The 50825-nt window shown below is 44.3% G+C and overlaps 4 protein-coding genes across 13 annotated transcripts; 2 read left to right on the top strand and 2 right to left on the bottom strand.

The window, feature by feature from the left end:
- Positions 1 to 6738: 6738 nt before the first annotated feature.
- On the bottom strand, positions 6739 to 12542 carry JMJD6 (jumonji domain containing 6, arginine demethylase and lysine hydroxylase). 4 transcript variants are annotated; one of them, XM_061144730.1, is made up of 7 exons: positions 12235 to 12542; positions 11313 to 11701; positions 10228 to 10514; positions 9299 to 9396; positions 8684 to 8772; positions 7826 to 7964; positions 6739 to 7133 (listed from the first exon to the last, which is right to left on the bottom strand). In XM_061144730.1, exons 1-7 carry the CDS (start codon positions 12361 to 12363, stop codon positions 7002 to 7004), a joined length of 1263 nt encoding a protein of 420 aa, XP_061000713.1. In that variant the 5' UTR covers positions 12364 to 12542; the 3' UTR covers positions 6739 to 7001. The 4 variants fall into 4 exon arrangements, 3 of the variants coding, with proteins under 3 accessions (XP_061000713.1, XP_061000714.1, XP_061000715.1); XR_009693092.1 differs by having other exon boundaries at positions 6997 to 7133; positions 8684 to 8777; positions 9261 to 9396; positions 12235 to 12541; XM_061144731.1 differs by lacking the exon at positions 8684 to 8772 and having other exon boundaries at positions 9261 to 9396; positions 12235 to 12537.
- Positions 12543 to 12742: 200 nt separating this feature from the next.
- METTL23 (methyltransferase 23, arginine) lies at positions 12743 to 18404 on the top strand. 2 transcript variants are annotated; one of them, XM_061144727.1, is made up of 5 exons: positions 12743 to 13138; positions 15832 to 15936; positions 17274 to 17511; positions 17594 to 17678; positions 18007 to 18404. In XM_061144727.1, the coding sequence occupies exons 2-5, from the start codon at positions 15853 to 15855 to the stop codon at positions 18179 to 18181; spliced, it is 582 nt and encodes a 193-aa protein (XP_061000710.1). In that variant the 5' UTR covers positions 12743 to 13138; positions 15832 to 15852; the 3' UTR covers positions 18182 to 18404. The 2 variants fall into 2 exon arrangements, with proteins under 2 accessions (XP_061000710.1, XP_061000712.1); XM_061144729.1 differs by lacking the exon at positions 12743 to 13138 and having other exon boundaries at positions 15848 to 15919.
- A 221-nt stretch (positions 18405 to 18625) lies between these two features.
- SRSF2 (serine and arginine rich splicing factor 2) lies at positions 18626 to 22175 on the bottom strand. Of its 4 annotated transcripts, XR_009693091.1 has the most exons (5): positions 21241 to 22175; positions 20706 to 21016; positions 20330 to 20433; positions 19589 to 19697; positions 18626 to 19078 (listed from the first exon to the last, which is right to left on the bottom strand). XR_009693091.1 is itself a non-coding variant. In XM_061144726.1 (3 exons), exons 1-2 carry the CDS (start codon positions 21600 to 21602, stop codon positions 20713 to 20715), a joined length of 666 nt encoding a protein of 221 aa, XP_061000709.1. In that variant the 5' UTR covers positions 21603 to 21935; the 3' UTR covers positions 18626 to 19697; positions 20706 to 20712. The 4 variants fall into 4 exon arrangements, 1 of the variants encoding a protein (XP_061000709.1); XR_009693089.1 differs by having other exon boundaries at positions 18626 to 19697; XR_009693090.1 differs by lacking the exon at positions 20330 to 20433 and having other exon boundaries at positions 21241 to 21936.
- Positions 22176 to 22324: 149 nt separating this feature from the next.
- On the top strand, positions 22325 to 49271 carry MFSD11 (major facilitator superfamily domain containing 11). Of its 3 annotated transcripts, XM_061144724.1 has the most exons (14): positions 22325 to 22460; positions 22740 to 22913; positions 23408 to 23463; positions 26282 to 26389; positions 26956 to 27035; positions 27148 to 27244; positions 30432 to 30490; positions 31021 to 31165; positions 34892 to 34932; positions 40567 to 40632; positions 42111 to 42236; positions 44815 to 44989; positions 45703 to 45838; positions 46398 to 49271. In XM_061144724.1, the coding sequence occupies exons 2-14, from the start codon at positions 22818 to 22820 to the stop codon at positions 46560 to 46562; spliced, it is 1350 nt and encodes a 449-aa protein (XP_061000707.1). In that variant the 5' UTR covers positions 22325 to 22460; positions 22740 to 22817; the 3' UTR covers positions 46563 to 49271. The 3 variants fall into 3 exon arrangements, with proteins under 3 accessions (XP_061000707.1, XP_061000706.1, XP_061000708.1); XM_061144723.1 differs by lacking the exon at positions 22325 to 22460 and having other exon boundaries at positions 22467 to 22913; XM_061144725.1 differs by lacking the exons at positions 22325 to 22460; positions 42111 to 42236 and having other exon boundaries at positions 22467 to 22913.
- The last annotated feature ends 1554 nt before the right edge of the window (positions 49272 to 50825 follow it).

Here is a 50825-nt window from a genome sequence, read left to right as displayed (position 1 = left end):
TCCGGGGTCCTTTTGGCATCATTTTAGCCCCGCACAAGTCATCTTTGAGCATTTTAGAATTGCCAGGGCTTCCCTGGTGGCTCAGACGGTAAAAAAAAAATCTGCCTGCAATGAGGAAGACCTGGGTTCGATCCCTGGGTCGGGAAGATGCCCTGGAGAAGGGTATTGCAACCCACTCCCGTATTCTTGCCTGGAGAATCCCATGGACAGAGGAGCCTGGCAGGTTACAGTCCATGGAGTCACAAAGAGTCGGACACGATTGAGTGACTAAGCACAGCCAGGGAATGCTGAGGGCAAGGTAAAGGCTGTAGGACAATGAACCAATTCTGCTTACTTTCAGCCGCTTTCTAGACCCATCGCCAGCGGCTTTTACTCTTTGGGGTTGCCTTGGTACGTTCATTCTCACAGAGGACGTTTCCAGGTGCTGGCCTGTGAATGCCCCATTCCTGTCCGGACCCAGCAGGGTCGTGGAGGCTGCCCCCAAAGACCGGCTTCAAGGTCAAACTCGATTTTCTCTACCATCTTTCTTCTTCGAATAATTCTGTAATGTAGGAGAGGGTGAAATGAAGGAAAAGATGTCTATTGTTTTTGCTTCTCCAGACCCTTCCAGGGCTGTTACTGAACAGTGTAGGTTGAAGATAAATGTAACAGAAAACCTTTTTCCCTACCACTCCCAAACCCTGCTCTAGTTATTTAAAAAAAAAAACAAAAAACAGTGGACAGCTTGTAAGGTGCTGTGCCAAACACAGGACTAATATTGAAAAACCAGGCCCTGGTTTTCGCTTAGGATGCATTCAATACTTTTTTGGGAAAAGCAGAGTCTGAGTTGATATCTGATGTAAGATGCTGGAAGGAGTGAGTTCTTTTTTAATTAAAAAATATGTTTTACTTTTATTCATTTGGCTGTGCTGGGTCTTGGAGCAGCATGCCAGATCTTTGCTGCAGGTTCTTTAGTTGTGGCATGGAGAATCCTAGTTGCAGCAGGTGAAGTCTGCTTCCCCAACCAGGGATGGAACCAGGCCCTCTGCACTGGGAGCATGGAATCTCAGCCACTGGACCACCAGGTCCCACCCACCCATCCCCCACCCCGCCCAGTGCTTCTTTTTAAAAGGAAGATGCAAGAACACTCTCAAGCTTCCTCCTGAGCTCTGGCTAGGACAAGCAAGATTCCAACAGCAGGGTGAGCTTAATCCTGCAACATCACATAATGTTAGGGGGACACACAAAGAGAATTTTAGTGTTGGTTGATGAAAAATGCCCACTACTCTGAAGTGTGGAATGAGGTTTTTCTCCTGGCTACTGGCTTTTGACCACTGGGGGGGACGTTCACCCAAAGTGTTTGGACCTTTTTTTTTGTCACCTGTCTCCCCTGTTTTAAAGTGTACAGTTGACTCTTGAACAACATGCGTTTGAAGTGCATAGTTCCACTTACATGTGTATATTTTTCCATTAAACAGGAATTGCAATACTATGCAATCTGAGGCTGGCTGCAGAACTGTGAAACTTGGATACGGAGGGCTGACTCTCAGCTTTTCTTGCATTTTTCACTTTGCATAGGGAGGGTCATACCCCTAAACCCTGAGTTGTTCAAGGGTCAAGTGTATTTTTAAGAGGTCCCTTTGTACGGACAAACTCAGTACACTCTGTTGACTTTCAGATGAGTAAGAATGAAAACAAGGACAAGACAATGCAAAAAACCCAACCCCAAATCAAATTGCTTTATTTAAAATGGTGAACAAGTTTCATCATAGTCCAAGTTAAAAATGCCAATCCAGTGGCAGCTGTCCCCCAGCACGCTCAGGCATTTGGTGACAGTCCCCACAGGAAAAACTAAAGCAGAACCAGCAGGCGCTCAGCGTGCTTGACTTAATGACTGAGGAGGCACCAGGCATTCGGGGGATGGTCCCAGCTCCTCCATAGTGTCTGGTCCCCGTGGAGAGGGCAGGCGAGGTCAGTTCTCCTGCTCCCAGAACAGAGGATGGGTGCGAGGTGTTCCAAGTTTTTGAACTTGAACTACAGATGAGACAAAGTTAAAAGCCATCCTGGGAGGGCTCCTGCAGTTGTGATGTATCATCATGACAGAAGCTAGGGAGGCGGGAGTGAGGAGAAACCAGATTCCACGTGGAACTATCAGCAGAACCCACTACACATGACAAAAACACTTATTCATGGAAATGCTACATACAATTCAAAAATCAACAGCTGCGTGCCTAAATGCCTACTTCCTAGACAGTACTTTTTACATTTACTGCAAAATCCCTGTTCCACTCCAACTCTTATCTAGCATCTTAATAGAGGCAGAGCCTCTAATAAATTTGTAAAGCACTTGTACCAGCAATTTTTGTGTTGCTTCTTAAATACCATTAGCTGATTTACAAAGAAACTGTGTCCTCAGTTAAAAATACAGCTAAAGTTATAATTATGTTCCTTTATGAAGATCTCATTAACTTGTACTTAGTAAGGGCTAGACTTGCTTTTCTGATCACGGAGATGGACATGCACAGTTCTCCCTGCCCTGACCCATCCGTAGCGCTTGTAACAACAGCACCCTCAGTCCATGAAGATCTAGGAGGTCAGGGATCTGGGCTTGTCCCTGTGGCGTCTCCAACACCTAGAACAGAGCCTGGAGCTCCGTTTGTTGAACGTTTTAATGGTGAACAAACGGGCATCTATAAGCTGAGCAAAATGTGAACAATGTTCCTGTTTTTGGCGGCTCTCCCCTCACAGGCGTCACATTCAACATCACGGCACTACGGACCTCAGAGGCACCTACCGGTGTGCGACACTGGCCGCCTCGGGCTGATGGTGAAGACTTCGTGACCTCCCTTGTCTCCACAGACCCAGATGTCCTGGGTCCCCGACTCTGGTCTCACCCACCCCGATCTCCTCTTCAGTAATTACTAGTCTAGATCCTTTCTTCTAGGATCCAGCTTGTTGGGTTTGTGTTTTAATCATTTCTTTATTTGGCTGCACCGAGTCTCAGTTACAGCATGCAGGATCTTCAGTCTTGTTGGGGTAAACGTGATCGTTAGTGGCAGCATGTGGGAATCTAGTACCCTGACCAGCGATTGAACCCAGGCTCCCTGCATTGGGAGTGCAGCTCATAGCCACTGGACCACCAGGGAAGTCCCCCCCACCCCCCACCCCCCACTATTGGTTTTAACGTCAGTTGTCATCTCAGAGAATAATCTCTAAAAAGAGTTTAATGTTGTATCTTTCTCCTTACTGTCCTTGACACCACTCAAAGGAGCAGCTCATGCCAGGTGGGTAGAAGGGTTGACTTTAGATCAGATGGGCCCTTGGATCCCACTTCTTACCTCACAGTGACCAGACCACCTGGCACATTCTACTGCTTTGCTCCTCACCTAGGCCCTACTTTCCTTCCACAGTGGTGTGTTTGCCTGGCACAGTGACAGTAAACGGCAGCTGCTGAATCTCACCTGGCTAAGACAACGAAGGAGGGTCCCATGGTCCTTCACGGGGTGGCCTGTGCCACCCAGGCACTTTCAGGAGAGGGGACTGCGGGCCTGTCACACAGGCTGGATCTCTCATTTCTGGATGTTGTTTATCAAACAGGAATTACCTTTGGCATTGGGGGAAGTAAAACTGGGTGGCCAGTCTCTCCAACCAAACTTCCACTTGACCATGCCCACCACGCCCCCTGGCGGCAGGCGGCCTGTTCGGTGGTTTGATCCTTTACGCTGAAGCTGAGGGAGAAGCGGTTGGTAAGGATTTGAGGAAAAGGAGTGTGAGAGCCCGGCAGCGACACTGGGGAAAAGAAGGAAGCACTTTGAAGATGTCAATAAAAGTTTTTTAAAAAGGAGGAGGAACGCCATTCAGATATGAACGTGATCTCTGGATGATCCCTTCAGGGTCTGGAGTCGCTCACCCTAGAGATACTTCCTGGGCTTCCCTGGTGGCTCAGTGGTAAAGAATCTGCCTGCAATGCAGAAAACTCAGGTTCAATCCCTGGGTTGGGAAGATCCCCTGGAGAAAGGAGTGGTACTCCATTCCAGTATTCTTGCCTGGGAAATCCCATGGACAGACAAGCCTGAGGGCTCTAGTCCATGGGGTCACAGAGTCAGATACCACTCAGTGAGTGAGCACTCACAGGTACAGCCACTCCCTGGAGCCAGAGGGTGTGTGTGTGTGTGTGTGTGTGTGTGTGTGTTGGGGGGAGGGGGGCGGGTACAGGTAGACTGATACTAGGAAGTGAGCAGAAGTTCCATCCAATCCACACATGAGTTTTGGTTGGCCTTTTAAAATGCAGAAAATTGGGCTAAGACAAAATAGGGGACCAGCCTTCTAGAGTAAAGCCACATGACCAACCCAGGGAGTTAGGAAGGGACAACTGGTCGGTAGACAAGTAAACAGGATTCCCCTGATTATACCCACTTTAAGGGAGGATTCTGAGTGGCAATGGGCATGACTCCAGTTGACAGCCACACTCCTCTGCGCCTGGTGGCGCTGGTGAGGCTCCTCTGCCTTCACCTGCTGGTGCCCTTCTCTCCCGCAGTCCAACCTGGAAATTGTCACTGGGTATGTCCTCAACAGCCCCCTCTTATAACACTTTAGTTGAATTTAGAGACAGATGAATGCAAGCAGGTGAATCGAGAGGGCAAGAGATGGAACCTACTGGTCAACCTCTAAGTATTTAAACCAGAGTTATTTAGAAACCTAAACAGATCCCAAAGACCAGACGAACCACCTCTGCATTTATTCCTGGCTGCTAACAGGATCGCCCACCTAATGTCTGCAGGTCCAGGATATGAAGCTGTTAATCATGAAGCCTCTTAGAGAGTGAGAGCTTCTGACTCAGGGATCACGTACATGGTGGGAAAGATGGGGACAAATTTATAAGAACCTGGTCCTGTTTATAACTTCAGTTCTGTGATGACAACACACTGAACACCTTTCCCACTTTGATCATAAACCCAACAAGCCCGATGTGTCATCCTTCCCCCACAACACACACCATGTGAAAATATCCTTGGAATCTCACAGCCTCTCTGACCACGGAGAAAAGGTGACGAACGCTAAGGCTGCACTAGGCAGTGGGTGAGTGAGTGGCGCTGGCCCCCGGCCAGGTTTCTGCTGCCGAATGCATTTCTGGACGGATGACGGCACACAGGAAGGCGGTGTCCTCGTGGTCCTTCTTTTACATAACTGGTTCACACGGAACTCAGAGTCCACTCACCACTCTTGGCGTCTCTGCTTGCGTGCAGCCAGACACATGTGGCTGGTGGGAGTCCCTCACCACCACCAGCAAGGCGACAAGGCATTCAAAGGATCACAGCCCTCCAGGCTTGCAGTTGGCGGAGACAGAAGCTTCTCACCTGACGTCACGGCGGCCTTCAGGGCTTCGTTGAGCGTGCTGAATTTTTTTTTAACTTCTTCACAATCTAGTCTCAGTTAGCAGAGAAAAAACAGCATTTGACTGGAGACATGAGCTTGGGCCAGAGGGATTATCCAAATTCAGAGAAGACAAAGGAGAAGGTAGGAGCAGAAGACAGGAAGACTGAGGTAGGTGGCTGCCAACAGCTCCCACGGGAGCCACCTCAGGGAGAGCTTCAGTTTAGGGGTGAGCACGGCCTCCACAAGTGTCCCTAATCCTGTCAAGGAAAGTACAACCACCTGTGATCAGCAGGTAGACAGCAGGGGCTGCTGCAAAGGGGAATGAAAGGTTAAAAGCAGAACCCCCAGGGCCCTGGGCTGAAATGGATAGCAGGGCCTTCTCTAAAGACTTTCCTCATAAAGTACGAATACAAAGTCATACCCCAGGGGCAGATATAAGTCTATAACAGTAGAAACAAGGCAAGAAAAGAAATCTACAGCTGGAAAGGACAACTAGGGCTGAGAAATGAGTGATCCAGTCTGATCAGTTCATCTGATTAGGACACCCGAATAGCCCCCCACAGGATTCCAACCAGACCCCAGAGAATGAGGAAAAGATGACAGAAAGGAATGGGGTCCTCCATTTCTGTCACATTTAGGCAAGTGCTAGGCTGCTTGGAGACACAAAGAATGTAACAGGGGCTTCAGCTGCAGCAGGCAGGGCCTTCGGACAGAATCCCAAGAGCTTCGGGATTTCACTGTCTTCCCAGAAACCATCCATCTTAGTGCCACCCCGGTGACACTTCAGCCAGCAGCACGTGGAACAGGGCTCAGGGGCTCAAAGACCGGGGACGCAGCAGGGTCTCCACACTTCACTGCAGCGCTGGGGAAGCCACTTGCAAAAAGCTTAGCTTATTGATTTTATCTCAAGTTTTAACTTATTTAGATCCAATTCAGGTTTTTTTTTTTTTTTATTAATAATTTATTTAGTTTGTTTAGGCTTGTGGGATCTAAGTTCCCCAAGTTCAGGGACTGAACCCAGACCACTGGCAGTGAAAGCTCAGAGTCCTAACCACTGGACCACCAGGGAATTCCCTCACTCAGGTTTAACACAAAAACAAAACCCCACTGGAGACATGATTAAGATTTTATTTAAATAATCTGCAAGTGCTCCACGGAGCAGTGGCAAACTGGGAGAAAAAGCAGGAGGCCACACCTCAGACTCTTCAGAAGTTTGGGGATGACTTCTCAGCGTTTCCCCCTTTACTGTGATAACAACCATCATTTCCCCACCGAGGGCAGCCACCACCCGCCAGCAGAGTCAGTATTTTCTCCCAAGGTCAGGGCAAGAAGAGCAATGAGAGGAGGTTCTGGTGTTTTCCAGGAAAAAAAAATTCAAAGATATAAGATGAATTTAACTTTTATTAAATAACGTCAAGGTTTCCCTTGGCACCATTCACACAGATCCTCACCCTTATGCATAAAACAAGCCACGTTCATTTGCATCGGTAGCGGAGAAGAAAGCTACTGTCGCAAACACTGAGTGAACGGCTCCCGTGCCCCAGAGGTCCTCATTCTCTGGCTTTCGCCGGCCCTCCCCGGGCAGCCCCGGGGCCCTGCTGCAGGCTGCAGGCGCGTCCTCGCACACAGACGGCAGGCACGCGCGGTCACCTGGAGGAGCTGCGCTCTTTGCTCACGCAGTCGTCCTGCGAGGTGGTGTCCCCATTCCCCACCATGCCACACGTCCGCCTCTTCTTCCTGCGGTGCATCGTGCCTTCGCCTTCAGAGCCAGACTCGCACTGGACGCGGAAGGGAGAAATAGGGCGTCAGTCGGAGGCAGCTAGGGATTGAACCTGGGCCCTCAGCAGTGAAAGCAGAGTCCTGCCCACAGAAACCAGGCAACTCCCTCTAGGTTTATTACTTACCATCCGCGGAAATTCCTAACGTGGGCTTTCAGTCTGGAGAATGCTTGAGTTTAAACCCAACACCCCTGTCCCCAGCTGTGTGATCCTGCATCATTTACCTAACGAATCTTCAGCTACTTCTCACCCCTAGAGAGCACTCTGTGTGCATGCCGTGTGCATGTGAAGTCGCTTCAGTCACCTCTGACACTCTGCGACCCTGTGAACCATAGCCCGCCAGGCTCCTCTGTCCACGGCATTCTCCAGGCAAGCATACTACAGGGGGTTGAGGGGATCTTTCCAACACAGGTATTGAACCCGTGTCTCCTGTCTCCTGCATTGGCAGGTGGGTTCCTTACCACTAGCACCACCTGGGAAGCCCAGTGATTATTTAAACGATTAACAAACACCTTCAGAGTTATAAAATGGTCAAACTTTACCCCACAGAAGGATTGAGGACAGTTGTAGTTCCTGGAAGAAGGTGAAACATGACCCCCTCTCTCTCCCTCCTGGGGAGGCGGCAGGAAAGTCCCCTCTGGTTTTTCCAGGGTGCCCTGCCCTGGAGGACCAGGGAGCGAGCGCAGCCTCACCTCTGAGTCTGAGTCGGACGAGCTGGAGCTGGAGGAGCTGGAGGAGTCGCTGGAGCTGTCGGAGGCGATCCCTGTGGATTCCTGCAGGTCGACGGAGTCAGCCAGGACTGCCAACTCTGGGTGCTCCTGCTTCAAGATCCTGAGGGACAAGACACGTATTCTCAGTGCGGCGACACCCACCCACAGAGCCCCAGACTCAGGGCTGAGCCCTGCCTCTCCTAGACGTGCCGGGACGGTGGAGAGGACACACACGGATCCACAGGCCGGGGACAAGAGCCCCCCCTGCTGCTCAGGCTTTCCTGAAAGGAAAACTAGCCACACGCAACTTGCTGCTACCTCCTGAGCTGCCCAGCCACGTGTGCTGCCCACACGAGGCCACGCTTCCCTGAGTTAGTCTTGGGAGAAACCATCTCTCTCCCTCGTACTTTTCCTTGCACCTTCCTAGCTGATGTTTTTTAACCTCTCCTTTCCACAGCACAGTGCTCAGTGATGGGAGCTGGGCTCGGTTAACGTTCTTTTTGTTAAGAGCAGAAACAATGAGGTTTGTGAGAGGTAAGAAGCATTGGGTGACGGAGAGGGTCCCCGCTCACTGGAAGGTAAAGCTGGACGGGATTGTCGGGGGGGCAGCTGCCAGCCCGCCCCTTAGGGACCTCATCTGGCAGCCCCTGCAACCAGGGACAAAAGACGTACTGTTCGGGAAGGCCTTTCGGAAGGACCAGACGGCAGTACGCAGCGGCCTGAGGGATGGGGTCAGTGGGCCTCGGACGCCCAAGAGTCCGGGGAGAATAAAGCCACCACCCTTGCTGGCCCTCTCAGCAGGGAGGCTGAGCACTGAGCAAGCCGGGATCCCTCTCTTACCCCGAGAGCTGGTCCCTCCAGGTCAGGGTTGGGACACAGTGGCACGGGGTGGCTGGGGGTGGCTTGCACTGCCGCTGCCCGTGCTGTATCTGTTCTGTGGATAAACAGAGGAGCTAAGTCTCCAGGGCAGTCACCTCACTCACGAGAACTGAAGGTAATAAGTTCAAATGGGGGGTAAAGCTTTTGGAGTAAGGAAAAGAAAACAACCAAAATCAAACCCAAACAAAATGGCTACCTTTGCTAGAGCTAGCTTTGAGGAAAACCAAAACCAAAACCAAACAAACGAAAACAGAAAATGAGGAACAATACCAATTATGACCATGTTTGTTTGTTGGGACTACCTGGCCTTGATCAAACATGCAGTCTGAGCCTGTCACCTTGAGGCAGGCAAGCCTCCTGAGAACTGGCCCTGACCTTGGACCCACTCTCTTCTACCCGTGAGGTTTTGCAGCCCCAGTTGTTCTCAGGCCTGACTTAAACTCAGCACATGTTATAGCAGCAATGGACTCTTGCCATTGGATCACTGGGGTAGAAGTTTGAGCAAAGCAAAAAATAAGGAAAAAAAAATGTCTCTCACCTATACCATTTCCTCGACAACTTTGGTCTCCCTCTTACCGTCTTGTGCCAGACAACAGGGAAGTTGGTACTGCTGGCAAAGTTCTGGGTGATGGCAATGGTGGTGTCAAGATTGAGGACAACGTGCCACCAGCCTCCTGAAATCCAACAAATAAACAGTTAGACAGGAACGGGCTCTACACACAATCACCCCACAACACAAACTTCATATAACATGTGACACAAACTTCAGAAACTGGGGATTCCTGTCCACAAGACCCGGTGTGGTAAACGCTCCTCCTGAGGCAGGAACCACCAACCACCTGCTTGTGTAAAGTTTCACTGGAGCCTGGCCATGCCTGCTTTCCTGCCACCTGGGCAGAGCTGAGTACTTATGACAGAAACCATCCGGCCTGCAGTGCCTAAAATATTTATTCTCTGGCTCTTTTACATAATAAATGTGTCCAGCCCTGACCATCCAAAGCTGTGACCAAAACTGTAAAGGCAGCAAGTTCTTCGGTTTCTAGGAGGAGGGTGCATACCTTAAATACCCTCAATTCCAACACTTAACCTATCAAAACAAAGTGTAATTTTCAGGTGTAGGATTTCCTGCCTCTTGGCTTTTAAGTAACTGTTTCCTGACTCAATCCACCCAGTGCTACACTGTGTCAAAAACCCCATTTATGGAAATAAGCACAAGTCACTGAACACACACAAAGACACTGGGTAACTAGTAGGAATAAAAATGATCAGGGACTCCAGCAGATAAGAAGTTTTTCAATAGTCATTATACACACAGGCTACAAGAAAGGTGGACAGCAGCCCCCTGAGCAGGTGATCACACAGCAACGCCTCACAGTCAGAGGTAGGCCCCAGTCAGTTCACCCAGAGTCAGCATGCAGAGGGGTTTCTTTGACTCTCTGTATACAACTGTGCTCCAAAATGACAGATTACTGAAATCAAAGAAAGTACTTTCGGATCATTTATACCTGGTACAAAGACAGTCTCTCCTGGTTTCTGTAAGATTTCCAGGGGTTTGAATTCAGGTGGCCAGGTTGGAAGCTGCGTCCGGGGATAGATGATGTTAAACCAGGTAATAGCTTCATCTTGCTGGTTCCCTCCTTCTTCTCGGGTCACCTTGATGAGTTCCCTAGGTGTGCTGGTAGGGAACAGGCACCAGCGCTTGTGGCCCTGAACTAAGGCATTCCAGGCACTGGTTCCCAGAGGGTCGATGTGGATTCCTGTTCCAGAGCGTGGTGGCCCCATCACAAACCACCTAAAGGATGGAAGCATCCAAGATGTGCAGTGTAATTTAACTACATATATGCCACAAAAGCAGCTTTCAGTTTTATACAAATGTTACTGTTATTTTGAAAACGGCAAATTCTGATATACAGAAATGCTGAGTAAATTGTACATGGACTGATCCCTAACAGAAAAATCATTGACGTGGCTTATTGCTGGACTTTAGCTATTAAAATGTCCCTTACAGAGACTTTCCCGGTGGTCCAATAGCTAACACTACGAGCTCCCAATGGAGGGGGCCCAGGTTTGATCCCTAGTCAGGGAACTAGGGGCTTCCTTGATGGCTCAGCAGTAGAGAATCCACCTGCAACGCAGGAGATGCAGGTTTGATTGAGCCGATCCCCTGGAGTAGGAAATGGCAGTCTACTCCAGCAATTTTCCCTGGGAAATCCCATGGACAGGGGAGCCTGCAGAGCTACAGTCCCTGGGGTGACAGAAGAGTTGGCTACCACTGAGCGACTAAACAACAACAAAAGGGAATGAAATCCTGCATGCCGCAACCAAGACCTGGCACAGTCAAGATAAGTAAATATTTAGGTAAAATAAAATGTCCCTTACAGATCACTGGTTCAACTTTGATTGCACGCTTGGGTCGCATGGGGGAGCTTTCAGAAATCTGATGCCCAGGCAGCATCAGGCAGGAGGCTCTGGGCAGGTATGGGAAGCCCTCTAAGTTCCACGAGCAACCAAGGCAGAACCACTCACTGTTTCAGAAAAAAGATTAGTTGTTGGAGACAAGATTATAACCACATCACTGCCCAGTATTTACCTGTAAGGGGGCCTGCGCTTCTCCCCCGCATACTGGAAAAGGTCATCGGTGAAAAACTTGGGCACCTTGTAGTCTTCCAAAAGTTTCCTTCTTTTGGGGTGCTCCCCGTAGCTGCTGTCAAAGATGTAAAGGGGGCTGTCATCGCGGGTGCTCTCCATGTACTCGATGTAGTATTTCATCTTCATCTTCACCGAGTACCCGTCGTTATCCTCCCCACACTTGAACTTCTGGTTCCGGTATTTCCTTTTGAGGCGCTCCAGAGTCCACTTCTCCTGCGCGGACCAGCCCTCTTGGGCATTCAGCAGAACCACGGGCTTGTACGGTCTTTCATATCGCTCCACAAATTCTTCCACCGATAGTTGTAAAGCGTCTGCCCTTTCCACATTGTCCTGAGGGAATCAGAAAAGACCCATCGAATTAAAAAAAAGAGAGAGAGAGAAAGAAAAGCCCAGTGGCAGGTAAGGGTGTTCTCCAAAGCCAACTAGCAATCACATGCCCAAGGAGCCAGATTCTAGTTCTGGCTCCTCGTAGGGAGGGGAAAGGACGTGCGTGCGTTCGGGCACGGCAGCGCCACCGCTATCCCACCAGGCAAGCGGGGCTTCGCGTCTCCCACTCGTGGCCTTGGACGCCCAAGTTCCCTATGGCCCCGCCGCCCAAAAGGGGTGCAGGGGTGACAGGCCTCGTGGAGGGTGTCAAGGGCGTGGGGCTCCAGCTGCCCCCGGCAGGCGCGGCTGCGGCGAGGAGAAAGAAGGCCCGCCCTGGAACGGGCGCCGACGACCCCGACCTCCGCGGGGTGCGGGCGAGCCCGTCGGAACTCCGGGGACAGTGCTGGGCGGCTGGCGGACCCCGGTCCCGGGAGAGGTGCGCACAGCCCCCGGCGGATGCCCGTGGTCCGCCCGGCCCGCCATCGCGGCCCGCTTACCGCCACGGCCGCGGGGTTCAGCGGGAAGCTCTCGTAGTAGTTGTGCCGGGTCCAGTCCAGCGAGTCCTTCAGCTCCGGCCGCGCACTCCGCTTGGCCTCGCGGATCCGCTTCTTGCTCTTGTGGTTCATCCTGCAGGGTCACCACCAGCTGGTTCCGCGACAACCTCGGCGCAGCTCGCTTCCTGCCACCAATGCGCCGCCCCCCTCCCCGCACACACACACCCAGGTTCGGGCGACCGCAGCACCAAATCGCCCTTCGCTCCGGCCCGGCGCCTTTAAAGTCGCCTTCCAGAAGATTCACTCCCCAACCACCTCCCGAGCCTCCGGTTGGACCAGTGGCTGTCGTCTTCCCCGCCCTCCGGCCTCTCGCGATAAGCCATTGGCCTCCGCGTCTCCGGGTCCAGCCCTCACACAGGCAGGATCTCCGCCATGTTGGGAAGGTCAGCCCAGTCGTGTTACCTCTTCGTTGCGGCTCCGCCTCTCCCGCGCCCGCTGCCTGTTCGTCACTTCCGGCAGCGCATGGTGTCTTTTTTGGCCTTCTTCCGGCCGGCTAGCCGCCAGCTCCACCTGTTTTCTGTGTCTATTTTGCTTAGTGTGGGGGTCTGTTCTCGCTGCATGGTCGTTTCGTCGCTCGAGGGGTGCTTCCCCCGCTTGCTGTCGGGTAGTAGCGACCTGACGTGCTCCGGGGAGACGGCCCGAGCCGGCCCGGGGGCCCTCGCGCGTGCAACTTGGCAGCCTGGCGGCCCGGCGCCCTCCCCTGCTCCCGGCCCGCACGGAGGCCACCGACTCCTCTTCGGACGAGGGCGGCCTCCGAGGGCAAGTGGTCCGGGCCCAGCGCTTTCGGTTCTCGGAGGGGCCGGGTCTGGGAGACGAGGGGGCCGTACTGGAGGTGTGCGTCCCGCAGGTGCGTGTCAAGGCACCCGCCGGGAAGCGCCTTTGGGCAATAGTGTGTCTCAGCCGGCCTGGGGCTGTAGGGAGGGGTATAGGGGAGGGGGTCAGGGGCTTTTTCATTCCGCCTTCGGGTGAACCCGCAGAGCCAAACGGTTTGGTATGAAGCCTTTTGGCAGGTTAAATGTCGAGAAGGGGAACTTCTCCATACCTAATTATTTATTGCTGGGAAAGTGACATTCTTGACACCTAGTTTTTATAATCTTGTTGAAGGGCGTGTTAATTGAGATTTATCTGGGAGGGGATTCCAACTCTCATTAATCAAAGTTTCTGGGGCTTGGCCTTGCTTCCTTTCAGCTCATGGCTGCCCCCAGATTCTCAATAGCAATTATATATTTTTTTATGCGTCCGGGTTTTCAAAGCACTTTCACGTTGCAGTGTTTCATTTGATTTTAACAGCAGCTGGTGGGGTAGACATTGGCATTAACGGTTTTGAATATGAGAAACAGGTTAAGAGGAGTTGTATGCTGGAGTTGAAGGAGTGGAATCCATTTCTGGCAGTCTCTAAAAGCCTTCGTGTTAAAATTCCCCTTTCGATTTCTTCCCAAATTTAGGGAGTGGATGAAGATACACCTTGTGAAAAAATACACCTTTAATTTAAAAAGTGTTGTATTGGGGTATTGTTGAAGATATGTCTCTTTTTTTAAAATTACCTAAATTTGGATAACTCACTTCAAATCAGAACTCCTTCACTGTACTCCTGGGCAAAATCCACCAGGGCAGGCATTTTTGTTTTATTCACACCTAGAATATTTTTTTAGGTAAGAAGTGCATTTGTTTAGAAACACACTCCACAGACAAAAGTGGGCCATTTCAGTGGGCAAGTGCAGCCTAAGCACTAATATCTCTGTTGAGCGTATTGAATGATTATATTCAGACCTTCAGTTCCTTCACTTTTTATATTTTTACCTTTTCAGCGTATCACCCTGGGAGGCGCACTGTTAGGAAACAGAAAGACTTGCAGTTTTGCAGTTTTAACAGTCACTAACTTTGTATACTTTGTACGAACAAGTTTTCATTGAATTTTTCTGACATTCTGTGAAAATAGTGTTTTGCAGTTGAGGAAACTGAAGCACAGGTTAAGTAACTTGAGTGAGGTCATACAGCTAGTATTGCTAAATTACATTTCTCAAGTTTGAACTCAGGCAGGCTTATTCCAGAGTTGTGAGCTGTTACCTTGCCTCCCTAAATACCATGCTCAGAATTCAGTGCCTCCCCAAAGGCTTTACAAGTTGCCAGCCTTCCTAACTCCAGGACTCAGCTCTACTCAGACCTCATCTGAGGTGTCATCCTAGAACCACCCTGTTCCTCAGCATTAGCACGTTCATGCTTGTTCTGTCGCTTAGTTGTGTCTCTGTGACCTCATGGGCTGTAGCCCGCCAACCTCCTCTGTCCATGCAATTTCCCAGCAAGAGTACTGGAGTGGGTAACCATTTCCTTCTCCAGGGGATCTTCCCAACCCAGGGATCAAAGCCTGGCCTTCTGCATTGCAGATGGCTTCTTTACCATCTGAGCCACCAGGGAAGCCCATTACCAGGTTACACCTAGCTTAAAAGCCTCCAGTATCTTCTCACTGCACTTAAATAAAAAGCTAAACTTCCTGTGGCCTGCAAGGCACCACATGTCTGGTCTTTGCTTTCCCTCTGACCTATGCTTGTACTATGCAACCCTACCTCCAGCCCTCAGGCCCACACTGCCAGGGAGAGGGCCCTGGGAGAGGCCTTGGCCTTTGCCTGAATCATCCTGTCTCCCTATCTTGAGCAACCACCTTGTGGTCACTGCCCACCCCTATTACTCTCACATCACCCTGGTACATTGTGCTGGTAGTAGTATTAGCAAAAATATTTGCTTACTTGTTGCCTCGCCACAGTGAGATACACACACACACACACACACACACACACACAGTTATTACCAAAAATATTTGCTTACTTGTTGTCTCTCCACAGTAAGATACACACACACACACACACAATTATTACCAAAAATATTTGCTTGTTGTCTCTCCACAGTAAGATACACACACACACACACCACACACAATTATTACCAAAAATACTTGCTTACTTGTTCTCTCTCCACAGTAAGACACACACACACACACACACACACACACACACACACACACACACACACACACACACACACACACACACACCATGAGTTATATCCTCAGCCTAAAATAGCCACTCAGGCCCTGGATAAATTCTAGTTGAGTAAGTGAATTATGAAGAATGCTTATCACAAAAAAACAAAGGAAAAAAAAGTGCTTATCACATTGCATTATAGTTTTATATTCCCTCTCCCCCACCCAAGGGACTTCTCTGATGGCTCAGTTGGTAAAAGAATCCACCTGCAATACAGGAGACCCTGGTTCAATTCCTGGGTCGCAAAGATCCGCTGGAGAAGGCATAGGCTACCCACTCCAGTATTCTGGCCTGGACAGTTCCATGGACTATAGTCCAGGGGTTGCAGAGTCAGACATAGCTGAGCAACTTTCACTTCACTTCCCCACCCATAGGATATAAACTGGAGAACAGGGAATTGTCATTTTTGTAATGGATGCCAGTGCCAGGCACTCAGTAATTGCTGTATAAATATTCTGACTTCCAGCATGTTATTTACGGCATACAAAAAATTCCTTTTCAGGTCCTGCATCTTCAATATGGAATGTATGTTTGGCCCTGTGCTGTGGTCCTGGCCCAGTACCTGTGGTTTCACAGAGGATCTCTGCCAGGCAAGGCTGTCTTAGAGGTAAAAGTGCCCTTGAGGTTTGCAAAAATCCTAGATTATGAATCTGTATGCTGGTTACTGGGTTTTGTTAGATATTTTTAAGTCAGGGATGATGTGCCCAGCCTCCATGGGAAGTGAGTTAAAAACACTTTTTAAAGTGTAAGTGAAACCCATTGACTAATCTTAAGGAATCTTGGCGTGGAAGCAGTCTTTGAGGCCATCTTTCTGGGGTGTCCCAACAGGGTCATCTAGGCTCTGCTATACCTTGCAGCCTTTCTCGAAAATTGGCTTTCATCTTTGGAGATCTTGAGGTTAGTTTTAAGATGTATCCGGTGCTTTCTCTCTACTCCACCTGGCTTAAGACTGCTGAAGGCTTACAGAAGTAAACTTAAGTCATTTGCAGAAATGGTACTATGCTTAAACCCAAAGGCTGAAGACAAATCAGCTTAAGGACAACTCCTAACTTTTGCAAAAGCATATAAATGAAATGAAGGCATTTGGTGCATAATTTGGGCTCAAAGTAGTAATGGTTTTTAGCTACTCAAAAAAGGTCCGGAATCTTCAGTGCTGATCCTTGAACAGGAAGCATGTTTCAATCCATAGCAATAATAATGTTTATGAAGGGGCTTCTTGGTATTATGCAAAGTGAGTATGTTTAAGTTCTTTGCTGCTCTAAAGACCCAGCTGGAAAAAAAAAGACCCAACTGGAAAAATCCCCTCAAGTTAAGTCATGCTGAAGACCTGTCAGGCTTTAGCTGTTTAAAAGCTATTTAAAATTTAGTAATTTAATGGCTGGTTGTACATTCAAGTCACCCACTGAGCTTCTAGAGACCTGGTGTCATAATTAGGAACTCCTTATAGATCATGAGAACTGAAAGCGACTGAAGGTCATTATAGTGCTATAATGCCCTGGACATCCTAAACAATGGAACTGCTCAAGATATGCTCCCATTTGGAAATGGTTGATCCTTTAACAGCTCAGTGATTGGAGGTCCCACCCTGCACAAAACTGAAAATCCACATAAAACGAGTGGTTGTTCCCACATCCCGGACTCAACTGGATTGCAGAGTCTTAGTTACAGACCCTCCCAGTTCAAGCCTGTAGTTGCAGAGTTGAGGGCCCTTTAAAATGCTGAAATAGACCAACTCCTTTGACCCAGTTAGAACTGTCATGACAAGTTTAAAGGAAGCTCCACATAATACAGCAGTGTTGAATGATGGTGTTTTATAGACATGGAAAATTCAAATTTACACATTGACCCTGTACTTAAAGGCCAATGCAAGCATGAAATGAGAACCATTTGCCAAGATCCACAGCTTGTTGCAGTTCTAAGCAAAACCTTTAAACTTGTTTTCAGATTGGTGCTGGAGTGAGCCTTCCAGGAATTGTGGCTGCAAAATGTGGTGCTGAAGTTACACTGTCAGACAGTTCAGAGTTGCCTCACTGCCTAGAAATCTGTCAGCAAAGCTGCCAAATGAATAATCTGCCTCAGGTCCATGTTGTAGGACTCACGTGGGGTCATGTATCTCGGGATCTTCTGGCTCTACCACCACAAGACATCATTCTTGCATCTGATGTATTCTTTGAACCAGAAGGTAAACCTTTTTTTTCTTCTCAGTATTCAATTTAACCAGAGATACAATGGAATTAAAAGTCTATTAAGTCTTTTCTTCCTAGACTTTGAGGACATTCTAACTACAGTTTACTTTTTGATGCAGAAGAACCCCAAAGTCAAATTGTGGTCTACTTACCAGGTAAGAAGGTAAGCTGGTGCACTGGAAGACCCAGAGGGATGGGAGGGAGAGGGAGGCAGGAGGGGGGATTGGGATGGGGAGCACATGTAAATCCATGGCTGATTCATGTCAGTGTATGGCAAAAACCACTACAATATTGTAATTAGCCTCCAACTAATAAAAATAAAAAAATGGAAAAAAGAAGGTAAGCCTGAATAATCCTGGTTTACTCCGTTTTATTAAAAGTTAACACAAGCCTTACTACTCATTCAGTGTCTAACTTAAGGATAAAATGAGAACATATCTAAAGCAAAACAAGAAAAGCTCAGTTTTTAAAAGTAATTTATTTTTTTTCAGTGCTGACTGGTCACTTGAAGCTTTGCTCTACAAGTGGGACATGAAGTGTGTCCACATTCCTCTGGAATCTTTTGGTGCAGATAAAGATGATATAGCAGAATCTGCCCTTCCAGGAAGACATACTGTTGAAATGCTGGTCATCTCCTTTGCAAAGGACAATCTGAATTACACCTAAAAACTGTTTTGGGACAATGTCAATACTGCTTAGCAACCTGGCAAGACAACTATGTGCCTCAGACCATTTCAGCTTCTTGAGTACAGTGGGTTTGAAGATGGTCAGATCTGCTGGCTTTAGATTGTGATGGGTCACATAACTATTAAGACAAAAATTAAAACTAAGAAAAAGGACCTGGATTGTTCCTAAATTATTAAAATAGGGTATATATTAGGTTATAAGAAGGGGGTATTTCAACTTTTAACAAAGTGCTACCTTAGAGCATTGAGGAGAGTGGGTGCTGAACTACCATTTCCACTTTTTAACTTGGGGGGGAGGGGAAATCAACTACCAAACATTCACTTGCATTCTTTACAGTCAGTAACATTCACAAGGTAATTAATTGCACAGGTCTTTCAAATAAATGGGAGGGGAAAAAAGACCAACACATATTCTGAGAAAAGCTAACACCAAGAAAACGTTTTAATTAAACTACAGAAACAATGGCTATAGTACAGAATATTCATGAGCAAAAAGATACACCATGTTATAAGTACTTACAAAATTACAAACCATTTGTTTGCTTCCTTAACATTTTCCATATTTTAAGTTCGTACATGAAGATGATCAGATTTACCATTTTGGGGGGGAAGAAGAAGAAGAAAAAAAAAAAAAAAAGGTGTATTTATCATCGCTAGATGTGCTCACTGTATGCTCCATTATTTATATGCAAGGCCCGGGTGACTGGAAGTGCAGTTGTCAGGCATTTTAATAAACTGGACAGCCATTTGTTTCTGCACGACAAGGCATCTTTACACAGGAGCAATCAGGAGAAAACAGGAAACAGCCAAGCACTCTGCACTGCAACACGCCACCTTAACAGCTAACCAGCATTACTCAACTGCTACACAACTGCGCCTAGTGCACAAAAATACATAAGAGAAGAGATTAGAATTGTGTTTGGTAAACAATCCTTCCCAAAAAAATAAAAATCAAGTCTTTTCACCTGAAAAGTCTTTATACAAATTTGGGTTCTGTTTACCATTTAGACCTGAAGGTAAATAACATATACAAATAAATTTACACCAACTTTTGTAGGTTTTTAATTTTAAGGTAGGAAGGCAATGTTGAGTCAATCTCTTGACAGCTTTAGGCTGTGTGTAATGGCTGCACAGGTTTCCTTAAAAGTCAGGAGGCCACAAATTAGGTTACCAATCTGTTTAATTCCAAACAAAAAAAGTCAGCACTATATAAACAAAAAGGAAAATTTACCTCAAATATCCAAGTCAATAATGAAATCTGAAGTCGTTCACCTTACTAAATTACAAGAAATTTGAATAACAGCAAAAAATGGCACATAAAATGAGTTTGCCACCTGAGGCAAAGCTTAAAACAAGTAAAAAGTTAGACAAAATGTTACAAAATAACCTTTTTCAATAGCCAGTTGCTTGTTCCAAGGACTCTTCTGATGGACTGAGTACTACCGAGTAAGTGGTCCTTTCCCCCAAGTCCTCCTTTATGTTGCTTGTCGACACATCTAGGTTTGAAAAGAAACAAGCTCAGTTTACCTTCCATTATAACAAAATCACCAAAAGTGCACATGGTTTCAATTTCAGTACTTACTAAGGATCTGGTGAAACCAATAGGTTACAGAAAGGTTCCAACCAGCCATTATCCGTTTTTTTAAGGCCCAATTAGGAAAATTTCACAAAGGTTACCATCAGCACTAAAAATGTGTGTTTATGTTATGTATTTTTGGCCAAATGACCAAGGTGAAAAATGGTAAGGGGGGAAAAGAAAAAAGAAAAAAAAAAAAAAAAGGAGGGGGAGGGGGTTGGGCTGTATCCAAACAAAACAATTAGTCAATATATTTTAAGTTTTTAGTTTTCAAATGAAACCATTGGCATTTTAGAATGCTTTAACATCTGAGCTACTTAGGGCCCTTTCCTTTTAAAAAATAGGACCAAACAATTTGAGAGTTAAAGACACACTATCCTTTCCCCACCCAGTGCAATCAATACCTGTAAACTTTTGGTTCCAAAAGTTCATTGCTTCTTTTCCGCAATTTTGCCACATCCATTAGAATATGAAGTCCCAGTCAGTACAACAATAGTTGAACTGATTGTTTTCTCTAAGAGGATAGTGCATCTTTAACATTTAAAGACAAACCTGCTCCAATACACGCCCACAGAAACTGGTCCCTGGAGGATCAGCCAAATCAGTTAAAATCTGCAATACTGGCCAATATTCTTTTATCAAACAGGAGACCGCAGCTTTAAAGGGGAAAATGCAGACGTTGGATAAAAACAGCAAGAAATAGTCATTTTCATTAATAGGTCTCAAAACAGTTCACGAAACAGCCATTATCTAAGCTTTATACACATCCTTTCTGCAGACCCCTCTTCAGTATAACTCCCAAAGCTGAGTTAGCTCAGAGTAGTACTCTTAACATCAGGAGCCATTTTTATGTTAATACGGAACAAAACTACTCCAAACCCCATTTCTGAATTCGGGCCGTGAGGTCTCGGAGTCGCGCAAACCTTACCATTTGCTTAAGAGGACACCGCTCCTTCCTCTTCCGGAGACTTGGGAGGACTCTTAGATCGCGACCTGGATTTGGATTCCCTCTTGGACACGGGTGGAGGACTCCTGGACCTAGACCTGGATCTGGATCGCGAGCGAGATCTGGAGACCGACGAGGACTTGGACTTGGATCTTCGCGCCGATCTGGACTTGGAGGTTGACCGCGATCTTGAGCGAGTGCGGGACCGGGACTTGGAGCGGCTGTAGCGAGATCGACTCCGGGACCTGGACCGGCTCCGACTCCGGGATCTGCTGCGGCGACGCCGCCTAGGGCTGCGGACAGGGACGGCGGCGCGTTAGGGTTCGGCGGCCCCGCCCGCCCAGGCCGCCATTATCTCGCCGCCAGACGCCCAGACGCCATTTCCCTGGTCGCGAGCCCGGGTCCCCGCCCTCCCGCGCCCCGCCGACTCGGCCCGACCGCCACCACGTGTCCTCGTAGGCCTTTGTGAGTCAGCCAGGCCCTCCCGGAGCCCTGGCCGCGACGCCCGCCTGCTTACCTGCGGCTCCGACGTCCGTAGCCGCCGCCCCCGTACCTGCGGGGTGGGGGGCCCCGGCGGCTATGGTGTGAATCCGGGGGGCGGCCGTAGCGCGCCATCTGCACCCGCAGCTCGCGGCCGTCCAGTACGGCTCCGTCCATGGCATCCATGGCGTCCTCGGCGTCGCGCTTGTCGTGGAAGCGGACGAAGGCGAAGCCGCGGGACTCCTTGGTGTAGCGGTCCCGCGGGATGTACACGTCGCCGACGCGCCCGTATTTCTCGAACACGCGCCTCAGGGTGTCGGGCGAGGTGCGGTAGGTTAGGTTATCCACCTTGAGGGAGGTCATGCCCTCCACATCGGGAGGCGGGCGACCGTAACTCATGGCTCTGGAGAGTCGGGCCGGGGCTGCGCGCCGACGAACTAATGCCCCGGCGGGCCCACGCGCTCGGCTGCAGCGGCAGCGGTTTCCTCAGGTTAGCTCGGCTCGACGCCGCGCCTCTTTCCTGGCAGTTGGTTTCCGCGTGGAGACGTTTGGAAAGGTGGAACTGGAAAACTCTATAAGAGACGCACGCAACCGACTCCACCAGAGAAGCAACTGGGCCGGCGGCGGCTGCAGCGCCCGTTTATATCCCTCCTCACAAAATGGCGCCCGCGCCACCCGGAAATGAATCTTCTGATTGGCTCATCTCACCCCGCCCCTCAACGTCCCGGCCGCGCGCCCCGCCCCTGTCCGACGCGCTTGCGCAGAGTCGGCGGGCGGGTGGAAAAGCGCGGAGTCACTGCTGCTGGGAGGGGGAGCGGGATTGGCTGGCAGTTGGAAAGCCCGCGAAACGCTCCTTCCGGCTGCGAGGCCCGTTGTGACAGGAGGAAAGGGAGGGGCTCCCCTGCTGGGCTCCGCCTTCTTTTCTTGCCAGTTTCTAATCTCGCAGCTTTCTGTTGGGATGTCAGCTCTCTCTCTGTAGAGGGGTATTCCTTCACCTTGCCCCTCTGTGTTTCCGTCTCCTCAGACCAGCTTCGCGGCCTCCAGGCCTCCTTCCTCAATTCCTGGCTCCTTCGCTGGGTTCCGCTTTTTAGCCCCCGCCTTCCCAGAGTCCTCGAGGTCCGCCCTGCTCCCTCCGAGCGGATGCGGGAGCCCTAGCCGCGAGCTTACGCTTCCCCGGCCGCCCTGGACTACAATTCCCAGTGAGCCCAGCGGCCGGCGCCTCGGCTGCGGTCAGGTGACCGGGTCGCCTGACCTGAGGTGAGTCAGGGCAAGGCGGCGGGGCCTTACTGGCTGCTGCATCTCGCCCTTGACTCCTGATTCTCTCTTGGCTCCTCAACTTGGGGCAGCAACGTTCTTTGCTCTTCTCAGGGTGTTGGGTCCTTCCCTACTCGAATCGTGTGTTAGGAAGGTCCTACCTAAGCCTGTGGGGAGAACTTCACCCTAAGCCCCGGACTCTACTCCAAGACCTGGAAGTTGACAGCTTGGCTGCCCTGCTCCTGGATCTGCCTCCTCTCACCATCTCATTTCTTCTTCCAGGATTGCAGTGGGTTCGCCTGGAGGAGAGCTGTCTGACTGCCCTGGGCTACTGCTGACCTCCAGCAGAGTTGAGCCAAAATGTCCCCGGAATCTAAAAAGCTTTTCAACATCATTATTTTAGGAATTGCCTTTATGTTTATCTTCACCGCCTTTCAAACTTGTGGAAATGTAGCGGTGAGTTGGACTTTGTTCTCCCTCCTTTGCAGTCCTTGTCATAATGCATTCCAAAATTGATAACGTTATGTCTAATAGTACGCTTAAGTTGCACCTTTTATTTTGTCACTTAACACTTCCTCGTTTTCCATGATAAGATTTGATTTCATGTGTCAGACATCTCTTAGTGGGGTCGTTTCTTTCTCTCATTTGATTTGGGGTTTATATGTTGACTTATTTATTTGTTATCTGTATTAAGGACTATATTAGTACTTGGACAGTTAAGGGAATAAACGTAAAGCCTAGTTACAGATGGTCTTCAGCCCTTCCCACCTGACCTGCCCGCCCTTGGTTTGCCTTCCATTCTGTAGTCCTTTCTCTTCTCTCCAGTTGGGATTTCTGTATCCAGCATCTTGAATTTTTACTTTATTCTCACTACTTGGAGATAAATTTTCTGGGGGGGGGGAGGGGAGATTACAAAACGTTTTCATTGATTAGTTTTATTTTCCACACAGCAAACTGTCATCAGGAGCTTAAATAGTACAGATTTTCACGGCAGTGGATATACCAGGTATCGTACTGTGTGATTGGTTCTACTTTGTATATTCTAGAAATTGCTTAAACTTCCTCAGTCACAGACAACATAAGATACTGTGATTGGATTGTTTTTTCTTCTCTGTATCTAGACTGTTTAGGGGAACATAATGTGATAAAGGTGATGAGTTTGGGTTTCAAGTAGAATTAAACACTGAGTTTGAAATACAAGATTTAATACTTAATTGCTGTGGTATCTTAGGAAATTGCTTCTATGTGCTCAGTTTCCTTGCTCAGGTTAATGTGTGTAAAGCGCTTAGCACAGTGGCTGGCATTTAATAAGCACTCAGGTATTGTCATAATTACATCTTCCCAATCCTAAACAGAGGATGTTTTATAAGACTCTTGAAATATTTGTTGGTCTTCCTGTTTTTCTAATTTCATAATTATTAATATACTGTCATCAGGAGCTTTTAGATTTCTGTTAAGGTGTTTAGTGGCAATTTTACAGGTGGAGAAAATGAAGTGAAAAGCTCTTCGTAGGTCACTAGTACATTGTGATTGAAGTTGGGAATGTAACTCATACATGTATATAAACACAAACAGATTTCTTAAGAAATTTTTCTGTGGTTAAATGTTAGATTGTGGTCAGCTCCCCCTCCCACCCTCCCCAACTCTTCTTATTTGGTTCTTTGTTATCTAACCTAAACCTGACCTTATGTATAATACTTGAGAGTAAAAGAATGTTAATGCCCATTTTTCTAAGTGACTAATAATAACATCTGGAGAAGGCAGTGGCACCCCACTCCAGTACTCTTGCCTGGAAAATCCCATGGACGGAGGAGCCTGGTAGGCTGTAGTCCATGGAGTCAATAAGAGTTGGACACGACTGAGCATCTTCCCTTTCACTTTTCACTTTCATGCATCGGAGAAGGAAATGGTAACCCACTCCAGTGTTCTTGCCTGGAGAATCCCAGGGATGGGGGAGCCTGGTGGGCTGCCGCCTATGGGGTCGCACAGAGTCGGACACAACTGAAGTGACTTAGCAGCAGCAATAATAACATCACAATTTTTACTAATGTATTTTCTTCATATATATTGTAAAGAACAGGTGAAAGAACCATTGGTATTTGAGAAATTCATAAAAGCCAAAGAATAATTTACTTTGGATTTATAAATAGTGGCTTATAAACTTTTGAAATGGTCTTAGTCACACTTGGCTACATATATACTGGGACCAGGTCTGCAGTAGCTGAATAATGTTCAAGTGAACATTCAGTTCAGTTCAGTTCAGTCGCTCAGTCGTGTCCGACTCTTTGCGACCCCGTGAATCACAGCATGCCAGGCCTCCCTGTCCATCACCAACTCCCCAGTTTACTTGAACTCATGACCTTCAAGTCGGTGATGCCATCCAGCCATCTCATCATCTGTCGTCCCCTCTCCTCCTGCCCTCAATCCCTCCCAGCATCAGAGTCTTTTCCAATGAGTCAGCTCTCCGCGTCAGGTGGCCAAAGTATTGGAGTTTCAGCTTCGACATCAGTCCTTCCAATGAATATTCAGGACTGATTTCCTTTAGGATGGACTGGTTGGATCTCCTTGCATGCAGTCCAAGGGACTCTCAAGAGTCTTTTCCAACACCACAGTTCAAAAGCATCAATTCTTCGGTGCTCAGCTTTCTTTACAGTCCAACTCTCACATCCAACATGACCACTGGAAAAACCATAGCCTTGACTAGACGGACCTTTGTTGGCAAAGTAATGTCTCTGCTTTTTAATGTGCTGTCTAGGTTGGTCATAACTTTCCTTCCAAGGAGTAAGCGTCTTTTAATTTCATGACTGCAATCACCATCTGCAGTGATTTTGGAGCCCCCAAAAATAAAGTCAGCCACTGTTTCCACTCTTTCCCCATCTATTTCCCATGAAGTGATGGGACTGGATGCCATGATCTTAGTTTTCTGATTGTTGAGCTTTAAGCCAACTTTTTCACTCTCCTCTTTCACTTTGATCAAGAGGCTCTTTAATTCTTCACTTTCTGCCATAAGTGTGGTGTCATCTGCATATCTGAGGTTATTGATATTTCTCCCGGCAATCTTGATTCCAGTTTGTGCTTCTTCCAGCCCAGCGTTTCTCATGATATACTCTGCATATAAGTTAAATAAGCAGGGTGACAATATACAGCCTTGACATACTCCTTTTCCTATTTGGAACAAGTCTGTTGTTCCATGTCCATTTCTAACTGTTGCCTCCTGACCTGCATATAGGTTTCTCAAGTGAACCATTACGTTAAGTTAAATAGATTCTGGTTTAAGCAAGTTATAGTTACATGATTATTTATAGCAGTGAGATTTCATGCCACTGCCAGGAGTTGTCAGCTAAATCTGTAGGACAGACTGGTTAATGAGGACCTCTAGAGTCAGATTCCCAAAGATGAGATTCTGGTTCCACCATTGACTAGCTGTCCAGCTGCACTTTTCACATTTCTTGACCCCTCTGTATTTCACTTCTCTTTTCCATAAAAAATAATATGTTCTTCATGGGGTTGTGTTAGCTGCTATAATAATTCACTGATAAATTAAAAATCACATTGTCTAAGGCAGACTGACTCTTCTCAATTGCCAAGACTTCAGTATTTTGAACAAGTGAAAACTTTAATGTGACATTAAAGTTTTATGTGACATCAGCATAAGGATGTAGTTATAAATTCTGACTAAAGAATATGAGTGGTTATTGCAAAAAAAAAAAAAAAAACAAACCCAAAACTATAGATTCTAATTAGGTTTGAGAAAAATTGAGCTTAGCTTTGAGACGGTGTTTCAAGAGTTTTGTTTTTTTCCCTTTTGTATGTTATGTGTGCAGCATGGCAATTATTTATGGAGTGTTCTCTGCTTCAAATTTGATTACACCATCAGTGGTTGCCATTGTAGGACCTCAACTCTCTATGTTTGCTAGTGGTTTATTTTACAGGTAAGTAATCTGGTTTTCCTTCATTTAATTAGAATGCCTTCAGCTTCTTTCAAGCACATAGTAAACTTGTGCTTTGAACTTGCTGACTTGGTTGGAATAGATTATAGGTAGTATTTTAGAGGTTTGGCTCTCTACTTGATAATTAGCAATACTATTGTTTTAAAGTGATGGGATTTGTGTATGTTTGCTTTCCTTTTGCCACTAATATATACAATATCCAAAAACCTCTTTCTGTAGGCTTGAAAAGAACTCAAGTAAAAATCTTATTTTGTATCAAGTAGGTTAATGGTAATTAAATTTCTTCTGGGCTACAGAACTGTAGTCCCACTGTGTGCTGAGCTGTTTGGTGAAGGCCAGTTGCAAATCTTTATTCAGTGACTGAGTTCACAAATTTGAAATAGTAAGTTAAGAAATGACACTTGTCCTCTTTTTTCCAACACTGGAAAAGCCCTTTACAGCTTGAATTTTGAAAGAAGAGATCCCTCAGAATTGATTCCTAGAAGGCATAATTGACATTCTGTTTCAGGTATTGTTTGACTGTAATACGTTGACCTGTTATATTTTAGCATGTACATTGCCGTTTTTATCCAGCCTTTCCCGTGGTCCTTCTACACAGCCTCTGTTTTCATTGGAATTGCAGCTGCTGGTAAGCATTTTGATTTCTCTCTATTTTCTGAGTCTAAGAGTATTGTTTATATGTTTAATATATAAAGCTAAATGCTTTCATTCCCTTGATAAACTTTTGATTTGAATTTTAGTACTTTGGACAGCACAAGGAAACTGCCTGACAATAAATTCAGACGAGCACACTATTGGGAGAAACAGTGGAATTTTCTGGGCACTCTTACAATTTAGGTAATAATTCTTATGGTTCCATCTTTCCTATAATTTTTTTTTTTTTGGTCAGACCATTTTTTAGATCCCGATTGTGTTGAGAACTCAGATCTTCTTTTTACGTGAGTTAAGTTCCTAGGTACATGTCATAGAGATTTAAAATTTTATGGGATTATTTAAAGATGCATGGATCTACCTCCTTAAAATTTATGATTAGCAAATGGAAAATATTAGCCATAATGTATGTAGCATCTGCTATACTTAGGTGGCTCACTGGTAAAGAACCTGCCTGCCAATGCAGATTGGGTTTGATCCTGTGGAGCAAGGTATGACACCCACTCCAGTATTCTTGCTTGGAGAATACCAGTGAACAGGGGAACCTGGCAGGCTACGGTCCATAGGGTCACAAAGAGTGAGATAGGACTGAAATGACTTGATAGGCATGCATACTTCATACATACCTTAGGTACTACTGGGCTCTTTAATCTCAATAATAGTTACAATCTCCTGTGATAAGAAGGTATTATCTCCATTCTACAGATTAGATAACAAGAGCTTAACTAAAAGTTAAGTAACTTATCCAATCATGTGGATTCCAAAGGCCATGTCCTTCCCACCCAGTTATGCTACTTGACAGCTGTTAACAATTAAATTTTTCATAGACTAACTCTATGGACACTGAAGGATACAGTATGTTATATATTTCCTCAGTAAAAAGCAACAACAGGCATTCTGTCATGGAATCTGTCCTGAGGATTTACCCTCATATCCTAAATGCCTAAAATTTTGGCTTTGGTAAGGCTTAGCAAAAAAAGAAATGCAAAAAGGCAAAATGGTTGTCTGAGGAGGCCTTACAAATAGCTGAGAAAAGAAGGGAAGCTAAAGGCAAAGGAGAAAAGGAAAGATATAGCCATTTGAATGCAGAGTTCCAGAGACTACCAAGGAGAGATAAGAAAGCCTTCCTCAGTGATCAGTGCAAAGAAATAGAAGAAAACAATAGAATGGGAAAGACTAGAAAATTAGAGATGCCAAGGGAACATTTCATGCAGAGATGGGCACAATAAAGGACATAAATGGTATGGACCTAACAGAAGCAGAAAATATTAAGAAGAGGTGGCAAGAATAAACAGAAGGACAATACAAAAAAGATCTTCATGACCCAGATAACCACGATGGTGTGTGATCACTCACCTAGAGTCAGACATCCTGGAATGCAAGTCAAGTGGACCTTAGGAAGCATTACCAGCACCTATTTCACACAGTAGCAAAGTAATGCTCAAAATTCTCCAAGCCAGGCTTCAACAGTATGTCAACCATGAACTTCCAGATGTTCAAGCTGGATTTAGAAAAGGCAGAGGAACCAGAGATCAAATTGCCAGCATCTGTTGGATCATCAAAAAAGCAAGAGAGTACCAGAAAAACATCTATTTCTGCTTTATTGACTATGCCAAAGCCTTTGTGTGGATCACAACAAACTGTGGAAAATTCTTAATGAGATGGGAATACCAGACCACCTGACCTGCCTCCTGAGAAATCTGTATGTAGGTCAAGAAGCAACAGTTAGAACTGGACATGGAACAACAGACTGGTTCCAAATCGGGAAAGGAGTATGTCAAGGCTACATACTGTCACCCTGCTTATTTAACTTATATGCAGAGAAATCCTGGACTGGATGAAGCACAAGCTAGAATCAAGATTGCCGGGAGAAATATCAATAACCTCAGATATGCAGATGACACCACCTTTATGGCAGAAAGTGAAGAAGAACTGAAGAGTGTCTTAATGAAAGTGAAAGAGGAGAATGAAAAAGTTGGCTTAAAACTCAACATTCAGAAAACTAAGATCACGGCATCCGGTCCCATCACTGCATGGCAAATAGATGGGGAAACAGTGGAATCAGAAACTTTATTTTCTTGGTCTCCAAAATCACTGCAGATGGTGACTGCAGCCATGAAATGAAAAGACGCTTGCTCCTTGGGAAAAAAGCTATGACCAACCTAGACAGCATATTAAAAAGCAGAAATGTTACTTTGCCAACAAAGGTTCATCTAGTCAAAGCTATGGTTTTTCCAGTAGTCATGTATGAATGTGAGAGTTGAACTGTAAAGAAAGCTGAGTGCCAAAGAATTGATGTTTTTGAATTGTGTTGGAAAAGACTCTTGAGAGTCCCTTGGACTGCATGCGAGGAGATCCAACCAGTCCATCCTAAAGGAAATCAGTCCTGAATATTCATTGGAAGGACTGATACTGAAGCTGAAACTCTAATACTTTGGCCACCTGATGCAGTGAACTGACTCACTGGAAAAGACCCTGATGCTGGGAAAGATGGAAGGTGGGAGGAGAAGGGGACAACAGAGGATGAGATCGTTGGATGGCATCACTGACTCGATGGACATGAGTTTGAGTAAGCTCCAGGAGTTGGTGATGGACAGGGAAGCCTGGCATGCTGCAGTCCATGGGGTCGCAAAGAGTTGGACATGACTGAGCAACTAAACTGAACTGAAGGCTTAACAAATATGAATATTATTTTAAGGGGTTGTATATTAAGAAACTGGAGTGTAAGTGAATGATTTCTTCCCAGTTGCTGTTTAGTCGGCTCAATCCTGTCTGACTCTTGTGACCCCAAGGACTGTAGCCCTGCCAGTCTCCTCTGTCACTGGGATTTCCCAGGCAAGAATACAACAAAGGAGTGGGTTACCGTTTCCTTCTCCAGGGATCTTCCCAACCCAGGGATCAAATCTGCGTCTCCTGCATTGGCAGGTGGATTCTTTACCACTGAGCCATCAGGGAAGCCTGATTTTTTTCCCTAGGAAAGTGCTAAATAAAGTATTTGATTAGATGCAGTTAACTAAATCATTGATCTTTTCACCAATTCTTTAAAATACAGAATTTTAGAGGTAGAGTAAACTTGTTTCCTGGGTGTCATTTCCAGACTCCAATAAATCACATGTTTCAGTGAGTCAGGTCTTTGGAGGCCGGTTCTGAATCAGGTTGCTGTCATGTGGAAGGAGACTAAGTTCCCTCTGGGTCAGTTGAGTTTTTCAGAAAAAGGGTGAAGTCGATACTTTTAAATGACTTAGGGCAGGTAGATAACTTCTTTAGGCCTCTCTCTCTCTCTTTTTTTAAACAAGGAATGGAAAAATTATTTTAAAGCCCATAAATGTGAAAATAACTTCCCAACATCCTCTCCTTCCTTTTCTTCCCCCAGCTTGTTCTTTGGAAATCTCTACATATATTTTGCTTGGCAAGGGAAAACTCAGATATCAGGTTTGTTTTATTCACTGTGTTTTATTCAGATATGTTCAAAGCAAAATAACAGTTCCATGAAAATTCCCAGTATGCTTGGTTCAGATTGTTCTAGTGAATGTTGGTACTCTAAGTCCTCTCAGAGTTTTGCTTTTAATATCTTCCCTTGGATTATATTATTATGCTAGGATTTACAGCTTATGACTGCACTTCAAGTAGCATCTCAAAGTGTGGGAGAAGGTTGTGTATGTGTGGGTAGACTAATCAGTTGTCAAGAGAGTTTTTAATTCAGTTGTTTTGTCTATACTCTGATTAAAAGAATATGATTAAGTTCTTATGCTGTTTTTCTTTTGACTTATTAGTATTTCTCTAACTGAAAGACAGAGGTAGATGTATCCTATTTATCTCTTTGTCCTAGGATTTTACTGATGCAGTAAAGTAAAATTAGTAATAATGTATGTGAATAGTTATAAACAAAATACCGAACATGATACTGACTCTGGAATTGTGTGGCTAATGCTATCTACTTTCATCTTCTTTTTTCTCCCTAGAGAGTGACCGAAGAACAGTGTTTATTGCCCTAACGGTGATTAGCCTTGTGGGGACAGTACTTTTCTTTCTCATTCGGAAACCAGATTCTGAAAATGTCCTGGGAGAAGATGAATCTTCTGATGACCAGGACTTGGACATCAACGAGTAAGAAGTTGGAAACGTTCCTTTCTATTTTAAACTATATTTTGAATAGATACAGTCTAGAAATTACAAACCTGTTATAGCCCTAACTGATATCCAGTATTGGGCAGACGTGAGGGGAAAATTTTAAAGCAAATAAGCAGAGAAAGAAGATAAAGAGGAGCTGTCAGGGAGGAAGAAGGGAAAGGAAGATAGACAGAGGTGGGGGAGGTAGCTAAAAGGGTTGTGGAGGGATTTTAGTCTCATCCCACGTCACTTCCTGCGTGACCCTGGACGGTAGCAATGTTCCCCTGACTTTCTCTAGGCCTCAATTTCCTCCTTCAGTTCAGCAGACATTTTCTGTGTTTTAACGTGTGAGGATATGGGCTCATAAAGTTAAGTAGAAAATAGTCCTCAGTCACTTTCTTGGATCCAGGCTTAAAATTTTCCTATCATGTGGTACAAGTAAGTGGCAAGGCCACCAACAGTCATCATAGATGAACCGTAGTTACCCCCATGCTCTGGATTTTGCACTAACCTGTGATGGTAGTTTCCACTGACATAATCCCTGCAGGGAAATGAGTACAAAGTCCTGTTTTTCTAAATATTATGAATAACCTTGAGCATATTTCTTATGTATTTGGCTGTGCTGGGTCTTAGTTGCAGTGCGTGAGCTCTTAGCTGCGGCATGCAGGGTTTTGTAGTTGCGGCATGTGAGTTCTTTAGTTGTGACATGTGGGATCTAGTTCCTGACCAGGCCCTCTGCGTTGAGGGCATAGAGTCTTAGCTACTGGACCACCAGGGAAGTCCCATGTTATTATTATTATTTTTTTTACAAAAGTTTATTTTTAAATGTACAGCAGGCTCTAAAACAGCACTTCATTCTAGCTATGGGTGGCAACAGATGTCGTGGCTGGAAATCCAGAAGTTTAAAAAGGAATGGAATTAAGGGCCTTTATTTCCTCAGGCACAAGGAACAGCTTGCTTTTTAACAGATTTCTTAATTCCACTTGTAGCCAGGGGGCCATTCCCCAAGACCTCTTCTTTCTGTTTCTGTTTGAATGTCTTATCTTCCTCATCCATCCCCTCGGCCTGGTTCTTGGGCTGCTTCAGCAGCTGCTGCTTGCCACCTTCAAGGCCAGACATGGCGCCTTCTGCCCCTTTCCCAGGCCCTGCCACTGAAAGCAGGGGCCTGTTTTAAGTTGTAAGTAAAACTATCTAAAACCTTGCAGGTGATTTCTCTGCAGGTCATCATCTAGATTTGAAGAAAGGGGAATAAGAAGTCTTTACCACTCTTGTGCTATGTGAATTGATAAATTATGAAGCTTGTCTCCTAGAATTTTATCTGTTGTTAAAAATTTTGCATTGAACTTTCTGTGCTGCCTTTTTAAAGCCCCAAAAGGGCCTAAAATTCTCCAGTCACAGGATCATTAAGCATTCAGAATTTGCACTGTTCCAAGCAAAAGAGAGGTGTTTATTTGAGTATACATACATATATATATCACATATTTTTAAAAGCATAAACCAATGGATGTTGGAGAAGAGGTCTCCAAAGATGAATGACACAAACTTAACAAAAACTAAACATTCATTCAGCAAATGTTAGGGGCTGTGAAGACAAATACAATCCATCCCTGTGTTCAGGGAACTTCGCTGCTAGACAAGGAATCATGTAACTGTCATAAGGTGCAGTGCTGAGTGGTTCTGCTCCGTCTTGTAGATCTTTCTCTTCTCCTGAATTGTCTTCCCAGTCTTGAAACTTCTATGTCTTTATTTTATAAAAAGCACCATGCATGCACCAGCCGTCTTCCAAAGGGTGGGGAAGAAGTAATGAGCAAGACAGAGAAGTCCCTCTTCTTATGCAACTTAATTGGAGAGGGGCTGGTAGTCACCATGCATGTTAAGAAAACAACAGAATGAGTTCTATCAGACAGTGAGAGGGGGGAGCTTGCAGACAGCTGGATGGTGTGAGAAGGTGTGAAGATCAGCTGATATCTATTGCAACAAAGGCCAGGTGTGGAAGGGAGTGTGGTGTCTGTTGGCGGGCCCGCGGGATGTGCACAGTGCAAGTAGGAGTACCCGCAGCAGACAGAGAGATGATTACATAAGGATATGGCGGGAGTTGGGATTTTATTCTTGGTGTGATCAGAAGGCACTAAGGAAATACGTAGGATCTGATTTTAAAGGATTCCGTAAAGTGGAGTCCACTTTGAATGATTTACAGCTGAGTACTAGCTGAGTTGATTATATTTTAATAATAGCCTATAGCGTACAAATCAGTTCCTACTTAATTTGGGGCCTGGAGTGTGAAATGGTATATCCACCCTGGTGGCTCTGTGGTAATGAAGCCACATGCCAAGCAGGAGGAGCAGGTTCAGTCCCTTGGTTGGGATGATCCCCTGGAGAAGGCAATGGCAACCTGCTCCAGTGTTCTTGCCTGAGAAATCACAGAGGAGCCTGGCAGGCTACAGTCCACGGGGTCACAAAGAGTTGGACACGACTGAATGGCTAAAACACCACCACCACCACCCGATATTATCCAAATACAAGGTGAGGGTGCTATCATTAAATGGAGACTACAGAGTATTTGCTTCCAGGGATGGCATGAGGTGTGTGTGTGTGTGTGTGTGTGTGTGTGTTTTAATTTATTTTTAATTGAAGGATAGTTGCTTTACAACTATCCTTTACAACTATAGTTGTGTTGGTTTCTGTCATACATCAGCATGAATCGGCCATAGGTATACATTTATCCCCTCCCTCTTGAGCCTCCCTCAGGCATGAGTTTTTATGGTGGGGGAGAATGTTTTCCTATTGGTTAAAACATATTACCTTTTTTGTGTCAGTAATTTAAGTCAACTGATCTCCTTTAGGTTTTTTCTTAGGTTTGTTTGTTTGTAAATGATATCTTTTCAAGATCTAGGAGTAGACTTGGCTGATAGGATAAGAAGTGTGATTTCTTACAGACTTTCTTACCACAACCTGCAGACACTTACCCTTAAGCCACTGTATCTCCTTTCCTTCTCACGGGTAAGTGATAGTGTCCCTGTTTTACAAATGAGAAAGGGAAAGAGAAGTGGAGTCACTTGTCTGAAACCACAGAACTAATAAGTGGCAAATTAAGACTCCGCCTCGAAGCCCACGTTTTTAACCAGTCGGTGATACTGCACCCAAACCCACATAGCCGATGATGGTGTTGCTTTTAACACTGAAGAACCACAGAGTAATTTTTTACGTAGTTGGAGTGGTGGAAAAATTGGGCCCTCACGATTTGCTTTTACAGTTTAGAAACAGCAGGGTAGAGGAGAATTTTGTCCTGCCTGAAGTATTGTTTCTTTCTTTCCTTTTAAAATTTTTTCCCTTTTTTCTGTCTGCGCTGGGTCTTTGTGCAGCTTGCGGGCTTTCTCTGCTTGTGGCTGGGGCTTTTCATTGAGCTGCTTGGGCTTTTCTTGACAGGCTGTAGAGCGTGCAGAGCAGTACCATTTCTGAGAAAGACATGCATGACTCTGTGCCATAAATTTAATGTGAGAGAATCATGTTGTGTGGTTAGTAAAGAGCCACCCAAGGAGCACTTTACCCACAGTCTCTGAAGCAAGGGCACTTTGGAGCAGGGCGCATTGAGGCCACTGAAGTGTTTACCAGACCACACAGGGAACAGAGCTTTTACAGACTTAAATGAGAATGTGATAGTTTTTTTGTTTGTTCTCTTTTTCAATTTTCTGGGGAAAAACTTTTTTCTTTTTATCTTTTCAGGTCTCCCCAGAACAACATGACAAAGGCAGTAGATGCATTTAGTAAGTATTCTCTGTATCTGAAGTGCAGGAACTGTTCAGGAACAACTTTCCCCCTTTCTCTGGTAGCTTTGCATTGACAGTACCCCAGTATTTTCACGTTTCTAGGTGTGCTGCTCTGAAATCCGCTAGTCTTCTCAATAAGTATCTCTAACAGGCCTGTGAGGGATGGAGAATAATGCAGTGCCCTACCTGAGTGCGTGTGTGAGGGAGGCCCGAGGAGGAGGAGGCAGAGGTTTAGGAGTTTATACGAGGAAGTGAGGACACAGACCATTTCTTCAGACATTGCTTGTCACTCCTTAGAACAGAGCAAAGGCTCGGGTGACCCAGTAACGTGTAAGACCAATCACCCTCATCTGTTGAGGGATCTTCCTTGCTAAACCTCTTGATGTGTTTTATTTCATTCTCATGACAAATCTGTGAGTATCATATAATACATATGTATCATTATCTCCATTTTATAGAAAAGAAAACTGAGGCTTGGCAAAATTATTTACTCAAGGTCAAATAAGGAATTTCCTTCTTGTTATGAGAGGCCTAGAAAGACATGTTGGCTTTTTTGGTGAACATGAAGTCAGGCAAAGGGAGGGTGATGACCTTTAGGCATATGGGCTGGTTCATCCAGCTTCAGTGAGACTTGATGCAACCTCTATGCTCTGAACACCCCTCTGGGTGTCTCTTAATATTAACCAGATTCAGGATGTACTTTCTAGATAGTTGTACCAGCTTTGCCTCAACTTCTCTGTAAAAGGAGACACTAACGCAGTGAGGGCCTCAAGCTTTTTATCACGGAGCTGGTTGGTTACCTAGTGTAGGGTTTGGTAGTAATAGGATATTGGGCTGTCAGGTTTGAATGAGGAGAAAGAAGGCAGCAGCTAAAAAAGATAAGGCATATAAGTGCTATAGGGCAAGAAAATTTAAATTTAGGCAATGGTTCCTGGCATTTGGGGAGCAATGTGAAGTTAGGAGGTGGCAATGAAGCCGAAGGCAAAAGAGAAAGGGAAAAGAATGTCCAGGCTTTAATTTGCTTGTGAGCCAGTGTTTCATTTATTATTTAATCATGATATTCCTTTAGTTGATGCTGTAGTAGGTATTGTGCAGAAGGGATTCTTGCTTATTTAAAGGCACTTAAGTTCCTCAGCTCAATGTATATATTAATGCAATTCTAGAAAATTTCAATGAGGATTTTTAAATTTATTTTTTTGGTCCTGATAAAAGGTTCCTCTGGAAGAATAAACATCTGTCAATAGCCAACAGAATTTTTTAAAAGAACTGTCCCTAGTAAATATCAAAACCTATTATGAATTCATTTGAAAACACTGGAATACAGACAGCACTGGAACTGAAGCTAGACCCAGGTCTGTGTTCATAAAGGAATGTGGAATACTCTAAAAGAGTCTTAAAACAAGGCCAGACAGCTGGCTGCATGGGAAAGTGTGAACTCATACTTCCCATCTTATACTAAAATTCCATGTAGATTAGATGTAAAAATGAAACCATACTAGTAACTGTAAGAAATTAATTTGGTAGAGGAAAGCCTTTCACAGATCTATCAAACAGTAAGGGAAAAGTATGCTCTTTTTTACCTAAAATATAAAATTTCAATCTCTCACAACCAAATGAAATTAAAATGGCAGGGACAGTATTTACAGTATATGATAAAGGGTTATGAACCAATAAGAAAGGAATGCATTAGAACTGTGGTGTTGGAGAGAAGACTCTTGAGAGTCCCTTGGACTGCAAGGAGATCAAACCAGTCAGTCTTAATCGAAAACAGTTCTGAATATTCACTGGAAGGACTGATGCTGAAGGTGAAACTCCGATACTTTGGCCACATCATGCAAAGAACTGACTCATTGGAAAAGACCCTGATGCTGGGAAAGATTGAAGGCAGGAGAAGAAGGGGGTGACAGAGGATGAGATGGTTGGATGGCATCACTGACTTGATGGACTTGAGTTTGAGCAAGCTCTGGGAGTTGGTGATGGACAGGGAAGCCTGATGTGCTGCAGTCCATAGGGTCACAAAGAGTCAGACACAACTGAGCAACTGAACTGAAGAAAGGCATAAATACTCCAGTAGAAAAAAGTTATAAACAAAGGAAAGTTATTAAAAACTATAAGAAATGCAAATTAAGTTTTCTATTAAATTTCTGAACATAAATAATTCTCAATATATAGGCTATAGGTACTTAAATGCATAAGACCACATTGTTAAAAATATAGTCCTTGTATTACTTTCTGAAGATTGATTTATCAGTAAGAATCAAAAGCCTTAAAAATATTTATCCCTTTACTCCAACAATTCCACTAATAGGATTATCCTCAGGAAATAATAAAGAATTTTTCCCAAGATTTAGTTACTATTTATATTAGTGAGAAATAGAATACTTTAAATATTCAACTACAAAGCAGCTATCCAATAGATTACTGTAGCCATTAAAGTGAGTACTACAAATGTTATAAAATGTTTGCTTTGTTATATGAAAATAAATTGTAAAACAGAATAAGTAGTGAAATTTCTTTTTAAATTTTAAAAAGCATAAAGCCTGAGAGGAGACTCATTAAGGTGTTAGATTATGGTTATTTTCTTTAATAGAATAACTTTATTGAGATGTAATTCACATAGTATACAGCTCACCGACATATAAGTATATAATTCAGTGGTTTTTAGTATATTCAGAAAGTTGTGCAGATATCACCACAATCAATTTTAGAACCTATTCAGGTAGTTACCTGGTCTAGTGGTTAGGATTCAGTATACATGTGGCCAAAATTTAAAAAAAAAAAAAATTTAGAACCTAATTATCACCCCCAAAAGAATCTCTACAACCATCAGCAGTGAGTTCCGTTTTCTTCCCATTAGTAACCACTTTCCATTTCCTCTCCCAACCCCAACCCCAGCCCTAGTTATCCAGTAATCTACTTTCTATCTACAGATTTGCTGATACTGGACATTTTGTATAAATGGAATCACAGGACTTGTGGTCTTCTGTGATGGGATTCTTAGCATAGTTTTTTTTGTTTGTTTGTTTTTTAGCATAAGTTTTTGTGTGGACATTTGTTTTCAGGTTTCTTGGATGTATACCCAGGAGTAGTGGGCTTGCTGGGCTCTGTGGTATCTCTATGTTAAATCTTTTAGGAACTACCAGGTTGTTTTTCAAAGTGGCTGTACCATTTTACATTCCCACCAGCAATGTACGAAGGTTCCAATTTCTCCACTTTCTAGAGTTATCTTTTTGATTATAGCTATCCTATTAGCCCCTGATGGTTCAGATGATAAAGAATCTGTCTGCAATGTGGGCGACCTGGCTTCGATTCCTGGGTCAAGAAGATAACCTGGAGAAGGAAATGGCAACCCACTCCAATATTCTTGCCTGGAGAATTCCATGGACAGAGGAGCCTGGTGGGTTACAGTCCCCAGGGTCACAACAGTTGGACACGACTGAGTGACTAAGTATAAAGTGGTTTTTTGTGGCTTTGATTTGCATTTCCCCAATATCTAAGATGTTGAGCATATTTTCATATGCTTATAGGCATTGCATCTCCTCTTTGGAGAAATTTCTGCTCAGGTCTTTTGCTCATTTTTTAATTGGTTTATTTGTATTATTGTTATTATTATTATTTTGGCCTCACCATATGACTTGTTCCCTGACCCTGGGATTGAACCCCAGCCCTCAGCAGTGAAAGTGCTGAGTCCTAACCAGTGAACTGCCAGGGAATTCCTTGTGTTTTTATTATTGAATTGTAAGAGGTCTTTATATATTCTAGATGAAAGTCCCTTATATATAATTTACAAATATTTTCTTCCATTCTGTAGGTTGATTTTTCTCATTTTCTTGGTATCTTTTGAATCATAGAATTTTTAAATTTTTGATGAAGCCTGATTTATCTACTTTATCTTCTGTTGTGTGTGCTTTTGGTGTCCTAGGAAGACTCCAAGTCACAAAGATTTATTCCTGAATTTTTTTGTAAGAGTTTTACAGTTTTGGCTTTTACATTTTGTTCTGTGATCCATTTTGAGTCAAGTGTTATGGATGTTGTGATGTAGGACTCCAGCTTCATTCATTTGCACGAGATCAGTCATTCTAGCACCATTTGCTGGAAATACTATTTTTTCTCCCTTGGAATTGTGTTGGCACCCTTGTTGAAAACAGTTGACTGTGAATGTAGGAGTTTATTTCTCAACATGCCTGTTCTTATGCCAGTACCATGCTGTGTTGATTATTGTAAATTTTGAGTCTTCATCTTTGTTCTTTTTCAAGATTATTTTGGCTATTATCAGTCCCTTGAATTTGCATATGAATTTTAGGATGAGTTTGTCGATTTCCTTAAATAAATTACATTAGGTTTTTGGTTGTTTTTTTTTTTTTTTTTTTTTGAGAAGTTCTGGGTTCACAGAAAAATTGGCAGTATACAGAGATTTCCCATATATGTCCTGTCCTCACCCATGCATAACCTTGCCCGTGATCGTTGCCCCGCTCCATCACTGTGGTACTTTTGTTAACAACTGATGAACGTACAGTGGCTCATCATCTTTGCCTAGAGTCTATTGTTTACATTAGGGTTCCCTCTTGGTGGTGTACATTTTATAGGTTTGGACAAATGTATGAGGACATGAATTCACCATATAGGATCATACTAGATTATTTTTGTTTTTAGGTTATGTTTTAAAATTTCCTTTTGTTAGCTAAATCTTCTGATTACTCAAAAGCAAATGTGCTTTGCTAATGTGATTTTTCTAATTAAAAATGTTGTTTTAAACTTTATTAATCATGTATTTTTTTTCTGGAAGGATATGAATATGATTGGTGAAAATATCTTACTGATTTTAGTCTCACTTTATTTTAGTGAAATTCAAGAAAAAAGCTATCCTCTTTTGTATATGGAGATATTCAGGACAGAGTGTCTGTGACCGATGTGAGTTTCCTAGTCATTCACTGAGTAGGAGCTGAAATCTCAATCTGCCATTAGTTTAGGATCCTAGATAAGTGGCCTTAAATTATGAAATGTGAGCAGGTTCAAAGACAGTTAAAATGTGCAACTTTTAGAAATGCATTTTCCACTGTAGATTTCAACTAAGTTAAACAACAAAAATTAAAAATTAAAGGGATCAGAAACAAATGGGCAGAACTAAGGTTTCAGTCCTCAGATCCAGAGACTGAGAATCTCAGGAAGTGGTGGTATCCCAGCTTGGGGTGGTCAACAAGCTCTGGGCTGATTCTGATCTTGAATCCAGCCTTAAAGCTGCCCTGGGACAGTTGCTTGGGGGAAGTTGGCACTTTGCCAACTGTTGACTCCCTAACCTTTAATCAAGTCTGTTGGAATAGTCAGTTGTTTGGTTCTGTTTCTTTTCTCTGTTTTATTTGTTTTCATGAGAGCTGGAGAAGGTGTTAGAGAAAACACAACTCCGGAATATATTTAAACAGTTGAAATCAACATTTTATTTACAGGACAGGTTTCGTTCATATGTTAAGCATTTTAATCTGAATCATTAACCTGTGTCCTAGTGTGTCTGTTTACTGGCATTATTGACAACGAGTATAATGAATTGGTTGAATGAATATTTTAGAATTTTTGTTCAGTTGATTAACTGAATCTAGTTAAGTACTCCTAAATTCTTTTTCTTTTTTTTTACAGAAAAGTCTCTGAAGTTATGTGTCACCAAGGAGATGCTCCTTCTTAGCGTTACAACTGCTTATACAGGTAACAGAATTAATTACAGTGTTGGTTTTCTGTGACTGCATAATGACAGTAAATGTTGAAAACAACTGTGTTACTTTCTCACGGTTCTGCACATTGACCTGTCTCAGCGAAATGGGTTTTCTGATGGTCTCAGTCGGGGTCTCCTGTGGCTGCTGTCATAGCATAGCTGGGGCTGAAACTTCCAAGGTAGTTTCATTTGCACGGCTGGAGGGGTCTAATGCAAGCTGGATCTCCTCACTCTCCGTGTCTCAGCAGTTATGTGACCCCTTCCTGTGTTGGTGAAAACAGATCCCAGGGCCAGCCCAAGTTCCGTGAAAAGCGGGAGGCTCGATTCGTTTCCAGCAGTGATTTCAGAACAACGTGGAGCACTGCAGACAATAACCATGAGGAAATCTGTGCAGCTTGGGCATGAATTAAGATAATTTCCGATAAAACAGGCTGAATTCTCTGTCTTCCAGTGATAATGTGATGTGGTAATAGGTGGAATAGGCTTAGGTCTTAAGGAAATCTGTTTCCTTGTCAGAAATTGCTCTAATATGTCAATTATTACTTTTGCCTTTACAGTTGACCCTTGAACAGTGAAGGGATGGATTAGGTGTGCTGACCTCCCCTGTGATCAGAAATCTTTGTGTGACTTTAGTCAGCCCTTTGTATCTGTGCTTCCTGGTCTGCACAGTCAGCCAACTGTGGATCCTGTAGTACTGCAGGGACCTGCACAGTTCACACTCGATTTGTTCAAGGTTCAACTCTTATGTGCCTCATAGGTATAGGTAGAAACATCTTATTTTTAAGTCAAATAGAATATTAAACATCTTCAAAATTCAGGTAAGGTTTTGTGACATTAAGGAATCAGGTCTTCTACTGATTCGCTCTAATTTTTTACCCAAATTTTTAAAATTTCTTTTCCTGGGAAAACATTTAATTAAAACTTTTTCCTTTAAGCAAAAGTAGATAGTAGGTATTAGTCTTGCAACCATATGTTCCTGTTCCCTTGGAAAGCTATTAATAAGGATAGTGAGCACTTTAGTTTCCCTGTTACAAGTTTATGTTAATTATGTCCTCTGTCCATCCCCTTTCTGTGCAGAGTGACTGTTTTAAAGTAAGGCTGTCTTTGCTTATTTGAGTTGTACGTTCTTATCTGAAATATGCGACAATTACCATCTTGTGGCTAATTCCTTTTCATCAGTTGTATCACGTAAAGTTACACTCTGCTAGAGGAGTAACATTTCAGTCTGAGTGAATTTTGTTTTATACATGCATAGCTCAAATACTACTGGACATGAAGAAAAAACCAAGAAAGGGAGACTGTGTGTTTTTTCAATACAAAATCCAGTGCTTTGTGATCCACAGTTGGTTTACTCTAAGGATGTAGAGACTTGAATACAGAGAGCTGATTATAGGACTTGAGTATCTGGATTTTCGTACCCATGGCAGATACTGAAGGACAACTGTAGTTTAAATCTGACTCTTTTCTAAAGGTCTGGAATTGACTTTCTTCTCTGGTGTATATGGAACCTGTATTGGCGCTATAAATAAATTTGGAACAGAAGAGAAAAGCCTCATTGGACTTTCTGGCATTTTCATCGGCATTGGAGAGATTTTAGGTTGGTTTAAAAAGTTTTTTTGCATTTAATCAGTTTGTTACAGATATAATAGAAATTTTAAGTATATTTCACTTCTCTGTCCTTGGATTTCTATTTCTTTGCTTATTTTTATCCACATGGGTATGTCTGGTTTTTCTTTTATTATCACTGTTCTAAAACTTAATTATAAAACTTTTGCCAAGTAATTCAAGACAAAGCCATAAGTAAGAAAACATAAAGATTTTTGCTTTATGTTTCCCAGATTTTCCTCTTAAAATACTTAGAGAAGGTGTATTAGAATCCCTGAATTTCTTGTTCTCTGGATCTCTGACACCAGTTGTCTGTCCAGTAGTACAGTTCAGTTCTGACACTGACTCCTAGAGTTAGCATCAGACCACACAGGTTCACGGGTACAGTCCTGCAAGGCCAACCTCACTTCAGATGCCAGTCCAAGTCCCAAGTCCCCAGGCCACCTTCACTTCTGTTCAGCTTGGCTATACATTCAAGGGTTCCTACAACACCCCTGGGAAGTGCTGTTCTTACTGTTAAAGTTTATTAATAAAGGACGCAGATGAACAGCCAGATGAAGAGGTGCTTGCAAAGCCCAGAAGGACCGCTGGTGTGGGAACTTCCATCCGCGTGGAGTGTAGGATGTGGGGCCCTCTTGACACGTGACGCATTCATCAGGGGAAGCTCTCCCAAACCTGTTGTGTGGGGATTTTTATGCAGATCTCATCCTGGTGGATTAAATCATAGCAGTGGACTCAATCTCTAGCCCCTCTCCCCTCCCCTGAGGTGCGGGGTGGGACTGGACATTCCAGCTTTCTAATCAAGACTGGGTCCTTCTGGCAACCAGCCTCCATCTTGACTAGAGCCACCCCCACAGTCCCTCAGGGATCAGCATTAACTCAGGTGTGGTTGGAAGGGGTTAGTTAAGATAACTAGAGACACTGCTTTCACTGAGGAAATTCCTAGGGTTTCAGGAGCTCTGTACCAGAAGGCGGGGAGAAGAGGACAGGCTGAGACCACACCTCTGCTTTGATCATACCACCAGTTACTCCTGCAGCAGTGATCCGGCCGTTCGTGCAGTAGTGGATGCTGTGTAACGTGTGAGGAGCTTCTCAAAGACTTTCTGTGCGTCCATCGTATGAACAAAACATGGAGCTTATATTCTTGGGGAAGAACACAGGCAATAAAAAATATCCAGAACTTAGAGTGTCAAAGTGATAAGCACTGTGGAGAAAGGGGGGGTTGGTATGTTTTTTTGTTCCCTATAATTAATTTTAGAACATTTTCATTGCCTTTCTCCAGGCAACTGCTAATCTACTTTCTCTATAGATTTGTCTATTCCAGACATCTCATGTGAATGGAATTATATATTTTCTGTTGTTTCTGGCTTCTTTTACTTAATACAGTGTTTTCAGGGTTTTTTCATGGTGTAGCATGTATCACTACTTCATTTCTTTTTTCTTTTTTACTTCATTCCTCTTTATTACCAAATGATATTTAGTCATATGGATCTACCACATTTTTATTCATCCATTCATCATGTCATGGACATTTGGGTTGTTTTCACTTTTTGTCCATTATGAATAATGCTGCTGTGAACATTTCTGTATAGTTTTTGTGTGATCTTATGTTTTATGTAAACCTAGGACTGAAATCGCTGGGTCAGGTGATAACTCTGTGTTTGACTGATTTGTCTCATGACAGGTCCTATTTTCCTGTTTCTTTGCATGCCTGGTAATGTGGATACTAGCCATTGTGAACTTTACCTTGTTGGGCGTGGGATGACTTTTACATTCCTGTTCATGTTCTTGAGCTTTGTTCTTGGATGCAGTTCATTTACTTGGAAACAGTGTGACTTTTTGAGTCTTGCTTTTAAAGGGTATTGGATGGAACCAGAGTAGTGCTCAGAGGAGGGCTAATTATCTCTCTCCCCCAAGGGAAGACCCTTTCGTGAATACCCAGTGAATAATATTTCCGGTCTGGCTGGTGGGACCAGGTACTCTTCCCTGCCCAGGGTAGGGCACTAATGCCACTAATCCTCTTGGAAAGTTCTTTCTGATCTCTGCTACTCACATCCTGTGCTGATCAGCTCTCCTTTCTGATGCCCTGTCTTGGAAACTCATACCTTGGTTTGAGCACCTTGGTCTCCCCAGACCCTGAGCTCTCGTCTCCTCAGCTCAGGGAGGCTGTGGGCTTCCTCCTGCCTTTCCTCCCCTTCTCCCCCACTTCCCGGTCTGGCCCCCTCCTCCCCCAGTGCTGCCACCCTCCCGCTCTCTGAAGCCCACCGCCTCTCAGTCAGCTGGGGCAGGTGTGGGCCTCACCTCATTTGTTTCCTGTCTCTCTGTGTCATATTTTTGTTTTTTTTTTCTTTTTTTTTTTAGACTGGGGGTAAATTCAGTTCCTGTTACTCCATCTTACCTAGAAGTCTGTCCTGATTTTTATACTTTCCTTTGTTTCAACAGTTATTTCTTATTTTGTATATTTATGCTTTCTTATTTTATTAAATTCACTATTGTCCATTTTTTCAAAAATAAATTTTTGATATATTAACTTGGCCTTGGATTTTTTTGTTTGTTCATTGATTTTATAGGTGGAAGCCTCTTTGGCCTGCTGAGCAAGAATAATCGTTTTGGTAGGAATCCAGTTGTGCTGTTGGGCATCCTGGTGCATTTTATAGCTTTTTATTTAATATTCCTCAACCTGCCTGGGGACGCCCCCATTGCTCCTGTGGAAGGCACTGACAGCCGCGCTTACATCACACCCAGGTACAGTGACTGCCCTTCATCTAGTAATTAAGGAAGGCAGGGGGTAAAGGGGGGCTTGGAATTTAGAATGCAGCAGTTAGTCCTTTTCTGTGAGTCTGTTATAAGGTCATCTGTCATGTGTTAATGGAGCCAGAATGAGTTTGAATAGAAATCCATAGAGAATCTGAAGTTATTTTTGTGATTGTTGGTTTTAACCTTTCTCCCCACTGAATCTTTTTCTTGATCTGTGAAGGGTCATGTAAGTGTCTGATTTGAGTTTTTTATCTCTGCCTTTTGAGCATTGAAATCTCTAGAAGTTCGGGCTTCAGATGGAGCGAGGAGTGAGGAGCTGAGTGGTGATCTGTCTGCTGGGTCAGCTGCCCAGTCCTTTCGCAGTGTTTACGGGAGTTTTGCAGGTGTCATTTTACTGCACTCAGCTCTCAAATTCATTGTCATGTAGGCATTTATGTCTGGATCCACAAGCCAAGGGCAGCCCTATTCCAGACAGTGTTTGCTTCCCTGATAGTTAATAGACTAGAGTTTGCTAGACTGTGAAGGTGACAGCATTTGAGCATAAGTTCTTACTTTGTAAATTCCAGTGTTTATTCATTCTTGTTTCATAAACTTGTTTAAATTGGAGAGTAAAATGTTTTTGTGGGTGAGTTGCTGTTACGTTTTAAACAACTCTAACAAATATTATTATTAATGCTCACTCTCAATTTTATTTTAATCAGCAAAGAAATTGCCATCTTCTGCAGCTTCCTGTTGGGTCTTGGAGACAGCTGCTTCAATACCCAGCTGCTTAGTATTTTAGGTTTTCTCTATTCTGAAGACAGCGCCCCAGCTTTTGCCGTCTTTAAATTTGTGCAGGTAAATTCTCTAGACTGTGTTAAAAGGTGGGTCTTTTTTAAGTGCTATAACTTCATTTTCTTTTTTTTTTAACTTCATTTTCTTAATGTTTCTTAAATGAAAGTGCAGGAGATCCTTTAAAAGGATTTGTGATCAGAATGAGGAGGCAATAAGTAGTGTGGTCTTTTTTGTCCCATCACTCGTATAAGAGATTTTATATTCCAGCCTCTATGGTTCAGACTTCTTTCCGTAGGTACCACAATTCAAGGTGTTTACAGATAACAAGTGTGTTTCTCACTGTGCATGCACGTGATTTTATCACTCCAGTTTGTTTTGTTTTGTTTTTTTTAACAAAATACTGTTTTAAATAACAGACTATAGCTTACTTGATTATTCCCAGCTCTCAGCGGGACTTGGTGGTGTGTGTCTGTGAGCTGCCAACTAAGGAGGTGCCCTCTAGATGCAGAAGGAGCAGGGAACAGTGACAAGAAGGCTTGGGTCAGAGTGGTGGGGTTCGTTGTGGAGTTGGCTGGGTCACCTGTGCATGTTTCATGATCTGTCTTGTCTTCTTTATTCTTAGTCCATTTGCGCAGCTGTGGCATTTTTCTACAGTAACTACCTTCTCCTTCATTGGCAACTCCTGGTCATGGTGATATTTGGGTTTTTTGGAACTGTCTCCTTCTTCACTGTGGAGTGGGAAGCTGCTGCCATTGTAGCCCGGGGCTCTGACTACCGAAGTATTTGAGGAGGGGCTCCAGCGAGAGGAGGCCGCCTCTTCAGACCCTCGGCTGAGCGGCGGGGCCAGGCAGAGGAGGCCGCTGTCATCTTCACCGTACCTTGGAGGCTGTTTAGGATGGAAACTCCGAGATCTAAGACTGCTAAATCTGCCAGAGTTGGTATTCAAGTTTACAGATATTGTTTAAAGACTAGTGAAATAAGGGAAATTTGTTCTGTCAGTCATGTTGTTCGGAGATGTTGTGTTTCAGTTCATCTGTCTCATGTTCCTTATGATCATGTATAAATGTAAATATTTTCTTCTGCCCCCTGTTCTGGTTGGAAGATCATGCTTTGATTGAAACTACTAGGCCGTATGTCGTATGAAGACTCCTACAGGGTGTGGCTGTGTGTTACTATGTAGTAACAGGGAGCATGTGCCACCCCATGTGTGTCTGGGAATGGCGTTTAAATAAATTATGTAATGCTGATATGGAATCTTTGAAAAGATTTGCACATTTTTGATTATTTTTCTTATAGTTCATAGCAAGAGGGGTGCTAATCAAATATTATGAAATGAGGTAAAAATTGTCTTAAGTTTTTAAAATAGGAATCTAACATTTGTAAATGAGCAAAAACACAGTTAAGAAAAAAATACACATTTACTGATGGAGGCTTTTGCTAGTAATTTTTCTAGAGGATGCAGTGCATAAAAAACAAACAAACCCAGAACATGTAGTGAAGTCTAAGCTATGGTGGCAGGCTGTTGTGACTAATAAACACCATTCCATATGCATGTCTGGGAATGGAATCTAGCTATTTGGGGAGATGTTTAGAATGGAAATGTTAACTTTAATTCATAAGAGCTTTAAACAGTTATTTTAATTGGGATATAATTCAGAAATCATAAAATTCATCATTGTAAAGTATACAGTTTAGTGGCATTTCAGTACATTCACAAGGTTGTATAACTATCACTACTATCCTTTCCAGAACATTTTCATCACCCCAAAAAGAACCCCCTTGAACCTACTAGTAGTCATTCCCCATTTTCTTGCCTGGCACCGGTGGTCAGTAATCCATTTCCTGTCACTGTGGATTTGCTGCTTCTGGACATTTCCTATAAACGGGAAAGCTCACTTTTAAACTTGAAAATTAACTGTACAAATCGAGTTTTATGGCAAAGTAGATTTAATCAAGAAGACAAACAATATTTTGTTTTCTATTATTTTTTAAAACCTGCTTAGCAATTTTATGGAGTATGACTTTCAGATTTGATGGCAATTTCAGGGAATTGTGGTTAGCTGGAACCCTTAGAGAAATTGCATGTGTATGGAACACTAAACTCTTTTGCTTCAAGTTATAAAATTTTGATTTTCTTTCTTGAAGTTGAGATAAACTCAGTTGACAGTTGATTTTATATAAGTTGTAAATGCTGTTTCAGAATTAATACAAATGAATTTATTATCTCTTTAAGCACATTATTGTTTACTCAGATGTATTTGTTTTCTATCACCATATGATAGATTACCCCAAAACGTAGCCATTTCCCTGGTGGTTCAGATAGTAAAAATCTGCCTGCAATGCAGGAGACCCGAGTTTGATCCCTGCGTCGGGGTCGGGTAGATCCCCTGTAGAAGGGAACGGCTCCCCACTCCAGTATTCTTACTTGGGAGAATTCCATGGACAGAGGAGCCTGGTAGGCTGTATTCCATGGGGTCACAAAGTCAGACATGACTGAGCAACCAACAGTTTTTTTCACTAAGCACATTATTGTTTACCCAGGTGTATTTGTTTTCTATCTCCGTATGACATATTACCCCAAAACTCAGCCACTTAAAACAAGACCTATGTATTCTTGCATAGTTTCTGTGGGTCTAGAATCTCGGCGTGGCTGAATCAGGTCCCCCAGCCAGCGCAGGGTCTGTCACAGGCTGCAGTCCAGGTGTGACCCGGGGGAGGACCTGCTTCTCAGCTCAGTTTCCTCCTTGGCAGGAGTTGGTTCCCCACAGGCTGTTGGACTAACAGTCTTAGTTTCTCACGGCTGTCCTCATCAAAGAAAGCAAGTGAGAAAAGCCAGAGGGAAGTGCCAGCAAGTCATAAGTCATCGTCTTTTATAATTGTAATCTTGAAAGTGACATCTCATCACTTTTCCTATGTTCTCTTTACTAGATGCAAGTCACTAGTTCCCGGCCACACCCAAGGAAGGGGGTGGGGGTTACACCAGGGAGTGACTAGAACCAGGATCCCCAGGACCATCTCACAAGGCTGCCTGTCTCACGTTCAGCTGGAAACTGGGCCCTGCATTCCTGTGTTCCTCACTCCCAGGCTCAAGCTCCCTTTGCTTATGATAGGTCTGTAGAATTAGGCTGCAGAGGTTCAATGGCCTCTGTTACTACTACTGAGTACATTCACCCAGGGCAGCCGAAGCCTCTTATCCCTGCTGGTAGGATTCCTGGTAACAGCTTTCACAAAGGAAAAGAAAGGGAGTGAGGGGAGTCTGTCAGGAACACGACTGCTGTCTGCCTCCCTCCTGTTGTTATGTGTGATGTCCTTCACCTTAAGTTCTGTACTCAAATTTTGTGTTTGGGTGGGGTTCGTTTTGTTTTTTACTCAGTCTTTATGTCTATAAGTAGTGTTGGCCTTGGTGGGCTTTTTATTTGACTGATAACAGCTCATGTTTGAATTTGTATCATTTGAATTTGAAATGTGGTATGAAATAAATAATTTTTATGCTTGTCTTATGTATTCTGTCAAATAATTTATGCTTCTGGGTAAGTAAGTCTTCACTTTGTCTCACATGGGGGTGTGTGTGTGTAAGTATGAGTGTGCTGTTTTTTTACGGCAAATTTCTATATTTTGAAATTTGGCTTAGTCCTGGAGCAACCTTTATTGAGTCACAACTGTATTACTCTGTGTGAAGGAGTCACCCCCACCCACCTCTTCCCTCCTATACCTGAAGGCTGGAATACCTTAAAACCTAGGTTTTGGCTGTTTACACTGAGGCTTGCTTTCCTCTGGGAGTTCTTTAAGTTCTCAAAGTACAAAAAAAGTTGCCAATTAAACAAAAAAATAAAGGGAGGACATAAGAGAAACTGGAATCCTTGGTAGGAATGTAAAATGGTGCTGCCTTTATGGAAAACAGTAAAGTAGTTCCTAAAAAATGTAAAACTAGAATCACTGTCTGATCCACCCATTTCATGTTTGGGTATGTACCCCAAAGAATTGAAAACAGACTTGAAGAGGTATTTGTACAGTTATGTTTGTAGCAGCATTGTTCACAATGGCCAAAAGGTGGAAACAACCCATGTCCATCAGTAGATGAATGGATAAACAGTGTGACCTATACGTAAACAGTATGCTGCCTGCTGCTGTTATGGGGCTTCCCGGGTGACTCAGCAGTAAAAGACTGACAGAGGGAGAAGGGGGCGGCAGAGGATGAGATGGTTAGATAGTATCACCAACTCAATGAACATGAATTTGAGCAAACTCTGGGAGACATGATCCCCTGCAGGAGGGTTTGGCAACCAACACCAGGATTCTTGCCTGGGAAATCCCATGGACAGAGGAGCCTGGAGGGCTACAGTCCATAGGCTTGCAAAGAGCTGTACTTGGCTGAAGCGACAGCCCGCAGGCCCCGGGAGATGGCAGAGGGGAGCCAGGCGGGCTGCGGCCCATGGGGCTGCAAAGACTCACACATGACTTAGTGGCTGAACCGCTGCAACAGGAGCGGAGCTGGTGCACCATTAGCACAAGGCCCTGACGGGGCCAGGGGTCCTGTTCAGTCAGCTTCGCCAGGGTCCCTGGGCCCTCCAGGCCTTCTGGCCTCGGGGTGGGCAAGTGAGCTGGGGGCCCAGGGAAGGCTGAGGGCTGGGACTCAGGAGCTCCAGGGCCCTCCCCACGGCCGCCTGCAGGCCAGGCCCAGGCAGCAGTGAACTCTTCCCCTCTCGCCGTCTCCTAATGGCAGCGGCTGTCTCCATGGGTCACGGTCCAAGGAGGCCTCGGCAACTGGAATATATGGACACAGCCATTAAGGTAACAACTTCACAGAATTCCCTGCAGGGCCAGTGGTTAGGACTCAGTGAGTTCACTGTTGTGGCCCAGGTTCAATCCGTGGTTAGGGAACTGAGTTGCCACAAGCCTCAAGGTGTGGCAAAAAAACAAAACAAACAAATTGTGTGGCCCTGCATGATATGTCTCAGGCAACTCCAGGACTACTCGTAAATTGGGAGATTTGCTAGCAGGAATCAGGGGTACTCTCAGGGTTTATTACAGTGACCTGGTAAGGATACAT

Source organism: Dama dama, chromosome 5 (genome assembly GCF_033118175.1).
Source record: "Dama dama isolate Ldn47 chromosome 5, ASM3311817v1, whole genome shotgun sequence".
Lineage (NCBI taxonomy): Eukaryota > Metazoa > Chordata > Mammalia > Artiodactyla > Cervidae > Dama > Dama dama.
Note: the sequence above shows the minus strand (reverse complement) of the source record. Positions and strands in the feature narration are given on the sequence as shown.

Excerpts from the sequence above, each read along its gene's own strand:
- JMJD6 (XM_061144730.1), bottom strand. The coding sequence starts at position 12,363 with ATGAACCACAAGAGCAAGAAGCGGATCCGCGAGGCCAAGCGGAGTGCG. Across the intron at positions 11,702-12,234 it reads TGAACCCCGCGGCCGTGGCG|GACAATGTGGAAAGGGCAGA; the intron begins GTAAGCGGGCCG and ends TGATTCCCTCAG. Across the intron at positions 7,134-7,825 it reads CGTCCGACTCAGACTCAGAG|TGCGAGTCTGGCTCTGAAGG; the intron begins GTGAGGCTGCGC and ends TTCCGCGTCCAG.
- METTL23 (XM_061144727.1), top strand. The coding sequence starts at position 15,853 with ATGTATGTTTGGCCCTGTGCTGTGGTCCTGGCCCAGTACCTGTGGTTT. Across the intron at positions 17,512-17,593 it reads TGTATTCTTTGAACCAGAAG|ACTTTGAGGACATTCTAACT; the intron begins GTAAACCTTTTT and ends TTTTCTTCCTAG. Across the intron at positions 17,679-18,006 it reads TCTACTTACCAGGTAAGAAG|TGCTGACTGGTCACTTGAAG; the intron begins GTAAGCTGGTGC and ends ATTTTTTTTCAG.
- SRSF2 (XM_061144726.1), bottom strand. The coding sequence starts at position 21,602 with ATGAGTTACGGTCGCCCGCCTCCCGATGTGGAGGGCATGACCTCCCTC. Across the intron at positions 21,017-21,240 it reads TACGGACGTCGGAGCCGCAG|CCCTAGGCGGCGTCGCCGCA; the intron begins GTAAGCAGGCGG and ends CCCTGTCCGCAG.
- MFSD11 (XM_061144724.1), top strand. The coding sequence starts at position 22,818 with ATGTCCCCGGAATCTAAAAAGCTTTTCAACATCATTATTTTAGGAATT. Across the intron at positions 23,464-26,281 it reads CACGGCAGTGGATATACCAG|CATGGCAATTATTTATGGAG; the intron begins GTATCGTACTGT and ends TTATGTGTGCAG. Across the intron at positions 44,990-45,702 it reads CGCGCTTACATCACACCCAG|CAAAGAAATTGCCATCTTCT; the intron begins GTACAGTGACTG and ends TATTTTAATCAG.